The sequence below is a fragment of the Erinaceus europaeus genome, chromosome 4 (assembly GCF_950295315.1).
Source record: "Erinaceus europaeus chromosome 4, mEriEur2.1, whole genome shotgun sequence".
NCBI classification, from domain to species: domain Eukaryota; kingdom Metazoa; phylum Chordata; class Mammalia; order Eulipotyphla; family Erinaceidae; genus Erinaceus; species Erinaceus europaeus.
In genome coordinates, this window is record NC_080165.1 from 73747035 (window position 1) to 73819123 (window position 72089).

At 38.0% G+C, this 72089-nt stretch overlaps 1 pseudogene; it reads right to left on the bottom strand.

Annotated features, from left to right (window-relative positions):
- Positions 1-12229: 12229 nt before the first annotated feature.
- On the bottom strand, positions 12230-48985 carry LOC103118832 (YTH domain-containing family protein 2-like; annotated as a pseudogene).
- Between the last annotated feature and the right edge of the window lie 23104 nt (positions 48986-72089).

Sequence of the window (72089 nt, forward strand, 5' to 3'; positions counted from 1 at the left end):
ATTATTCAGTTTAGTTATTTTTTTCACTTCAGGGGAATTCCTGAATCATTGAATTTAGTAATTTCTATAGTTACTATGGGTCTCTGATTACATTACTCACTAAATAAAACAGCAAACAGATTACCAAATTGAAAGCTCCAAGGGAAAAAAAAGACATACTAAATATTCATCATTTCAAATTTCAAATATTTAATTAGCAAGTTAGCTGTCTGTCTAAGGTAGATTTAATGAAGTTTCATCATGTTCTCAGTTCAAGTACAGAGCATACATATTTATATTTTATTTTCCAAAATGTTTCAATAGAGAGTTTATATTGTACGTGAAGACTTATATGGGATGGAAGTACTAGCACTTTTTTTTCTTTCTGACTACTTCTCAGCACTGGTTTATGGTGCCGTGGAGGGTTAAAACTGGGAGTTTGGAGCCTCAGGCATGAAAGTCTGCGTAACCACTTATCTCTCTCCCCTGCCACAAGCACTAATTTAAACATCCAGGCCAAGCTATAATGCTCAATAAGTATTTGCCCAATCTTCCTACATTTTTGCCATATTCTCATGAAGAAAGTAAATTTACATATTATGAGTTTTTTACTCAGATATCAACTATACCTTTGTCCTTCTTACTGAATGGGGTTTTCCTCCTTAAGTAGGTATTCTGAGAAGCCAGTGAGTAGCACACTTAGTTAAGCACACAGGTTACCATGTTCAAGGACCCATGTTCATGCTCCCATTGCCCAACTACAAGAGGAAAGCTCCCCTTCATTCTCATTCTCTCTCTCTCTCTCTCTTTCTCTCTTTCTTCTTGCACAGAGACATATAAATTGTGGAAATACAGAAGGAGAGAAACAGAGAGACACAAGCAGCCCTGTTTTACCACTTGTGAATCTTTCCCCTTGCAGGTGGGTTCCAGGGGCTAGAACCCCAGTCCTTGAGCACTGAAATGTGAGTTACTTAACCAGGTATACCACTACCTGGTCCCCTCTTGTCTCATCTCTATCTGCCCCTCCCCTCTCAATTTCTTTATGTTTTATCTAAGAAGGATAAAGATAGATGATACATAGATAGATAGACACACACAAGAAAGATAGAAGAAGAAAAGGAGGAAGGAAGAAAGGAAGGAAGGAGGAAATAAAGAAAGAAATAGTGCATATTTAGAGTAGGATTGTATGATATATTTGCAAAAAAAGTAGCTCCCATCAGTTTTTCATCTAAAGCACATCTTTTAAAGTCTAATGCTTGATTAACTAGGAAATGAATTTCTGTGCATACAAAAGTTCACATTATTTTTAAGGTAGTAGGAATGCAGTTAGAAAGACATGGATAATAACATACTGTTGCAGTTGAAAAATAATTAGCATGAACTTGAGCTCTTACTGCAAATAGTACAAAGTTAAGCTCTTTAAAATCTACTTAGTTCACCAGGGTAACAGTTTTAAAAAGGTTGACAAATGAAGGCAAAACCATTAAAAATATATTTTAATTATAGCAAAAGTTTCTTATTCTTTGACCACATTGATCAATGCTACTCTGCTAAAATTATATATATATATATATATATATATATATATATATATATATATATTTTTTTTTTTTTTTAATGAACCCTGCTTATCGCTAGGGCTCAATACCTGCACTATGTATGAATCTACTGTTCCTGGTGGCCTCCTTCTCCTTCTCCTCCTTCTCCTTCTCCCTCCTCCTTCTCCTCCTCCTCCTCTTGTATGGTTTTCTACTATACTTGATAGGATAGGAGGGGAGACAGAGAAGAAGAAAAAGATAGACACCTGTAGACCTACTTCACCACTCATGTAGTGCCCCCTTGAAGGTAGGAAACAGGCTCAAACCTGGATCATTGCTAGTGATAATATGTGTGCTTAACCAGATGTGCTACTGCCCAGCCCCATATTATATTTATTATATTATATTATTATATTTTTAATAATCATTGGGACTTCACTACTCCAGGGTAATTGTTATTATTATTTTTTTCAAATAAAAAGGAAAAACTGAGACAGACAAACAAATACCATAGAACCAAAGTCTGGTCTGAACCTCAGTTGTGTCATGACAAACCAAGTGCATTATCCAACGGAACTATCCTGCTGCCACCTCGACACCCAAGAATTCTTAAGTGTGAGATACTTGTATGAATAATGAATATATGGATATATATGTGTATATACTCATGTGCAAGTGTGTGTGTGTGTGTGTGTGTGTGTGTGTGTGTGTATGACTTAGGCTGTTAACACTGTGAAATTATTCCAAAAATTTATTGACTGACAACCTAGGAATTCTTTCCTGGATGAAATCTAAAATGTACCCCGAAACAGGGAAGACAAACAGAAACCAAAGGAAAAAACAGAGCACTCTAGACTAGTAGGTGGTGGTTTGAGCAATTGCAGGTAGTATACATCTCTTCATCCTTTCACCGAACCTTAGAAACGTATGCAAAAGGTTTAACCCTGGGCTAGGGAGACAGCATAATGGTTATGCAAAAAGTCTTTCATGCCCATGGCACCACAGGCCCCAGGTCAATCCCTGGTACCACTATAAACCAGAGCTGAGCAGTGCTCTGGTCTCTCTGTGTATCTTTTTCCTTGTATCTCTCATTAACAAATTTCAAAAACATATATTTTTAAAAGAGGCTTAATGGAATTCTTTATTGTATACAATCCAGATTATCTGAATAATATATTACTTACTCAAGGTTGTATTGTTTAAATAACTCTGGCTGGGAGTAGTAAAAGAACATACATTTTAAGTATGGGTTTGGAGTATGTTTGAGTTTGACCATTATCTGGGTTTGGCCCAAAGGTACACCAACCAGCCTGATTACGTCCTTTCAGTGGTTTTCTCCAACAATATGAAAAAAATATGCAGTATTCTTTTTTGTGTGTGTATTAAGAAGTTATGCTGTTCTACCTAAAAGAGGGTTCCCTAATGAACTGAGTCTTTTTAATACAAGCTGAGTCTTTGATATATTGACTCTCTTAAAAGCTTAGACCAGGGAGAACAGAAGCAACTGGTGGCACAGCTATATGCAAATAATGTCAAAGGACATAAATTATGGTAATGTTATGTATGATATAGCAACTCCTATCAAAGAGATATTTCAAAGTTAACCCAATTGCCAAATAATGTGATTATAGTAATAACTATCTATTGTCTTCTTAAACCCTAAGACAGCAGGAACCTCCCACTTCCTGTATAGAGCCTTTATTTCCCCCTCTAGGAACCTCTAGGGTGGGGCTCACTTTCCTGCATGCTTCTCTCAATTCTGTTTTGTTTTTTTTTAATGTTTCTCTCAATTCATACCAAATGATACTGCATCCGCCAATCCCAACTTAATCAATGCAATGAGTATCGCCTCAGCATGCTTCACTTCAGACCGTGTCCAAAGATGTCAGGCATGGAATGTCAACGCTTTACCCTCATTACTCAAGTTCCAGATGCTAAAATGATGCTGATCAGACTTCCCTGGACAGACAACCCCACCAATGTGCCCTGGAGCTCTGCTTCCCCAGAGCCCTTCCCCACTAGGGAAAGAGAGAGACAGGCCGGGAATATGGATTAATGCCCATGTTCAGTGAGGAAGCAATTATAGAAGCCAAACCTTCAACAATTCTGCATACCACAATGACCTTGGGTCCATACTCCCAGAAGGTTAAAGAATAGGAAAGCTATCAGGGGAGGGCATGGGATATAGAGTTCTGGTGGTGGGAATTGTGTGGAGTTGTACCCCTTTATCCTATGGGTTAGTCAATGTTTCCTAATTATAAATTAAAAAATTGCAAAAAGAAAAAATTGTTAAGTACTTAAAATGATTCAAAATTTATTATTCCTTAGCCTAGAATAGTCCAGAAGTCTTTTCCCTTTATGAACCAAGGAAGAGTCTGATCTTTGCTTTAGTTTATGTATTGAGTATTTACTAACTTCCTAATATTAACTACTAACCAAAACACATTCCCACGAAAAGACAGCCACAAGGAATTCAGGTGATTCAAGCCATCTTCACTTAACATATGCTGATAGCGGTCAGTCTAGAATGTGAATGGTCAAACATAATTTAGCCTCAGAGATAAATGAGGTTCATCAATCAAAGAAACTTTCTGAAAGTAGATGATTCTGCAATTACTGAGTTTTGGAGAACAAAAATGGGAGTGAAATGTGAATTAGGTGAGAGAGAATGTTCCTCTTAGTAGAAACAGCATATATAATGTCTTATAGATACAGGTAAGAAGAGTCTACTCAAGAAATTCCAGGTAATTCAATATGAGCATAACAAAATAGAATGGGGAAGCAAACTAGGATAGCAAAAGTTAAGACTTTATTTTTCAAGGTCAGGCAGTGGGTAGCACACTTGGTTTAATTCACATCTTACTATGCATAAGCTTGAGTTCAAGCCCCCATATTACCTGCAGTGCGTGGAATGTTTTACAAGAAATGAAGTAGATATCTATCTCTCTTACTCTCTATTTCACCCTATACCCTCAACTTTTCTCTTTTCTATGAAATAGATGAAAGAAAATACAAAGCAAAACAAAATAACAAAACAAAAGAAAAAAAACAAGGCCATTGGGAACTGTGGATTCACTGTGCAGACACTGAGTCCCAGAGATAACTCTGGTGGCAATTTAAAAAAAAAGAATTTGTTTTTCTATATCACAGAGCTTAGAAGCAATCCTTAAGGTGATGGAAAATTATTGAAAAGTTTATAAAGTGAAAGAAGGATTTGATCTGGTTCGTGCAGTCTGCGGAGAACCCTAAATCCTTTTTGTTGTGGAAGTGGAGAAAAAAGGACAAATTAAAGTGGCAGAACCAGTGGAAAAACAGAACAGTTTGGATATTAAATACAATAGCTACTTAGCAAAATTGTTAGACCTTGCTACCTAGCAAGGTCTATTAGATAAGTTCTTTAGCATAAAATAAGTTCTCAATGAGTAAAAGATAAATGGGGTGAATGAATACTCTGTTTTTCAATTGGTCTTTTAAATACAAATAAACATTGTCAGGAGCCACCAGTAAAGTACTATGGCCTAGAAATCCCTTGCCACTCTGATAACAGGTTATTAATATTTCCAGGGAGCTCAGCAACTGAGCTGCTCTAGAAACTTATGTAAAAACAGTCTTGTTTTTAACTATGTAATCAACCTGACAGGACCATGGCTAAAATAAATGTGAAGTCCCCACAGGTTGCCTGGGGACTGGAGAGAACAATTAACCTCTTCACTCCCAATCACAGAATACTCTGAAAGAGTCTAGTCAGTGGCTGAGCTTGGTCTGGGCAATTAATTCTAAACAGCATTTTTACTGCCCAAGTGTAGGGCTGATCAAAGAGCTACTTTCAGAGAAGTAAGGAAAAGAAATGAAGACTGAAGCACTGGTTCCGGAGAACCTCTCAAAAATTTCAAAGAAAAAATTATTGGTAATTTAATAATGATTAACAAAACTGTGAAATATCAGGGGTACAATTCCACACAATTCCCACCTCCAGAGTTCCATATCTCATCCCCTCCGTTTGAAGCTTCCCTATTCTTTATCCTTCTGAAAGTATGGACCAAATTCTTTATGGCGTGCAGAAGACGGAAGATTTGGCTTCTGAATTTGCTTTTCCCCTGGACATAGACATTGGCAAATTGACCCATACCACCAGCTTGTTTCTTTTCGAAGAAAAACTTTTACGTAACATGCTTCCAAATCATAATCATTTAGGATTTTTTTTCTTTTTATTATTCCTAAAAGCAAGAAAATCTGAGAACTATTTTCCTCTGTGTCTATAGCTGGCATTTTTGCCATGATCACTAGTTGACCATGTTGGCAGTGGAAAACATGTTCAGGTTTTCTAGAGCGAGCTGTCAGATTGTCATGTGTGCCAAATACAAACAGAAATAGTAATACAAATATTATTATTACTGTACAAGGAGTAAGCTACTCTTCTGTGCTGCTAGCTTTTTAAGCCCTCCCTGGTTTCCACATCTTGCCTGACCTCTCAGCACCGTTGTGTGTGAGATGGTAGAAAAAGAGGGACAGAGCAGGTGGTATAACACTGTCAAAGTGTGAACAACTAGCTAGGCTGAGTAGCCTAGGACAGTACTTCATGAGAATTTACTTATTTTTTTAACAATAGTTTTTGAAAATTCAGTTAGTTTTAATGGAAATATCAATTAGTATTGATAATTTTCCTCAACCCAGAGATTTTAGGGTCCCCTACTCCAAATTCAGTCAAATCCTGCTTTGAGTTTCCCTTTCTGTTCTTCTTTCTCAACTTCTGTTTATGAGTGGGATCATCCCATACTAGTCTTTCTGACTTAGCTCACTTAACATAATTCCTTCTAGCTCCACCCAAGGTGGATTAAAGAAGGTGGATTCATTGTTCTTCATAACTGCGTAGTAGTACATTTGAAATAACACTAGGGGCTGGGGAGACAACATATTGGTCATGAAAAAGACTTTTATACCTGAGGCTCTGAGTTCCCAAGTTCAATTCCCAGCACCATTATAAACCAGAGCTAAGCAGTGCTCTGTTCTTTATGTATCTCTCTCTCATCAAAATACAATAAAAATAAAATACTTTAGAAAGAAGTGAAACTAGCTTAGAATATAAAAAAGCTAGCAAGTATTATGTGACTTTTTAATCTAATTTATTGGATAGCGATAGAAAGAAATTGAGAGGGAAGGAAGAAATAGCAAGGGAAATAAAGACACACTTAAAACACTGTTTCACTACTAGTGAAGCTTCCCCTTTGCAGGTGGGGAGCACGAGTTTGAACACAGGTAGGCCCTGCACATTGTAACATATGCACTCAATGTGGTGAGGGTGCTCCACCACATGGCTCCTGGGGTGGCTTTTGCAAGAGCAAGACTAAATCAAATTCAGGATGAAGGTTAATGTGACAACACTAAAAAATCAGAAGACAAACCTGTTGTCTTCACTATTACATGGTATTAACTAGTGTAATTAAACGAGAGAAAAAAGCTAGCAGAATATATACTGTAAAGCAAGCAATACAACTATTGTTATTTAAGAATGAATCTATTTATTTTAATTAATTAATAAATTGAACTATTGTGGAAATAGAATCTCACACATGAGTGATTTTAAGGTGCCTGGGATGTGTCTCTCTCCCTCTCTCCCTCTCACTCTCCCTCGTCCTCTTTTTGTTCAACTCTGGCTTGTGGTGGTGTAGGGGATTGAATTTAGAACCCAGAAGCCTCAGGCATGAGAGTCTGTTTGCATAACCATTACACTCAAGAAGTTTGTAACACACGGAGAGGAGAGAAATTGGTCTATAGCTGGCGGCCAGTGTTGGGTCTTTCTTTGGTTTCAAAACCGCTATAATCTTCGCACGACGCCAAACTTTGGGCATAGACTCAGATTCCAAGATGTGGGACAGGAATGAAGCGAGCCACTTCCTTGCCCCGGGACCCAGGTTAAGAATGAGTTCTGGGGTGATGTTATCATAGCCAGCAGCTGTTCCCGGTTTAACCCTCTTCAAAGCGTCTTCCAGTTCAGACAGTGTAAAGGGAGAGAGTTTTGGAGATGGACAAGATAACCGGAAGTGGGATGACCACTCATGGGAAATTTCTCTTTTCCAGAGTGGGTCGATCTTAGCACGTCCAACTTGAGTTAGGTGACTGGCCACTGAGTTTGGAGATACGGGAGGATGGGAGACGGGAGGGGGTTGGCTACCGGCACCCAGTCTGTGAAGAAGCTTCCAGGCCTTCCTACTTGAGTGGGTGAAGATCAGACTTTCCATGAGTTGTTGCCAGCGGGCTTGGCGTGCTGCATCCAGGGAGGCAATGAGATGGTCAGCCACATCTGGGTCGCCCAACTCATCATACTGCTTTAGTAGTTGCTCTCATTCAGCATCAAGACAAGGCGTATAGTTAGCGCGTCTCCCACGAGGAATGGCTTGGGAAGCTGTTTTGAAGATGGCTTGGCGGAAGCGCCTGTAGGAATCTTCAGAGGGGATAGAGTTAATTGGAATTGCAGGAATAGATTTGTTGGTAAGATCACTGAACAGACGCCAGTTTGCTTTCTGAAAGTTCCATCTTAGTTTCTCCGAGCACAGAATCAGTGGGAGCTGGAGACCAATGTGGATGATAGCTGGGCGGTGATGACTGTGCGGAAAGATCTTGAGAACTTGTCTCGTAGCGGGAAAGGCTTGGCCGTTGACTGTGCTAATCTAGCACAGGTCGGGTGGCGAGTCTTTATTCCATCTAGCACTGTGAAAAGAGACTGGCTGTTTGGGATTGTATAATAGGGAGAGGTCATTCGCTGAAGCCCAGTCGGCTAAGATAGAGCCGTCAGCACGAGTGGAGGAATATCCCCAGTCTTGGTGATGACTATTAAAGTCTCCAACGTAAATGGCTGGGTGATTCGGGCTAGGCAGGACCTCATTATCCCATGAGGCACTGGGAGGCTTATATACGTTGACGAGCTGAATAATTCCAATAGTAATGGAGTCGTAGAAGGTCGAAGAGGCCATATGGTAAACGTCCGCAAGACATGATTTGGCGTAGATGGCTCGGCCATGTTTAGGATGGAGATTATAGCATATTAAATTGAATCCACTGATGGTGAATCGAGCAGCTTCATCGACTGCTATATGTGTTTCTTGTAGGCAGATAACATCTGCCTGATGCTGTATCGCCAGTTGACCAATAAAAATGCGTTTGGCAAAGGACAGCCCCTCAACATTAAGTTGGAGGACTCGAAGAGCAGGACCAACAGCTTGAAAGCTGTCAGGAGCTGCTTGTTACTGGCTTTGAAAGTGACTGGGATCCATGTGGATTCAGTTGGCTAGGAAGGATTGTCAGTTTCCCCAATGAATGGGTACTCATGGGATGCACCACAGGAAGGTCAATCCAATGCAACCCAGAGAAATTCCTATCACCTGCCCAAGCTGGTTTCCGCCCAGGAAGATCTACCTGCAAACAAGCCCTGGCCCTCTCAACTTACATTGAAAATGGATTCCAGAAGAATCTAAAGACGGGTGCTGTCTTTGTTGATCTCACAGCAGCCTATGACACGGTCGGTCTGGCACCATGGTCTCCTAGTCAAGATCTCAAGATGCCTGCCTCCATGGGTGGCCAACACTATATCGTTTCTTCTCTAAAACAGAAGATTCCGGGTGCATCTGGGTGACAAGTCTAGCAGATGGAGACCTGTCTCAAGTGGCCTCCCCCAGGGCTCTGTTCTGGCTCCTACGCTATTTAATATTACATCAATGACCTTCCAGAAACTTCTTCAAGGAAGTTCATCTACGCCGATGACATCTGTTGTGCAACTCAGGCATCCAAGTTCGACATCCTCAAGGAAACACTCACGAAAGACATGTCTCTGATATCTGATTACTGTAAAAAAATGGCGACTAATCCCTAGCACTGCAAAAACGGTATCATCTGTTTTCCATCTACACCATGCCTTGGCCTCGCATGAGCTTAATGCGCAGCTTGGAGATACGAGAATCCGGCATGAAGCCCAGCCAGTCTATCTTGGCGTTACTCTCGATCGCACTCTGTCATTTCACAAACATCTCATAAAAACTGCAGCAAAGGTGGGCGCGAGGAATAACATCATTGCAAGATTGGCAAGCTCCTCATGGGGCGCGAGCGCTTCCACACTACGATCATCATCTCTGGCATTATGCTATTCCACCGCAGAATACTGTGCCCCAGTATGGTTCCATAGCCCCCATGTCCACTTGGTCGATTCCAAATTATATTCCTCCATGAGGATAATTTCTGGAACCATCCGTTCCACCCCAGTTCCATGGCTGCCAGTTCTTAGCAACATCGCCCCGCCAGATATTCGCCGGGATGCGGCATCATCTAAGTTCATTTCCCACGTCTACGCTAGACTGGACCTGCCAATATACGCGGATATCTTCGCCCACCCTGTCCAACGCTTGACGTCTCGTCACCTAATCTGGTCTCCTATGCCTACACTGAACTTCTCTGTTCCAGTCTCTTGGAAACAGAGTTGGCAGTCAGCTGAGGTAAAGAACAAAAACCTCATCACAGACCCCTGCAAGCATCAACCCAGCTTTGACCTAGCATGTTATGATTGGGCCCTCCTCAATCGCTATCGAACAGGCCATGGGCGGTGCACAGCTATGTTCCATCGCTGGGGAGCCAGAGACGACCCAAACTGCCCCTGCAGCTACAGACAGACTATGACCCACATAGTCAATGACTGCCACCTCTCCAGATTCAAAGGAGGTCTCGAAACTTTACATCAGGCTCAACCTGACGCTGTTGACTGGCTACGGAAGAAGGGCAAACGCTAGAAGAAGAACCATTACACTCTTTCCCCCGCCCCTGGTATGTTTCTCCATTTAAACAGATAAGGAAAGAAGCAGAGACAAAGTTAGAAATACTATAGCACCACATTCCCTCTTGTGAAATGGCATCACAATGATAGAACTTTTAATTTGAAAATTATAAGAAAGTATAAAAACAATAATAGGATTTAGAACATTAAAAATATGTGACATTAAAGGTGACTCAGGGGATAAAACATTGTACTCAGGTGTAAGGTCTCAAATTCTTTTTTTTTAAATTGATTTAATAGTGCTTGACAAGATTGTAGGGTAAGAAGTGTGCAATTCCCCACAGCCTGTGTAACCTCTGCATCCTTGTTGTACCGAATTCTATCCCTGACATTGCATGTGCTAGAGTGATGTATAGTTCTCTCTTTTTCTCATAACTATATAAATCTTAAACACACAAAAAATACAGAGGCCAGCTTGTGGCACACTTGGTACAGCACCCATGTTACGGTGCTCAAAGGAATTGGGTTCAAGCTCCTGATCCCCACTTGCAGGGTTCATAAAAGGCAAAGTTGTGCTATATCTCTCTTGCTTTCACTTTCTCCCTCTTTCCCAATCAATTTACCTCTGTCTTTGTCTTTATCCAAATAAAAAATGTATTTTAAAAACAAAATAAATAATGAAAAATTCAGAAAAGATAAACTAAAAATAAGCATTTCAGAAAATAGTAGTAAGTCAACTCAATGTGTGTGAATGGGTATGGACTAGATCAAAACTTTAGTTCAACTTTTTTTTTTTTTAATCTAAAAGCAATGAAAACCACCTGAAGTGTTTTCTTTTTAAAAAGTGATGCTCAACAGAATCTCACGGTGATTAATGATAAAAAGGAAAGCAATGCCCTTTCCTCATTGGCTGAACAAGAAACTGAAGAAACTACACATTTTACAATATTTTTCTCTCCCAAAATACATTTCAGGCTCAGAAAACAGCATAATGGGAACAACTTTCATCCTGAGGCTCAGCGGTCCCAGGTTCAATCCCCAGCACCACCATAAGCCAGAGCTGAGCAGTGCTCTGGTTTAAAAAAAAAAGAAATGCATTTATTTAATTAAAAAAACATTTTTTTTTTGCCTCCAGGGACATTGCTGGGGCTTGGTGCTTGCACTACAAATCTAGTGCTCCTGGCCCACCCTTGTTATATTGTTATTGTTGTTATTACTGTTGCTGTTGGATAGGACAGAGAGAAATTGACAGAGGAGGGAAGAAAAAGACACCTGCATTCTTTCTTCACAGCTTGTGAAGTGACCCCTTGCAGATGGGGAGCCCCAGGCTGAAACCAGGGATCCCTACACCAGTCCTTGTGCTTTATGCCATGTGCACTTAACCTGCTGCACTTCTGTCTGGCCCCTTGTAAACAGGTTTTTAACCAATGTTCTTAGCTTTGAAATAAAATTAATACTGACTTAATCAGACTACTATTATTTTACTTTGGGTAACAAAGGATCACAGAAATGAACCACCCTTGAAGACACAACCTTGAGTAACACTATTAAATTAGCCATAAAAATATTCTTCCAACTTGGAAGGAAAACTCAAATTCCCACTTTCTAGGATGGAAGATCCAAACCTTTGAAACTCAAGTGTTCTCCAAGTGCAAATGTCAAGATGGGGCAAGGAAAGGGTTTAAAAATTAGAGAAAACTGTATGCATTTATGAACTTAAAAAATTGAAAAACAGTAAAAATAAAAAAAGGCATTTGCTATGAAATTACAACCAAAACCAAAATAAAAGGGGCATTTTTACCTAAACTAGAGGGACTTTTTTTTTGTTTAGTTTTTTTTTCTTTTGTGAAATTACAATAGTTAAACTGCAAGTCTGCAATCAAAATAATCTCTGATGTCAATGAAATGAAAAAAAAAAAAGACCTAATTCTCTTGAAGGTCATTTTTTCCCCTCTTAGGGTATATAGATGCAACCATTGCCATAGTCTATACATAACTGCCTTATTTCCCATGACCTTGACATTCATTTTTAAAACTTTCCTCTTTCTCTCGGTGTTTTTCATAGTGTGAAAAGTCATCAAAAATTGAAGTGGTGTGCTTGTAGCTGGCTATAATTTTCAACACCTCCTTACCCTTTTCCAGAGGCACTTCCTGAGTGTCCCTGGAGTTGGCCACTGGTTTAGTCTCATTGTTCTCAAGGTGAATATGTCACAGTTGGCTATTAGTAGCGTCCTTCACAAAAATCCACTATGCATTGAAATGGCCTTTCCATTTGTCCTGGGACCACGCATCTGCATATGTGTTGTAGTCCACAGCAGATTTCATTTCTGTAACACCACAGAAATCTCTACTGCCATTGACAATGAAAAGGAAGTGAATGGGGTCCTTCCCATTCATGGAGTGATAAACAGCATCCAGTCTCTTGCTCCATGCTTCACCAGATATTATATTTAATGGAATGGTGGATATCATCCTCAGAATAGTTCTTAATGATGAAAACCCAGACATGTTTCAGATTCCAGTCAAAATCCTTGGGATTATAGTTATTAATGGACTGCAGCTTCTCCAATACTGGATGAGGTTCAGAAGGAGTAGATCCAGATACAGCCTGAAACTGTCCTACTCCATTACCATCTAAAGCTGTCACGGTTCCAAAGTGCTACCCAGTGGGTTGGACGAGCTGCCTGTTGCTGGACTGAGCGAGGGGCAAGCTGTGGTGGAGATGGGAGCAATGTCTCTGCTGTCCTACAGAGGTCTGGGCTACTGGTGGGCTATTATGAGCCTGCAGACCTACAGGCTGCAGAGACCCCTAGTTTGGCTGCTGACCTATATTCTGAACCAAATTCTGTGAGGGGTGTTTTGCCACAAGACCCTTGTTATCCCAAGTTCCGATATCCATGTTATGCTTAATTAGAGGTGGAGAAAGACTTGACCCTGTAATGCCATTCTTGGTCTTCAACTTAGATTTCTGTTTTGCAGGTTTGCTAGCAATATCAGCCCAAGATGCAGTTTTTCATGGAGCAACGGTAGCTGGAGGAAAACTATTGGAAGTCATGATGTTACTAGTAATGGACCAACAGCAGAGTCTACAACTTTTGGGACATTGCTTGCAATTTCAGAGCTACCCAACTTCAGTGCTGACATCCCTTTGTCTATAGTATCCGTGCCAAGAGCTTTATTGAGAGTCTCACTTGTCGAGCTGTGCCACAGAGAAGAGAGAGAGGAGATCAAGAGTGAAGAGGAAACACAAATCTTTATTTGCACTGGCACTTCAGAGTTGGGTGAGAGAGAAGCAGCTTGGGCCACATGGAGGTAGCAAAAATGGCCGCCTGCCTCACGCAGCAACCTTCCCTGCATCTAACCACAGAAGTGAAGGGCTGGCAAGAGAGTGAGGTGCAGCAGAAGGAGGTCTTTTATGGGAATAGCTCTCGTGAGAATGGGAAGGGGGAGGAGTAACTATAGCACTCCAGGGTAGGATAATAACTCTCATGAGAATGGGAAGGGGGAGGAGTAACCAGAGCACTCCAACTATCGCGGGGAATCAAAAGTGCCCTGAGGGCACAACATGGCAGATGTGACTGCATCTGCACAATTTCCCAGCACTCACTGACAAAAGCTGACTATCCATCAATTATGGTTCCACCTATGGAGCTAGGTGCATACACATGATTGCTGCTATATCCAGAGCTCTGAGTAGACTGTTCCTGAAAAGTGTTATTTCCCCAGACTGAGAAGTCAATTCCACTGAATTAAAACCATACTGACCAAGAAAAGAAGTACTACCTAGGGCTCCTGGTTGCCCAAACATTGCATCTGGTAGGAAGTGAGGCTCTCCATTGCTCATGTGTCCATAGAAAGGGCATGACTGTGTCATCCCAAGTAGACCAAATAACTTCCCTCAAAGAATAAGAGAAGTCAATGGAGAGACTGTAGTAACTGTGTAAATGGAATCTGACATGGTGGTATATGCATTATTGGGCCTTGCCTGTTGACTCAAGTACAGTCAAAAGCATCATTATTTAATCCATCCTTTTAATATACATATCCATTTTGTACTTTTTTATTGTTGTAGTTATTGATGTAGATGTTATTGGATAGGACAGAGAGAAATGGAGAGAGGAAGGGGGGTGGAGATAGACATCTGCAGACCTGCTTCACCATTTGTGAAGCAACACCCCTGTAGGTGGGAAGCTGGGGCCTGGAACCAGGATCCTTATGCAGGTCCTTGTGCTCTGCACCATGGGCACTTAACCCGCTGCGTTACCTCCCAGCTCCAAGTTTGTGTTTTTCACACCATTTTATCTTCATGCTGTTCATTGTATTGTCTTGGTTTTTGTATAATCAGCAGGCTTAAACTATTACAAATTTCACCTGCCATGCCCACTATATGCCATCACTGAGCATATGATTATGGCAATTAAGTGAGCAAAACATGGGTAACAGAGAAGGCAAAAGGGTGAACTAATGAACCAAGGTGAAATGACTGTGTTGTTCTATTTGTTCTTAGGAATGAAGAAAGTGGAAATTGTTTATTGAGATGAGATTTATGCACTATTTAGTGCCAATTGGTGTTACTTATTTGGGCAATCCATCTGCTTTGGTTGTTTATAGTAAGTTGTATGGAGAAACACAAAGATATACTCCTGTACTAGAATATTATGCAGGTAAAACATGAAAATACACATGTGTGACAAGGAAAATTTTAATTTTAATTTTATAAATGCTTTCTCATAGAATCACTAGAAATCACTTAGGAAGTTGTATCTTTTATTTTGTACAGGAAATGAAAGTTTTCACTGTGAAAGCAAGCTTGATGTTCTGCAACCCACAGGCTATGACAGAGTGTTCTAGAAAGTGTGATATTTTCTTTTTAATCTTCTTTATAGTTAATCAGTTTCCTCCATCATATAAATAGCAGACATTGTAGTCTTGCCCAAAAAGCATACACTCAAATGAGTAGAAATTCACATAAAATTATTTCCATGTTCAAATGTATCAATTAAAAACAAGAAAATGTAGCCCCAGATTTCTAATTCTATGAATTTTTGAAATTTCAATTTCTATTTGCTTTTATGCAGGGAGTGTAAAATACTAAGGGTGAGCTGACAAAATAGCTCATTTGGACAGTGTATTACTTTGCAATGTGTTTGACCAAGGGTAAGTGTACCCACTACACTGAAGGAATCTTTGGTATAGTAGTCTTTTTTCCTCTCTCTACCTCTCTGTATCTATCTAAACAAACAAACAAACAAAAAACAATCAAAGCAGTGAATCCTAACAAAGGATGACTATGATTATTAATAATTGTTTTTTATTTTTAAATAATTTTTGTATATTTATTTATTTATTATTGGATGGAGACAGAGAGAAGTTGAGAGATGAGGGAGCGATAGGGAGAGAGACAGGGAGACACTGCAGCACTGCTTCACCACTTGTGAAGCTCCCCCCCCCCCCCCCCCGCCGCAGGTAGGGACCAGGGCTTTGAGCCTGGGTCCTTATGCACTGTAATGTGTGCACTTAACCAGGTATGCCACTGCCTGACCCCTTAATTATTAACAATCTTTAACTGATCTTACTTTCATGGTAAGCAGAGATAAAGAACTTTTTATAGGATCTAATATATGTCTCCCATCCTGGTTAGCTTCCAAGATCAGACATAATCAGGGTGGTACGTCCATAGACAAATTTTTGTGCAATCCAAAATAAAAAGGATTGAAAAAAAAAAGCTTAAGGTAGCCCTCAAACTAAATAACATTCCTTTTAAGTGACTATCTTTTGACTATCAACTGTCACAGAGAGTTCTGTCTAGAGTTCTAGAAGAATATTGTATTCAGACTAGTGTCCTTCACCATCTTGGCATCTAGAAGGACTGATAATCTTTGACAGTTCCTTCTTCTACCTTCCAAATGTCTGTGCCAATGATTTCAATTTTTATTTTCTTTATAAGAATCAATGCTGTAGTTATCTCTCCTCTCTGTCTCTCACCTATCAAAAGAGATAAAGTAAAAAATAGCTGCCAGAAAATGGTAGTGGAGTCCTGCTGACACTGAGCTCCAACAATAACCCTAGTGACAAACAAACAAACACCACACACATTGAATTTCTATGTCTTTGACTATATCAACACATATTGATCTTTGTTTTCATTGAATTACATAAGGAAAATTGAAACAGATATATGTTAGTAGCTTCCAGTTATGAAAACTCACTCTATTATGCTATACCATAATTTAGCTATGTAAAATTTTGCTTATTCATACTTCACAAACCATAAAAAAATAAAAAAACCTCTAACAACTTCCCCCAATTTGGGAGGAAGCTGTGTTATTTAGTTACAAAACTCTTTACATTATTCTGATTCCAACACAGTTTACGACCAATTAAATTACTAAGAAGATTGGATATAGCAGAAATTTTAGAACATGAGCTTCGAATAAATATGTCTTTTTCCTTAAAATAAAAAAGAAAAAAAAGTTTCTATCTGATTTTCCTTTTAGATAATTCTCTAAAGAAAAGTTATTGTTTGAAAGCGCTGACTCTAACCATAGAACAGGCAGTGTAAGAACTCCCTGAAAAGTCAGGTATATCTTAGATTTCTAGATTTCATAATAGCCTGACAGGCAATGTGGAGCTAAAATTACCCTGGGGTCACGACTTGGAGATAAAATCAAAAGATTTTTCTTCTTCTGAAGTATTTTCAAAAAATATCACTTTATAAAATAGAGTAACTATTATTTAGAAAGATACTTAACATCATCTGTAGAGATTCGGTCTTAGCTCTTCAGAATTAAGATTGCTCTCTCTTGTTTACTTGTCTGAATTTTGGAAACACTGATGAATAGGAAGCAGTTTTCTATCCCAAATATAGTAGCACCAGTTCCTTGTAGGAACATCTGGTTAAGCTCACAAAGTATGGAGCTCAAGGATCCTGGTTGGAGCCCCAAATTCCCCACCTATGGTGGGCAGGGTCGCTTCATAAGCAGTGAACTAGATCTGCAGGTGTTTTTGTCTCTCCTTCTCTATTATCTCCTCCCCTCTCAATTTCTCTGTCCTATCCGAACAAACAAACAACAACAACAAAAAAAAAAATGGCAGAAGGAGAAGTGGATTCATAGTTCAGGCCCTGATAACCCTGGAGGCAAAACAAACAAAAAACTCCAGATACTTGTGTGAACAAAAATATAAACCATGAGAAATATGAAGTGTGCTCTAGTTCTGTAGGGTTTTTTTACTACTGAATATATGTATCATATTAGTTTGGTTTCATATGACTTATTGGTTAAAAGATAAATAGATTAAAAAATTGCCCTTTAATCCTTCTTTTATCCAGTAGTCAGAGTCACCTATCTTAACACAGATAGCATTTAGACATTCTGTTTAATGTGTATCACCTATACCATGAAATCTGAAACCCTGACATTAACATGTTAGATATTTAACATCCTGTCTCTACTTCATACCTGGTATTGATGCTTTACCAAAATGTAAATTTGATTATATTATAATAAAAAATGTGTGCACATTTGTATAGTCTCCTCCAGAAATAGTCTATATTTGCATTGTATTCAATAGTTGAAGCTATTCCTCAATATGTAAGATTCAGGTCAGACAAATTCTATAACACTTTTGTTTGATTCTTTTTTTTTTTTAGTTTTTTTTCTCTTTTTTTATGAGTGATTAACAAAATTACAAAATAACCAGGATACAATTCCACATTATTCCTACCACCAGAGTTCTGTGTCCCCATTCCCTCCATTGTAAACTACAGTATAATATCTTTCTTGTCTCTACCGTTAGATGAGATTACTCATCATGGTACTCTCATAACTTGGTATTTGTTTTCTTTGAATATATTTAACTTCATGTGTTCTTATGTTTTAATAATAATCTTGCCGACTAGATTTCAACTCAATGATAAACAGATATTTTGCCTATGTTACCTTTTAGTCTTTTACCTGATATAAATGCTCATAAATATTTACTGAATGACAATGATAATGATAATCATAGGACAGTTAGTGTAGTAGCTTATTGGAGGAAATACACTTAAACAGGAACAAGTACTTCTTCTGTAAGTGATGCATAAGCTTAGGATCCAAAGTATATAAAAGTAAAATCAGTATATATACTAATGTTGATTTTCAATGATGCACAGCTGAAACTTTTGTAACCTTATAATGTGATATGGCTTATATTAAAAATATTTCTTATAGTTCTTTAAAATTTTGCAGATTCTTTTTCTAATTGTTGATTCCTCTGGTCTTTATTTACTTTTTAATGGCAGAACTATAAAGTAGTGCATCAAGGATTCTGTTTTTTCAGCAGTAGCATGGAAGGTAGTAGAGAACATGTGGTGTGTGGGATTAATGTTGGAAGACCTGGCGCATGTCCCGTCTTTTCACTTACTAACTGTGAATTTGGCTAAGTCTATGAACTACTAAAAATCATGGATTTTTAATTTTGTTGTTGTTATTATTATTATTATTGTTAATTAACCAGAGCACTGCTCAGTTCTGGCATATGGTAGTACTGGAGATTGAAGTTGGAACCTTATATTCCTGCCATCAAATTATTTTTCTTAACAATTATTCTATCTCCCCACACAAGTCTTATTCTTATGTGTAACATGATTATAATAATAGCTATCCAGAAACTCAAGAGTTTTCACTGCAGAGCCAATAAAATGGCTAAATTAGAGTGTCAATGTAAATGATTTTTAAGAATTTCTAAATAAACCTCTTGGTTCTATGAGTTCTCTTGTCAGTATGGAGTTACACACAAAAAAGGAAAATAATTAACTATTAAGGTTGAATTAGAATCAGTTTCAGTAATTAAGTATTTTAGTGTTTAATTTGAATATATATTATAGTGTTCTTCAATAAATATAAATTTACAATCCACAATTTTTAAAAATCCCTTTCCACCTCCAGTTTTCTTTTATTTTTATTATCTTTATTTATTTATTGGATAAAGATAGCAGAGTCAGCCAGAAATTGAGAGTGAAGAGGGTGGTAGAGATGGGAGAAAGATAAAGAGACTCGTGCAACATTGCTTCACCACTTGCAAAACTTTCACCCTGAAGATGGGGACTGGGGGCTCAAACTCTGGTCTTTGTGTATTGCGACATGTGCTTATGCTATCAGTCGGCCCCTCACCTCCAGTTTTTTTACACTTGTTCTCCCTCTCATGAAGCTTTTTTCCCCTACATTTCTTTTACATTTTTCTACTTAAACAGTTCTTCCTTATAATCAGACAGGCTTTCAAATTTCACTTCCTGCTTCTAATTCAATATTTTTTCTCAAGGGAGAAGAAAAAGCCTAGTCTCTGAGTACTCAGACACTTGTCACTTATATTTCTACTATATGGGCAATAATTTATAATACTCAAAAGTTCTTCCATGCCAACATAGTCCTTAGAGATCTCAAGGATTTCTACTTTAATCATAATAACTAGGATCACACTTTGTCTAAGCATAGGGACAGGCACCTCTTCTGCTAATTCACTCATTCCATTACTCATTCAAAACTTGTATATAATAACTCTGCTAGGCACCATTCTAGCAGTGTAAATTCTAATCTCTGAATGCAAGGGCTTCTAGATAAAGTAGAAAAGGTACATGGAAATGTTTATGTTACTCCTTGGTAAGTAATCAAAAACAAATAAACTTATTTTTATTTTGATCTTTTGTGTGAGGCACAATATTGAAACTAAAGATTAAACTTAATACAAGGGAGATGTTGAAGAGATATACAGCCTAGGGGAAAAAAAAAAGAAAGAAAGAACCTTTGAGCTTTTAGCTGAAGAATGACTAGGATTTTTGCCAGATCTGATGTAAAAGATTTGGTATGTATAGAGGCCTAGAGGCTAAATAGAGTTGTCACATAGCAAGAGTTAGGAAAAATTATTACCTTATATGCCTACATTGAGAATGGGGAAGAGAATAAATTGGATAATATTCAGGTATATGTGAAGCCCGATAAACTAACAGTCTTGAACTTTTCCCTGATAGCAGTGGGAAAACACTGAAGAGTTTTAAGTGGTTTAGATGCTGAATTTTTGGTAGGTTGTCATCCTGATTCAAAAATATTACAGACTACTTTGCATTCTGAATAATAATTGCAGAGGATTTTACTGGTTAAAAGATTAGTAGGGTAGATTAGAGTAGTATATGTCAATTTGGGGGAAATGATTTGCATAGCAGAGTCTAGGAAATAAGATGAAAAGTACTGGAGATTAATGGTATAAAAGAGGATATGGAGGAAGAATTGGAGTTTCAGGCTCCAGTAAGTCCAAACAGTAACAAAAGAACACTGAAACTTCAATTATAGTTATAGCAAAACAATGTGTCCACCATTTGTCATGATATTTTGTAGCATCACTATCTTTAGCTAATGGTCTTCAGAAAGAGAACAGACAGTATAGTGTCACAAGTGACAGCTTTTGATGATTCAGACATTGAATAATTAGACTTTCATCCAAATAGAACTGGCATGAACTCACAATAGTCCACTTCAACGGTAAGGAGCTTGTTTAGTAGGCATGTTGATACAAAGAGAAAATCTTGAAATCTGTGAGCATTAGTTTTTGTCAGCAAAGTAGGTGATCATCTTTGATAACATGAAATTTGAGGAGCAGTAAAGAAAGAATGCAAAAGGAGTTCTAGGTTATTTTAGAAGACAGCAACATTCAAGCAATGACTTGAAGTCACTGAGAAATCTAGGGCAATATTCTAGGTCTCAAGAAGACAGTATGTCAAGCGTATAGCTTAGCATCCACTTACCAGATTATAATGGAAATGCTGTAAGAAAATGCTTGACAGAAGTAAATATATCAGCCATGTTACCTGAAATATTAAGGAATGGTACTTTTCAAAACCATTGCTAGTACGTAAACTCAAATGTATTTGCAGACATAACTAGCAACCAATTTCTAACATTTGCTCTTGGTGAAAATGTATATTCTATTTTGTTGGTTTCCCCTTTCACAATTTTTCTACTTGACTGCACATAATCATGCATCCAATATACAGATACACTACTGACAAACTTTGTTTTGTTCACTTGCCTATGGTACTTGACCTCTGCTTTTTTGTTGTTATTGTTGTTGTTCTTGTTGCTCCTCTTTAGAAACATTGCTACTTTGATGGGTGGAGGGCATAATGTCTTTTAATTCAGTCTAAGTTTTCTTCACATACACACACACACACTTTACTTATTTTCTCACTTTGTTTTTAAGCCCCGTGTTCTAAATTTGTGTTCAAATCTTCAGTGAAGAAAATATCGTATCATTCATCTACTTGTCTCATGAAAATCATTTGTCATTTTCCTAACAGAATTCCACTAAAAATGATTTACTAAAATGTGAGTTTCTACTTAAACTAATTAAAATTTTTTTCCTAAATAATTTTTAAAAATTTAAGGAGGCGAAGTTTTGGTATCTCTCTCTCTCTGGTTTGGGGTGGTCTCTAGGGGAAAGGTAACAGACTGGTTCTTTCTCGCTCACGTCAGGGGTGACACGAAGTAAAAGACACCAGGGGACTCTTAGTGTGCCTAGAATCCTAGAATCTGTTTATTAGCAAAGTGGACATGAATTAAATAAAAAAGCAACAAAGGGAATTATTGTTGAAATATGTCAGAAATTACAGGTTTCTTAACGGTCAGCATGCCCCTAAGGTAGGGGGCTGGTATGACAGGGATTGATGAGATACAAGACAGTTATTCTCCATGACGCAAGCAACTTAATTATCCAAAGGTATTTGACAGAAGCATAGGGGTTAAACCAGTAGGATGAGACAGAGAGAAGATGGATATCAAAGAGCCATATAGTTTGGAATTTCTCTTGTCTGGGGTCTGAGGTGTGTGATGAAGTGTGTGATAAGGTGTGTTCTTCTGTGATCAGAAGGTGACTTTGAATAAGTGAATCTAAGGCCATGTGGCCTGCAGTTAATGAAGGGAAGTACCGGGCTTTCTGTGGGCCTGAGAGTCAAGAAGGAAAGAACCAAGTCTGAGTTTCCTCCCTTATGCTCACCTCGGTTGAGAGAGACTTACCAAGAGGTTATTTTCTCAGACCTCCATCCAAGGACGGAGGTGGTTCTCCCTAAGCTCTATCAGGCTTACACATAGTACCAACAGCGAAGAGTCTGAATAGAGTGGAGAAAGACAATGTTTCTTGTTTCATTAAGATGCAACAACAAAATATGCTCTGTAGACTAATAGGGATAATTGGAGGTATAATTATTCCAGTGAATTTTAGATTTAAATTGTCACTTCACTGCATATGTTGTTAAAATACCTGCCAATCTTTTTCCTTAGATGTCAAAATCAATGACAAAAATAATGCCTGATGAATTGACATAAGAAGTTACATATTTCAAAATTAGCATATGACCCAGTAGTATATGCTATAATTCTATTTAAGAATTATATATTTTAATTATTTCTAGAGCACATTAAGTTGATTGTAATTAAAACTATCAACAATGGACTGGCAAAATAGCTTATCTAGGAAGCCACTTGTTCTACTATATATATGATCTAGATTCAAGCCTGGTTCTTACTACATAGGGAGAAATGGTGTTGTAATGTCATCCTCTCTGTATCTATCTCTCTCTATATCTCTCTTTTTCTAGATGAGAAAGTCAACCCAGAGTAGTGAAAGGCCCTGTCAGAGGTTATAGGAAAAAAAAAACCTATCAGCTACATTATATAAAATCCCTTTTAAGAAGTTCTAGACACATGATCAATCTCAAAAGCCTAGACCAGGGAGAACAGAAGCAACCAGTAGCACAGCTATATACAAGATGCTGGGTATTATACTCCAAACCCTAACAAAGGGACTTTTCAAAGTTAACCCATTCACCAAATAATGTGATGATAACAATAACTATCCATTATCTTCTTGAACCCTAAGACAGCAGGAAGCTCACATTTCCACTATAGAGCCTATATTTCTCCCAGTCCTGAAACCTTAGGGTGGGGCCCACTTTCCTGCATGCTTCTCTTAATTCAAATCAAATAATATTGAATCCGCGGATCGCAACCTAAACGCCACCCCAGCATGCTTCACTTCAGACTGTGTCCAGAGACTTCAGGTGTGGAATGACGACCCTTCAGCTTCATCACTCAGGTGAGACCTTTCCTTTCATAGTATTCTCTAATTCCATTCCAGGTCTTCCTCTCCCCAATAAAGTCCCCAAACTATAGTCCAGGTTCCAGGAGACTGAGCATATGTTCACATGTGCCCATAAACTAGGGGAAAATATATACCTGGAAGCAGAAGTATACAAGAGCCTGCAGGGAATACCCCCCAACACTTCATCTGCACTATTCCAGTCTTTAGGTCCATGATTGTTCAACACTTTGTTTGGCTTTTTATGTCAGCTCTCTTTTCAGCCACCAGGTTCCAGATGCCAGCACAATGCCAAACAGACTTCCCAGGACTGATGATACCACCAAGGTGTACTGGAGCTCCACTTCCCCAGACACCCACCCTACTAGGGAAAGAGAGGGGCAGACTGGGAGTATGGATCGACCAGTCAATGCCCATGTTCAGCGGGGAAGCAATTACAGAAGCCAGACCTTCCACCTTCTGCAACCCACAACGATCCTGGGTCCGTACACCCAGAAGGATATAGAATGGGAAAGCTATCAGGAGAGGGGAAGGGATATGGAGATCGGGTGGTGGGAATTGTGTGGAACTATACCCATCTTATCCTATGGTTTGTTAATGTCTCCTTTCTTAAATAATATAAATAAATAAATAAATCCCTTTTAATGATATTTTCTATTACATGATTTTGAAAATTACAGAAATTTAGAATTTAATATAATGGTACTATTCACCATAAAAAATGGAAAAATCTCCTTTACTACACTTTGGATGGTGACTGAAACAGTTTTTGAGGTGAGACAGGGAGGAAAACAAGATGACCTCACTCACATATGGAGTTTAAGAGATAAAAGAAAGGAAATCTCAAGGTGAGACTTTGACTAGTTGTTGTCTAGTATATAGGAACTAAATACTCTAAAGTGGGGAAGTGGGGAAGCGGTGAAAGGAACAAGAAAATCCATGATGGTGGAGGAAGAATACATTTGTTGGTAGCAGTCACAGACAAGTATCTAAGGGTGATAAGAAAGAGTACTTAGGTGACAACAACTGTTTTATAAACCATTATTTCACCTAGTAAAGCAATTTTAAAAAATAGGGATTTATATTCCTGTTTCCCAAATAGAAAGTGAAATAGGACTGTGTCCAGAGACTTCACGTGTGGAATGACAACCCTTCAGCTTCATTACTCGGGTGAGACCTTTCCTTTCATAGTATACTCTAATTCCATCTCAGGTGGTTCACTTTCTAACAAAGTCCCAAAACCTAGATATACACCAGTTTCTGTGAGAGAGAACATATGTTCACATGTATCCGTAAACTACTACAAAATATATACCTGAAAGTACACTAGAGTTTGCAGTGAGTACCCCCCTAACACTTCCTCTCCAGTATTCCAAGCTTTGGGTCCATGATTGCTCAACAATTTGTTTGGCTTCATATGTTAACTTTCTTTTCAGTCATCAGGTTCCAGATGTCGTCAGGATGCCCGCCAGGCTTCCCTGGACTGAAGACGCCACCAATGTGTCCTGGAGCTCCGCTTCCCCAGAGACCCACCCTACTAGGGAAAGAGAGAGGCAGACTGGGAGTATGGACGGACCAGTCAACGTCCACGTTCAGCGGGGAAGCAATTACAGAAGCCAGACCTTCTACCTTCTGCAACCCACAACGACCCTGAGTCTCTGCTCCCAGAGGGATAGAGAATGGGAAAGCTATCAGGGGAGGGGGTGGAATATGGAGATTGGGTGGTGGGACTTGTGTGGAGTTGTACCCCTCCTACCCTATGGTTTTGTTAATTAATCCTTTCTTAAATAAAAAAGAAAAAAAAAGAAAAAAAGAAAAAAGAAAGAAAGCCAAAGGTTTGCCCACACTATTTAAAGGTTAAAAAAAAAACAACAAAATCTTTCTATCACATGCTGGCTAGGAATCTCAATTATTCTGTTAGTGTTTTCCATGCCATTTGAAAGTCCTCATTCCTAGTATTCCCTGAGCCATTAACAGGGACTGAAAGATTGCACTGCCTTGGGTTGTATCTATTTACACAGTCTTTCTAGAGGAAGCACAAAAATTTACCAATAATTACAAACATTTTGCCACTTATAATAAAGATGTTGCCAAAGAAGTAATAGCACCACCTAGTGAATTCCTTATAGAATCTTTCTTGTCTGTCATTGGTGTGATACCCTTATAAGGGGTATTTATTGTGCGCTAAGCATTGCATATACACTTCTCTCAAACCACTCATACCAGTGTCTTAGGAGCATACAATTCACCAATCAGCCCTCCACCTGCCCCAATTCTCATACTCTGCATTCCATGTCTGGAATATCTATATCACATCTTCACACCTACTAAAAGGTTTAAGGAACTGCTGAAATAGTGCCTCCTCATTAAGACTTCTTAATGTGCCCTGTTCTTCACCAGAATTGCTTTTTGTATATTCATAATTCTATTCATTTTCTATTGTTTCTCTCATATGTAAACCACATACTCCATTACTATTTTAATATGCTGAAAAAGCCTACTCAACTATTATTTTAAAGCAGAAAAGATGTCTGCCATGTGAAAAATGTTCAGTAATAGAAAGGTCACATTCCTTTGGTAATACTATTAACCTTTGCCATGCATAAACAATGTAGATTCTAGAATATGTTTTGATAGTGTATTGGTGGCCACTGAAGCTGTATTTTTTAATTGGCAATAGAATGTCTCTCAAAAACATGTTTATTCACAATGCAATTCTTTGTTTTTAGATGAAAATTCCATAATAACTTTAAGCTGTTGGTTACTTTATAAAAATAACATAGATGAATAAGATACTCATTGAACACAAATTGACTAATGTTGCTAAGAATTGTGTCAGTGTCAAGGGCTAAGTTAAGAAGTAAGACAAACAGAAGGTGATCACTAATAGTCCTGGAGAAGTTCTATTGTATTGTCATACAATGCACCATACAAATTCTCAACTAATACAAATTCATACAACTTTAAAGTTTGGTCACTGTTTATAGAAATTTCTGGACAAGAATTTAGAACTAAGACAGAAATGTGGATAAAACAAAGATTAAAAGCATTGTAAAGTCCAAGGCAGATGACTATAAACCAGTGCTTTCAGAGGATCTTTGGGTATTAAATTAAGACATGAACTACAGAAAGAATGAAAAACAGTGCTCTCTGAGAGAAGCCAAGTAAAAAAAGATAAAGATAAAGTGCAATTTTAAAATGGAAATGAGGTAGTCAGTAGTCCAAATAAGTACGCAACAAGTTTAAGACCTCAGATAAGAAAGTGACTTTTAATTAAGTTGAGTAAAATTCTTCACAAAAGGAGAGCTCCAGCAAATAAATAAATATATATTTTTATTAGAGAGATTAATGGTATACAAGTAAATAGTTTTGGCTTCTGTAATTGTTTCTCCACTGGACATGAACATTGGCAGGTCTATATATACCCCACAGCCTGTTTCTATATTTCCCTAGTAGGGTAGGGCTCTGGAGAGGTGAGGTTCCAGGACACATTGGTAAGGGTGTCTGACTAGGGAAGTCAAGACAGAATCATGATGGCATCTGCAGGTTGGTGGCTAAAAGGCAGCAAGATGTAAAACAGGACAAAATGGTTAATGAACAGGAACCATGAAGTAAGAATAGATCATCTGAGAATAGGGAACTTAAGGTAGATAGAAGCTAGAAGTCTATTTTGGGTATATTTCTAGGGGCCCATGGCTTTCAAATTTTTTGTTGGAGTTTGAAAGTTAACAAAAAATATTATCTGGGAAGACAGTGTCAGACTTGAGAATAGGACTAAAAATTTAGATTAGGGCAGAGAGTAGCTTCCAAACTTATAGATCTAGGAACAAAACTATTTACCTCATCAACCTGATCCAGGGTCTGTATATATTCATGTTTATCACAAGGGCCTGTTTAACCTCTGAAGTCACTGTCAACCTAAGCTCAAAGTTCATGGTCACAGCTGGGAACATTCTAGGCTGCACTCATTTCAGGACCAATCTTTTAGGACCACGCAAGATGGCAGGGTAGGATGACACAGCCTGCCTTTAGAGAGTGGGGTAGTTCTTACCATTGCTATTTGATAGTGAGGACAAATTCCTGGAATGGCCCACAAGAGGGATTATGATGATGTTCCTGATGGAAGTGACAAGTGATGGTGGATAGAGGACTCTATTAGAGGTCTAAGCCCATCACATCTATGTGGGAATCCAAGGATTTCCTGACTGCTATCTTTTCCCAATGATGGTGTGGCCTGGTATGACCAACAAGGCCATCATTAGTGTATGCCAGTCTCTTTCCCTTATCCAGCTTTTGTAGTCCTTACTTTATCTGACAAGGTTAGACTTAATGAGATAGAGGGAAGTATAGTAGGGGGTAGGAGAGGAGGGCAACTAGGCCAAAGTAGTAAATATTTGATTAGGTACTTAATGGTATCTGCTTTAGGTCTTTCTACTTGCTTGCTGAACTTATTGAGTCTAAGTCTATTCACTGCAGACTGTTGAGCACTGTCATCCCAATGTACGCTTTCCTCTAATTTGTGGATATATGTGCAGATGTATCCTATCCCTTAGCCCCTGGGCTATATCTAGGTTCTGTAACTGCAGGAAAACACCATTTAAAATGGAACTAGGGAGTCTCTTCAATCACCAACCAATTTTGATAACCACTGCTATAAGGTTATAAATAAGCTTCCTATCCCACTGACAACTAATCAACTGCCTTTGGGTTATGGACAAGAAAAGAAAATATAAAGCTTAATGTCATGTTGAAGATATCAAAGTAAAGTTAAGTAGGCTGTGGAGGGGGGTAAGGCTCTAATCTGAAACAAGCTCAGGAAAAGTAGATTCCAAAAGAGGCAAGTCCAATTGAGGGGCTTTCTAGAAACCAGCAAGTATGACTTATATGTATATCAGAAACAGAATAGAGTTTCAAGTCACATCCAGGTCATAAACCAGAGTTTAAAACAGGGCAATCATTGGAACCATAGCTTTAAATAATTGTATATTTTGAATTTTCTGTGTCTTAGGTTTTTTTTTTTTTTTCCTCTCCAGGGTTATTTCAGGGCTTGGTGCCTGCACCACAAATCCATTGCTCCTGGCAGCCATTTTTTTTTCCATTGTTGTTGCTGCTGCTATTGTTGGATAGGTCAGAGAAATTAAGAAAAGAGGGGGAGAAAGACACCTACAGACCTTTTTCACCTCTTGTGAAGCGACCCACCTGAAAGTGGAGAGCTAGACTGGAACAGGGATCCTTGTGCAAGTCCTAGAGCTTTGCACTATGTGCACTTAATGCAATGTGCTACTGCCCAACTCCAAGCCAGTTTATTTTTGGTAATTTTTATTCTTAGAGATATATATATTTTTTTCCTCCAGGGTTATCACTGGAATCCAGTGCCTGCACTATGAATTCACTGCTCCTGGAGGCTATTTTCCCCATTTTCTTGCCCTTGTTGTTGTTATTGTTGTTATTTCTGTCTTTGTTTTTGGATAGGACAGAGTGAAATCAAGGATGGAGGGGAAGTGAGAGGAGGAAAGAAAGACACCTGCAGACCTGCTTTACCGCTTGTGAAGCTTCACCCACCTGCAAGGGGCTAGAACCTGGACCCTTACTCTGGTCCTTACACTTTGCACCATGTGTGCTTACCCTGCTGCACCTCCCGGCCCCCTATTATTAGATTTAACAGTAGTTTGCATAATTATATGGTTTTCATGTATAGTTTCATAGCCACGTATGTGCACGTGTACGTGTAAGTCACCATACCCACCAACAAATCCTGTGCCACCAATTATAACCATCATAGTTTTCATGAAATCTAAGAGATGTTTTTATTACTTTTTGAAATATGTTTATTTTATTTATATTCCATATATTAGTGAAAACATCAGGTAGTTGTCTTTCATCTTTTTTATTTCACCTAGTATTATCACCTCCAGTTTAATTTTGTCATGAATGATACAGTATCACCTTCTTTAATTGAAGTGATAGCTAATCTAGTATATATGTGTATGTGCATGTATATGTATCATCGTTTCTTTATTCAAGCCTCTGTCAATGGATGTCTAGTTTGTTTTCATATATTGGCTATTGTGAATAATGCAAATATAAATGGATGAGCATATTTCCTTTTGAATTATTGTTTTTATAACCTTTGGGAATATACTTAGGAGTTTTATTGTAAGACTATAAGTCATTTCCACTTTTATTTATTTAAGAACTGTATATACTGTTTTTCACTGGAGCCCCATCAGTTTGTATTTCCACTCACAGTGCACGGGAGTTCCACGTTCTCAAAATCCTCAACAAAATGAATCATCCTCTTTTCTTTATGTAAGTCCTTAGCAAAGGGACAAAGTGGTAACTCAAAGTGGTTTTTATTTTCTTTTCTCTAATGATAAATGATGTAAATTTACTGAGTTATTACAGATAAAAAGCCTATGTAACTAGAATTTCTATTGTTTCTATTTAAGTTAGGCTTCTGAGTAGAGCGAATGGAGGGTTCATCATCTGGGACACTAGTCAGAGAACACTTGGATTCCCACACAAACATAATGGGCCTAGACCTCTAATGGACCATTCTCTGTACCACCACTGGTCTCTTCCAACAGGAACGTCATCATAAGACCCTTGTGGAACTTCCCAGAACTTTAGCCTCACCATAAAGCAAAAATGGCAGGGACTGCCCCAGTCTCTGAAAGGAGGCCAGGATATCCTCTCCTGCCACTCCAGGAAGACCGGTCTTAAACTTTTGAGTGCAGCCTGCAGTGTTCCCAGCTGTGACCATGAGCTGTGAACTGAGACCAGTAAGAACTCAGAGGTTGCACAGGCTTTCGTGCTAAATATATATATGTACATATACACATGTGTTGGGTCAGATGGATGGAGGTAGTTAATTGAATCCACAGAATTTTTTTTGAGAATGAAAGCTACTCTCTGCCCTAATCCAACTTTCTAGCCCTTTTCTCTACTCTGACACTATTTTCTCAGATAATATTTTTATCCAACTTTATCCTTTCTATCAAACTCAAGCAAAAAATACCATAGTGTGGGCCCCTAGAAACATGCCTAAAATGGACTTCCTAGCTTATCTCATCTGCTCTATGCCTACATTTTGGTTCTTGTTTTTTTTTTTTATAATTGTTTTATTATTTTTTTAATTGGGGAATTAATGTTTTACATTCAACAGTAAGTACGATAGTTTGTACATGCATAACATTCCCCAGTTTCCCATATAACAATACAACCCCCACTAGGTCCTCTGAATCCTTCTTGGACCTGTAGGTTCCTGTTTTTTTAGTCATTTTGTCTCACTTTATGTCTTGCCTTAATAAAAATTGAGCTTTTCTTCTCAATAAAAATTTCATTACTGATAAAAATGTTAAAATTTGAGTTTCCTCCAGATTCAGATCTGGGTTGTCTAAAGGCTATTTAAGGAAACTTTAGAATTAGAAGAAAATCAAAATAATTTCAGTGATAATTACAAAATTTGAAAAATTAAGTAAAACATATAAATAAGTATCCTTTGACCTTTACTATTCTAAAGAACTTATTTTCAAACACTGATGTAATATTTACTTTAATTTTGCATATTCACTAGTAATGTTAGTTATAGTATTTTTCTATCACAGATGACTCATTCAGAATATGAAACCTCTTTCAGAAATATATGAACAATGCCCACTGGGAAAAATAAGTTTCCATAACAAGCTATAAAATATGTGATCATATATATACCTTTCAAAATAGACTTTGGCACTGACAATCAAAACGGCTATCAAATTAAAAACACATGGATAATATCTCCAAATGACTTTTAAAAATATTTTTTTAATTTATTAATGAAAGGTCACGAAGGAGAGAGAAAGAACCAGACATCACTCTGTTACATGTGCTGCCAGGGAGTGAGCTCAGGACATCATGCCCAGAGAGCCCAATACCTTTATCCACTATGCCACCTCATGGACCATGATTTGAATTTTTTTTTTTTTACCAGAGCATTGCTTATCTCTGGCATACAGTAATATAGGGGCTTGAACCTGGGACTTCAGAGTCTTAAGCATGAAAGATTCTTGGCATTACTATTATTCTATCTATCCATGCCTTTGCTCCCATTTTTCTTTTTTTTTCATTTATTTATTTATTTATTTAAGAAAGGATTAATTAACAAAACCATAGTGTAGGAGGGGTAGAATTCCATACAATTCCCACCACCCAATCTCCATTACCCACCCCCTCCCCTGATAGCTTTCCCATTCTCTATCCCTATGGGAGCATGGACTCAGGGTCGTTGTGGGTTGCAGAAGGTAGAAGGTCTGGCTTCTGTAATTGCTTCCCCGCTGAACATGGGCGTTGACTGGTCGGTCCAGACTCCCAGTCTGCCTCTCTCTTTCCCTAGTAGGGTGGGTCTCTGGGGAAGGGGAGCTCCAGGACATATTGGTGGGGTCTTCAGTCCAGGGAAGACTGGCCGGCATCCTGACGACATCTGGAACCTGGTGACTGAAAAGAGAGTTAACATATGAAGCCAAACAAATTGTGAGCAATCATGGACCCAAAGCTTGGAATAGTGGAGAGGAAGTGTTAGGGAGGTACTCACTGCAAACTCTATTGTACTTCTGCTTTCAGGTATATATTTTGCAGTAGTTTATGGGTAGGTGTGAACATATGCTCTCTCTCACAGAAACTGGTGTATATCTAGGTTTTGGGACTTTGTTAGAAAGTGAACCACCTGAGATGGAATTAGAGTATACTATGAAAGGAAAGGTCTCACCCGAATAATGAAGTTGAAGGGTTGTCATTCCACACGTGAAGTCTCTGGACACACTCTGAAGTGAAGCATGTTGAGGTGGCAATAGTTGTGTTGGTTAGGTTGTGATCGGCAGATGCAATATTATTTAATATGGATTGGGAGAGGCATATGGGAAAGTGGGCCCTATCCAAGGGTTCCAGGACTGGGGGAAGTAGAGGCTCTATAGTGGAGATGTGAGGTTCCTGCTGTCTTAGGGTTCAAAAAGACAATCGATAGTTAATGTTATCATCACATTGTTTGGTAATTGGGTTAACACATTGGTGGGGTCTTCAATCCAGGGAAGCCTAGCCAGCATCCTGGTGGCATCTGGAACCTGGTGATTGAAAAGAGAGTTAACATATGAAGCCAAACAATTTGTTGAGCAATCATGGATCCCAAGCTTGGAATAGTGGAGAGGAAGTGTTAGGGAGGTACTCACTGCAAACTCCAGTGTAGTCCTGCTTTCAGGTATATATTTTGCAGTAGTTTATGGATACGTGTGGACATAAGCTCTCTCTCATAGAAACTGGTGTATATCTAGGTTATGGGACTTTGTTAGAAAGTGAACTACCTGAGATGAAATTAGAGTGTACTATTAAAGGAAAGGTCTCACCCGAGTAATGAAGCTGAGGGTTGTCATTGCACATGTGAAGTCTCTGGATACATTCTGAGGTGAAGCATGTTGAGGTAGCAATCGTTGCTTTGGTTAGGTTGTGATCGGCAGATGCAATGTTATTTGGTTTGGATTGGGAGATGCATACGGGAAAGTGGGCCCTATCCAAGGGTTCCAGGACTGGGGGAAGTAGGGGCTCTATAGTGAAGATGTGAGGTTCCTGCTGTCTTAGGGTTCAAAAAGACAATCGATAGTTAATATTATCATCACATTATTTGTTAATTGGGTTAACTTTGAAAAGTCCCTTTGTTATGGTTTGCTGGACAGTATCCAGTATCTTGTATATAGCTGTGCTATTGGATGCTTCTAATCTACTTGGTCTAGGCTTTTGAGAGAGTCCGCATATCACATAGCCTATATATTAAAAAGATTCAGTTTGTCTTTTGAGAAACTTTGAGACATACAATTTATTTCCCCCTCTCATATTAATTAGCTACTGCTTTATATGTCTACATTTTGCTAGGAGTGTACATAAACACCATTCCCACCACCAAAGGACTGTGACCCATCCCTCCCGCCCACTCCCACCCCCCACTGGCCCACGAAGCTACATGCCTACCCCTCACCACTGGGTTTTTACTTTGGTGCCCTACTTACAATTTGATCAGGTCCTGATTTTAGTTTCCCTTTCAGATCTTCTTAGTCAGCTTCTGTTGATGAGTGGGATCATCCCATACTCATCTTTATCTTTCTGACTTAGTTCACTTAACATAATTCCTTCTAGCTCTGTCCAAGATGGGTCAGAGAAGGTGGGTTCATTGTTCTTGATAGCTGCATAGTATTCCATTGTGTATATATACCACAGCTTTCTCAGCCACTCATCTGGTGTTGGGCACCTGGGTTGCTTCCAGGTTTTAGCTATTATGAATTGTGCTGCTATGAACATAGGAGTACACACCTCTTTTTGCTTCGGTGTTATGGAGTCCTTGGGGTATAACCCCAGGAGAGGAATTACTGGATCACATGGAAGGTGCATGTCTAGCCTTGTGAGAGTTTTCCAGACTGCTCTCCACAGAGGCTGTACCAATTTACATTCCCACCAGCAATGTAAAAGGGTTCCTCTGTCTCCACATCCTCTCCAGCATTTGTTGCTGCTGTCCTTTTTGATGTATGCCTTTCTTACAGGAGTGAGGTGGTATCTTACTGTTGTCTTAATTTGCATTTCTCTGACAATCAGTGACCTAGAGAAGTTTTTCATATGTTTGTTAGCCTTTTGGATCTCCTCTGAGGTGACTGTTTTGTTCATTTCCTCTGCCCATTTTTGGATGGGGTCATTTGCTTTTTTGGTGCTAAGTTTGCTGAGCTCTTTATATATTTTGGTGATTAGTTTCTTGTCTGATGTCTGGCATGTGAAGATCTTCTCCCATTCTGTGAGGGGTCTCTTTGTTTGTGTGATAGTTTCTTTGGATGTGCAGAAGCTTTTCAATTTGATGTAGTCCCATTGGTTTGTTTCTGCTTTAGTCTTCCTTGCAACTGGGTTTGATTCATCAAAGATGTCCTTGAGGTGTATGTGGGAAAGTGTTTAACCAATGTTTTCCTCTAAGTATTTGATTGTTTCTGGTCTGACATCTAGGTCTTTAATCCATTTGGAGTTGATTTTTGTTTCTGGTGAGATAAAGTGGCTCAATTTCATTCTTCTGCATGTTAAAACCCAGTTTTCCCAGCACCATTTATTGAAGAGAGCAGAAAGGCAAAGAAGAAGGAAGGAAGAAGTGTATGACAAGATGAAAGAAAAAAGAAAAGAAAAAGAAAAAAGAGACAAGTGAGAGAAAAGGGAAAAGAGAAGAAAAAGAGCTGTAATTAAAGAGCAGTGAAAAGAAAAATAACCTCAGGACTAGACAAGGATGTCTGAAATAGACAGTTATGCAAATCTACTATCCACTGTATATTCTAGGGGTGGCTAAAGGAGGAAGGGAAGTTGAGCAGAGACACTCGCAGTGAGAGTCCACACTGAGTCAGAATATTTCCCCAAAATAATTCCCAAATGTGTATCAGTGAATTCAAAAAAGCACACTGTTTGGTGGTGTGGGGGCTGGGGCCTGTGGCAAGCTGTAGGATTAAGGAAGAAAGGATGACTAGAATGATAAAAAGAAGGAAATAAAAAGAAAGAAAGAGAGAGAGAAAAAAGAGAAAGATAAGAAAAAGAACAGTCATAAAAGAGTGGTAAAAGGAAAGATTTTTTAATGTATTTTTAATTATTTAATTAGCTATGCAGGGTTAAGTGGGGGTGGTTGGCTACTTAGAAAGAAAAAAAAGGCCAGAGGTTTCAGAAAGATATAGACTTAGAATGAATGATACTCCCTGGTGCAACAGGAATTTGGTAAAGACAGAAGCTCAGCACGGGAGCCTGCTAGGAGCTGGTCCCCAGGGACTGGTTATGGGGGGGTGAGGTGGGGGACGAGGTGTGCTTAATAAGTTTTCCCCCTTTTTTTCTACTCTATTTCTTAACCCAAATTAAGTTATAGTCACCTCCTTGGTGTCACCGCTAGGACCCCTTATTGACTGGCCTACTAAAGGCAGAAAATCCTACCATTTCCAGGAGATGTGGTCAGAGCTCAAGCCACTAGCAGCTTCTCAGTCCGCCATCTTCTGGAAATTCCCCGCTCCCATTTTTCAATAATTCATTGGTATTAAATACTTGAATATTTGAGAAATCTCTAAGTGTTAACTTTTTGTGTTTGGGGGAGCATAATCAATATTATCTTCATTCAATAAAAAAGTAAAATATAATAATGAAATTTCATCTAACTATACTAAAATGAAATTATCTGCATATACATGCAACATGATGGGTACTTTTTTCAAAGACTTATGTGAGCAGTCCAAAGCAAAAGAAAATACACTATAGGGAGTTGGGTGGTAGCACAGCGCTTTAAGTGCTCATGGTGCGAAGTGCAAGGACTGGCGTAAGGATCCCAGTTAGAGCCCCTGGCTCCCCACCTGCAGGGAGGTCATTTCACAGGCAATGAAGCAGGTCTGCAGGTGCCTGTCTTTCTCTCCCCCTCTCTGTCTTCCCCTCCTTTCTCCACTTCTCTGTCCTATCCAACAACAACGATACCAATAATAACTACAACAGTAAAAAACAAGGGCAACAAAAGGGAACAAATAAATAAATAAATATTTTAAAAAGAAAGAAAATACACTATATGCTATATAGTGTCACTACTTTTCCATAGGAACAAAGTTTGAACCTGGCCCCCACTTAATTAAAGGAAGTTTCGATACTGTGACTTCTGACACCACCACCATCTCACTCTTCCTTTTTAAGAAAGTAAGTCAGAGGTAGTGAGAAACTTGCTGGAGAAAAAAAGTCATCTGAGAATGCGGAAGCCCTGGAGACTACTTCTACTACTTCTACCACTACTACTACTACTACTACCACTATCATTACCACATTACACTATTACTATGAAGAACAGCAGCAGAAGGTACTCTTTGCATGTTCACTTCTCAAAACAATGGGGGTGGGTGGGCAGCAAATGTTGACACACCTGGTTAAGTACACATAGTATAGTTCACAAAAACCCAGGTTCAAGCCCCTGGTCCCCAGCTGCAGATGGAAAGCTTCAAGAGTGGTGAAGCAGGGCTGCAGATACCTCTTTGTCTTTTCCCTGCCTTCCTCTCTCAATTTTTCTCTGTATCTATCCAACAATAGATAAATAAATAAATAAAACATTAAAAAGAGAAAATTTATTTTTTAAAAAAGCCAAACAAGAGAAATAGGCAAAACTTAGATAACATTGATTTTTCAGGATAGAGTTCATTTGCCCTTAAGATAGGAAACAACTGAAGTCTACAGGGTGCTGGGAATGGTCTGTTTTAAGATGTGATACCAAATAAGCTATAATTGTTCAGTTTGTGAAAATTCACTATGGCATAGACTTCTTTTTAAAAACATATTATTTATTTATTTATAAGATAGAGATAGAAAGAAACTGAAAGGTGGGGGAGAGATAGAGAGAGGGAGAGAGAAACCTGCACCCTGTTTCACCACTCATGAAGCCTTCCCCTTGCAGGTGGGGACCAGAGGCTTGAACCGGGGTCCTTGCTCACTGTAGTGTGAGTGCTTAACCAGATATACCACCACCTGGCCCCTTGTCATAGACTTCTGATCGGCGCATTTTTCTGTATGTATATTGTACTTTGATATTTTTGAATCCCACTGGATGTACTTCCACAAGTCCATTTATTTAAACTGCTACTTATGAGTTAAATCAGAATGAGTATGCAAGAGTGCTATTTGAAGTGTGGTGACCTATGGTGGAGCTCAGACTCTGTCAGTTGCTAGTTGTGTAATTTTGGAAATGATTCAAACTCTCCTAAACTCGTGTCTCCAGTAAAATGAGGACTATAAAAATGTCTCTTCAAATTGAATGAAGAGATTGACAGACTAGACCTCTTGGACATTTTCAGACTCCTCCAGCCCAAAAAACTGGAATACACCTTCTTTTCAAATCCACATAACACATACTCAAGGATAGACCACATGTTAGGCCACAAAAACAGCATCAATAAATTCAAGAGCATTGAAATCATCCAACACATCCCAAAAATCCAACACTCATTCATGCTCAAAACTCTACAAAAAATGGGAATAGATGGGAAATTCCTCAAGATAGTGGAGTCTATACATAGCAAACCTACAGCCAACATCATACTCAATGGACAGAAGCTGAAAGCATTCCCCCTCAGATCAGGGACTAGACAGGGCTGTCCACTGTCACCGTTACTCTTCAACATAGTATTGGAAGTTCTTGCCATAGCAATCAGCCAAGAGAAAGAAATCAAAGGGATACAGATTGGAAGGGAAGAAGTCAAGCTCTCACTATTTGCAAATAATATGATAGTATATATAGAAAGACCTAAAGAATCCAGTAGAAAATTACTGGAAGTTATTAGGCAATATAGCAAGGTATCAGGGTATAAAATCAATGTACAGAAATCAGTGGCATTTCTTTATGCAAACACTAAATCTGAAAAAGAAGACATCCAGAAATCACTCCCCTTTACTGTTTCAGCAAAATCAATCAAATACCTAGGAATAAAGTTGACCAAAGAAGTGAAAGACTTGTATACTGAAAACTATGAGTCGCTACTCAAGGAGATAGAAACTGATACCAAGAAATGGAAAGATATCCCATGCTCATGGATTGGAAGAATAAATATCATCAAAATGAATATTCTCCCCAGAGCCACATACAAATTTAATGCAATACCCATCAAAGTTCCACCAAGCTTCTTTAAGAGAATAGAACAAACACTACAGTCATTTATCTGGAACCTGAAAACAGCTAGAATTGCCAAAACCATCTTAAGGAAAAGAAACAGAAATGGAGGCATCACACTCCCAGACCTTAAACTATATTATAAAGCCATCATCATCAAAACAGCATGGTACTGGAACAAAAATAGGCACACAGACCAGTGGAACAGATTTGAAAGCCCAGAAGTAAATCCCAACACCTATGGGCATCAAATCTTTGATAAGGGTGCCCAAAGGATTAAATGGAAAAAGGAGGCTCTCTTCAATAAATGGTGCTGGGAAAACTGGGTTTTAACATGCAGAAGAATGAAATTGAACCACTTTATCTCACCAGAAACAAAAATCAACTCCAAATGGATCAAAGACCTAGATGCCAGACCAGAAACAACCAAATACTTAGAGGAAAACATTGGTAAAACACTTTCCCACCTACACCTCAAGGACATCTTTGATGAATCAAACCCAGTTGCAAGGAAGACTAAAGCAGAAATAAACCAATGGGACTACATCAAATTGAAAAGCTTCTGCACATCCAAAGAAACTATCACACAAACAAAGAGACCCCTCACAGAATGGGAGAAGATCTTCACATGCCAGACATCAGACAAGAAACTAATCACCAAAATATATAAAGAGCTCAGCAAACTTAGCACCAAAAAAGCAAATGACCCCATCCAAAAATGGGCAGAGGAAATGAACAAAACAGTCACCTCAGAGGAGATCCAAAAGGCTAACAAACATATGAAAAACTGCTGTAGGTCACTGATTGTCAGAGAAATGCAAATTAAGACAACAGTAAGATACCACCTCACTCCTGTAAGAAAGGCATACATCAAAAAGGACAGCAGCAACAAATGCTGGAGAGGATGTGGAGACAGAGGAACCCTTTTACATTGCTGGTGGGAATGTAAATTGGTACAGCCTCTGTGGAGAGCAGTCTGGAAAACTCTCACAAGGCTAGACATGCACCTTCCATGTGATCCAGTAATTCCTCTCCTGGGGTTATACCCCAAGGACTCCATAACACCGAAGCAAAAAGAGGTGTGTACTCCTATGTTCATAGCAGCACAATTCATAATAGCTAAAACCTGGAAGCAACCCAGGTGCCCAACACCAGATGAGTGGCTGAGAAAGCTGTGGTATATATACACAATGGAATACTATGCAGCTATCAAGAACAATGAACCCACCTTCTCTGACCCATCTTGGACAGAGCTAGAAGGAATTATGTTAAGTGAACTAAGTCAGAAAGATAAAGATGAGTATAGGATGATCCCACTCATCAACAGAAGCTGACTAAGAAGATCTGAAAGGGAAACTAAAAGCAGGACCTGATCAAATTGTAAGTAGGGCACCAAAGTAAAAACCCAGTGGTGAGGGGTAGGCATGTAGCTTCGTGGGCCAGTGGGGGGTGGGAGTGGGCGGGAGGGTTGGGTCACAGTCCTTTGGTGGTGGGAATGGTGTTTATGTACACTCCTAGCAAAATGTAGTCATATAAATCAGTAGTTAATTAATATGAGAGGGGGAAAATCAGTTGTATGTCTCAAAGTTTCTCAAAAGACAAACTGAATCTTTTTAATATATAGGCTATGTATTTGATATGCGGGCTCTCTCAAAAACCTAGACCAAGTAGATTAGAAGCATCCAATAGCACAGCTATATACAAGATACTGGATACTGTCCAGCAAACCATAACAAAGGGACTTTTCAAAGTTAACCCAATTAACAAATAATGTGATGATAATATTAACTATCGATTGTCTTTTTGAACCCTAAGACAGCAGGAACCTCACATCTCCAGTATAGAGCCCCTACTTCCCCCAGTCCTGGAACCCTTGGATAGGGCCCACTTTCCCGTATGCATCTCCCAATCCAAACCAAATAATATTGCATCCGCCGATCACAACCTAACCAACGCAACGATTGCCACCTCAACATCCTTCACCTCAGACTGTATCCAGAGACTTCACGTGTGGAATGACAACCCTTCAGCTTCATTACTCGGGTGAGACCTTTCCTTTAATAGTACACTCTAATTTCATCTCAGGTAGTTCACTTTCTAACAAAGTCCCATAACCTAGATATACACCAGTTTCTGTGAGAGAGAGCTTATGTTCACACGTACCCATAAACTACTGCAAAATGTATACCTGAAAGCAGAAGTACACTAGAGTTTGCAGTGAGTACCTCCCTAACACTTCCTCTCTACTATTCCAATTTTGGGATCCATGATTGCTCAACAAATTGTTTGGCTTCATATGTTAACTCTCTTCTCAATCACCAGGTTCCAGATGCCACCAGGATGCTGCCCAGGCTTCCCTGGATTGAAGACCCCACCAATGAGTCCTGGAGCTCAGCTTCCCCAGAGACACACCTTACTAGGGAAAGAGAGAGGCAGACTGGGAGTCTGGACCGACCAGTCAACGCCCATGTTCAGCGGGGAAGCAATTACAGAAGCCAGACCTTCTACCTTCTGCAACCCTCATCGACCCTGGGTCCATGCTCCCAGAGGGCTAGAGAATGAGAAAGCTATCATGGGAGGGGGTGGGTTATGGGGACTGGGTGGTGGGAATTGTGTGGAGTTGTACCCCTCCTACCTTATGTTTTTATTCATTAATCCTTTCTAAATAAAAAATTAAAAAAAATGTCTCTTCAGAATGTTACTGGGAAGTATAAGTTAGGTGATTATTGTAATAAGGTCGTATAAAACATTTAATTTTGTTAAGTGTGAGCTACAGTTTAATTTTCTTTTGCTTGCACTTATGGGAAACCTTGAAGCCGTTTCTAAAATCTACTAGAATTGTAGTATTGCTTATATTTTCTTGGTTCTATTCAGATTCCCTTTTGTACCACTAAAATAAATTGAGTGAAGGCAGGAAGGATGATTCCTCATTGTGGAAGCTGAAGTTTCCAGTGTAAGGGCGTGCAGCAGGTAACACAAATGGATGAATTGGTCTGGAAGCACACACTTTCTGCAAAGGATCCAGCCCTTCTTTTAGATACTATCTTATTAGTATTGTAGCAAAATAAGTTTCCATTACTTTCTCGCTTTGCTTTTTTTTATAGACATCCCATCCTAGACAAGTTATTCTACCTTCCTAAACCATGTTCTCTTCATTTGTAAATGACAATATAATATATCCCATACTGCATTATGAAAATTAAAGAAAATTGATTTGCCTATGTCCACTACATAGTTATAGTAGCTAGGTAATGGCATTATTTTGTATCTCCTAACACCTTTATTGGTAAATAGTACTAAGAAAGTGAGTCAGAAAACTCAAATAATACTTTAAAAATACTTCTCAGCAAATTGATTGGTTGATTGTCAAGTGGCATTGAAGTTCTACTCTGTGTATTTAAAAAATGTGTATTTTTTCAGCTAATTTTCTATGAACTACATTTATAGTTTTCTCTGAAAAATGATTTTGTATTATTCTGCTAAGATCTATGATTAGATTTCCATGGTTTGGCTATGTTCCTGACCTATTCCAGGCTTTGTTGCAGAGAATATAAAAACTTGAAGATTCTGACCTGTACTGTAGTCACAACAGATGATTCTTTCTACGCATTTCACCCAGCACAATCAGCTCTAGGTTAGTGAAGGACAACTATCAGATGGTAGTTGTGGAATATAAATGATTAGGTCAATGGAATTCAAAAATTAAATGATAATAAATAAAGTAACCAAACCACCTCTTGAACTCTATAAGAACTGTAGTGGTTATGGAAGAGACGCGCTACATTGGTGGTGGGTTCAGTGACTTGCATTCATCATGTAGGGTATGGAATTATACCCTGTAATCCTAAAACACTGTAGAACTATCAAGTAAAGGGGAAATTTGATGCTCTCGAGTCCATGAAGTTGGCTTCCAAGAGATTCATTAATCTAATTTGAATAATATTGCATATATGTAATAAACACCATATGCATGAATAATATGCATACACACCAATAGGCATGAAAAAAAAACTTAGATGCTACTCAAAGTCAGCTCCTTCTTCAGTCTTAGAAAGAATCAAAGGGAATGAGTTATTTCCAGAACTAACTACCACAAAGGAGGCTTAGCCTGACCTAATGAAATCTTTTAAGTGCAAAAGCCTGTGAGAGTACAATAAAAGGAATAAAGTTCTCATCTAGTTACATGTGTGCAGAGAGTAGGCAAACAGTGAAAGAGAGACAGTCAATGGAAAAGAAAAAAAACTTAAGCAGACAAGTTTTATGACATCATCAAGCACTGTAGTTGGTGGTGAAGACAGAGCATAAACCATTAGATTTACTATGACTTATCCTTTGGGATCACTGGTGACTTTTCTGAGAATAAACTCTGGTATGCTAAAGAAAGGGGGAGTACAAAAGGTAAAGAGATGGAAAGCGAGGAAATAAGTTAGAATGTGGAGATTTTTCTCTCTTTTTTAGGAGTAAAAGTTAAAAAAGTCAATGTTCTTTTTTTCTTTACTGCATGGATTAATGCTTTACAGTTAGCAGTAAAATGCAATAGTAGTTGGTACATGTGCAACATTTCTCAGTTTTCAAAAAAACTATCTAACCCCCACTAGTTCCTCCTCTGCCATCATGTTTCAGGACCTGAACACTTCCCCACACCGCAGAGTCCTTTACTTTGGTGCAAAAAGTAATAAATAAATAAATAAATAAATAAAGCGGGGGCCAGGCAGTAGCTCAGTGTGTTGAGAGCACTTGGCACAAAGCAAAAGATGATGGTTAGAGCCCCGGCTCCACACCTACAGGAGGGTCACTTCACAAGTGGTGAAGCAGGTCTGCAGGTGTCTATCTTCCTCTCCCCCTCTCTGTCTTCTCCTCTCTCAGTTTCTCTCCAACAACAATGACAATAATAATAATAATAATAAACAACAAGGGCAACAAAAGGTAAAAAATAGCCTCCAAGAGCAGTGGATTCGTAGTGCAGGCACAGAGCCCCAGCAATAACACTGGAGGCAAAAATAAATAAATAAATAAATGAACATACATATCATATCATATATATTACATATATGTAGAGTATTTACATAAATGAATTATTTTGTTTTCCCCTTGTTGTTTATCATTGTTGTTGTTGTTATTTTTCTTGTTGGATAGGACAGAGAGAAATCGAGAGGGGGGAAGACAGAGGGGGAGAGAAAGATAGACACCTGCAGACCTGCTTCACTACCTGTGAAGCCCCCTGCAGGTGGGGAGCCAGGGCTCAACCAGGTTCCTTACCCCGGCCCTTATGCTTCGTGCCACATGTGCTTAACCCGCTGCACCACCGCTGGGCTCCCATAACTGAGTTATTTTTAAAAGAGCACTGTATTGAGGAAATACTGATTTACAAGATTGTTGTCACTAAGTACAGCTTTTGTTTTCCTTGAGAAGTTATATTATCATAGAAAAGAAACAAAAAAAAAATCATCGGGGGCCAGGTGGTGGCACACCTGGTTAAGTGTACACATTGCAGTGCACAAACACCTGGGTTCAAGTCCCCACCTGTAGGGGTATAGCTTCACAAGTGGTGAAGCAGGTCTCTAGGTGTCTCTCTGACTCTCTCCCACTCTATCTCCTCCTCCTTTTTCAATTTCTTTCTGACTCTATCCAATAATAAATAAAATAATAATATTTTGGGAGAGGGTAGATAGCATAATGGTTATGCAAAGGGAGTTTCATGCCTGAGGCTCTAAAGTCCCAGGTTGATCAGTGCTCTGGTTAAAACAAAGAAAAGAATCATCAAAAGAAGAGAATTTGGGTAAGCAAAATAGTTCAATTATAGAGTATTATGACTCTACCATGTGCACATTTCAAGTTTGAACTTGGTTGTTGCTGCATTAAAGGAAGTTTGGTGATGTGGCCTCTTTGGGTCCATCATCTACACCATCTCTGTCTCCATCTCCAATATATCTCTATTTTAATGTCTTCTAGACTTCTCAAAGTGCAAAGAGGTTCACATTATCAAAAGATTTTAAATATTTAACTAACAGTAAAAATACCCAAGTATTCAAGTAACAGTGTTGCTGGAGTAGAATGGAAGAAAACATGGAAGGATGTTAAATTAGAGATCTAGAACTTTTAAATGTATAACCCAAGTTTTTCTATTTTAGAAAGTCATTCTAGAGGTTTGAAGGACAGTTATGACAGGATCTAACATATGTTTTAATAAAATATCTCTAATTCAGTTTTTGTATTTTTAATAAGTGTAAACCGAATTAATATCACTAGGCATAGTGTAAGACTGGATTTAAAATTTGGTAGATTTAAAAATATAAATGAATATTCTTAGTTTCTGAACCTAAAGGATTATGGTTCTGTAGTCTGGTCAGCCATCTGAATCTACTTTTTGGCCCCTGAAACCATTAATACATTTGTTCTGTGTCCTATAATTTTGGCATTCCCAGTGTAGCAAGTTTGATAATTAACTGAATTCATGTCACTTATCACACTTTTAGCATATTTATTTTAAATAAACTCATCAGTTTGCTGATTTTGGCAAATCTAAAAAATATTACATGTATTTTTATTATTATCTATAAATTTTGTTCCACACATATTTATACTATTAACTATATAAGAAAATATATATTTAATCTCTCTGAGTATTTTGTGAAGACAATATGATGTCCTGTGGGTTGTGTGTGTGTGTGTGTGTGTGTGTGATGGAATACAGTAAAGAAAGGCAAAAGCAGGGTTACATTTAGAAGATTGAAGATAAGAAATAATAATAATTAAATAGATAAGAAATAATAATAAGAAATTATAATAGTTAAATAAGAAATAATAATAGTTAAAGTGTTCAGAATGGCCAAACTGTGAATCTGTTTTTCAGTTTAGTAAAAAAGATTTACTGATGGAAAAGGAAGTCAGGAAGTATTCAAAGTTTCTGGTCTGAACAACTGAAAGAATGTAATCGCAATTTGCGAAGGTGCATGTTACTCAATAAGAAGCTTGTCTCAGGAACACAGCTTTGGAAACAAGGACTTGAGAAGACACTACCTGTAATTACTATTACACACTAAAGTGTAATTACTAGTTACACATAACATTGAATATACTAAACAGGAGTTGGGGTGGAGGAATAGGAACTATTGGCAGAAGATATAGAATAAGAAGTCATTATACTCAGTTGTTACCCTAAACTAGAGCACTAGATGTGATTGACTATTGTACAAGTGTAGATGATAAATAAAATGTGTAAATGTAGCCATGGGCATATCACAAAATTGAGAGACTGGCATGAGGAAGAAGAATGGGAAGGTGTCAGCAATGAGGTTAAAGAATAGAGGTGAGAGGAAAAATTTGGACAGTTAAAAGAAATGTGAAGGTAATGTTTCAGGGAAGAAGTGATAAACGCTGTCAAAGTGTTTATAAAAGATCAACGACCCATATGACTGAGAGTTAAGTGATGCAGAAGTTATCAGTGACCTTGAAAACAGGGGGCAGTGCCAAGAGTTCTTGTTTTTGTAAGATGAATGATATTACAAACTATTTTAGCTGATAAGAAAAAATAAAGGGGGGAATATTCATTATTATAGAAAAAAAAGCACATTCCCAAGGAAAGTGAAAATCAGAGTATTCACATAAATATGCATATTGACTTTAAATAGGAACAGAACCAGGAAATTAACTTACCTGTGAAGACACTAGTTTTGCCATGATCAAGGACTAGGTTCAAAGCACTGTGATGTGGTGTTTCTTCCTGTTTCTTTTTCTTTTAATATTTATTTATTTATTTATTTATTTATTTATTTATTTATTTATTCCCTTTTGTTGCCCTTGTGGTTTTATTGTTGTAGTCATTGTTGGATAGGACAGAGGGAAATGGAGAGAGGAAGGGAAAACAGAGAGGGGGAGAGAAAGATATTTGTTTTCCCCTTGTTGTTTATCATTGTTGTTGTTGTTTTTGTTGTTGGATAGGACAGAGAGAAATCTAGAGGGGGGAAGACAGAGAGGGAGAGAAAGATAGACACCTGCAGACTGCTTCACTACCTGTGAAACGATCTCCCTGCAGGTGGGGAGCCAGGGGCTCTAACCGGGATCCTGAGGCCTGTCCTTGCGCTTTGTGTCACATGTGCTTATCCCACTTCACTACCGCAAAACTACCTTATTCCTGTTTCTGTCTTTTCATTATATATCTTTCTTTCTAACTGAAAAAGCTGGGCCACAGCAGTGAAGCCACGGAGAAAATAAAAAAAAAAATAGCTAATAGTGATCCTTAGACAGTGAACAGTGTATATAGACTTGTCAATGGGTTAGCAGTGTAGGATTTCTGGAAATTATCTTTTGATGGTTTCATTTTTTTCTGTGAACATGAAAATAAAATTAATAGCTAAAATATGGAGCAGGGAAAAGAAGAATATTCAAGGGGGAGAAATTTTTTCCAGCATTGCAGGTACAGAAATTACCAACACTCAAACACAAACTTTCAGATTTTTAGAATGGAGGTGTAGTGGTTCAGGAGGTGGCATAGTAAGTAAAGAGTTAAACTTTCATGCTTCAGGTTCTAAGTTTAACCTGTGGCATCATATTAGCCAGACAGATTCTATGGTTCTCTTTCTCTCTCTCTCTCTCTCTCTCCCCTCTCACAAATAAATATTTTTTAAAGAATGAAGTACATCTAATTTTCTTCTGCAGAGTGGTTTGATTTATTTTTTATTTTTATATGTCATGTTTGTAATTTTTAAATACATATAAATGTTAAGGAAGTCTAGAGTTAGTAGAATCGGGAATCAACATATAGGGGGAAGAGTCATGCACTTACTAAGTGAAGCCCTATAAATATAATGTTCATATAAGAGAGGAATTTCAAACTTACTGGCATCATACTTTCTCCAGTGAAGTATCTACAATTAGAAATGATGCAATTTATGGGGACAGAGTAGATAGACTGCAAAGAACAATTTGGGTTTGGAAGAACAGCTGTGTGGAGTGGGAGAGTATGCTGAACTAGTGTATGCCAAGGATTGCTAAGTATCATTGAGTATCAAATTAAGATTGGATCTTCAGTATTTGGCAATTCAACAGTTCATATGGCTGCATGATAAATATATTATCAAGTGGCAGTCATCTCCCTTTCTAAATAGATGTACCAAGAGAAAGAAAGGTGAGTCTATAATATAAATAGAATTCTTCTAGAGTATTAAATGCCTCACTCATTCATTCATTCAACAAAAGATTACTACGTAACTTCTATATAATAGGAGTACAAACTAAAACCTGCGTTCTAATGTAAACAACTCAATAATCAAATTAGCTTGCAAATGTGTAATTGAAAATTACAATAGTAATCCCATAGGGAAAGAAATGAGGAAAGAACTGTAAATATATATAATTATTTTCAGACATGGCATGATGAACTGAGAAGTCTTTTCAGAGAGGAAAAGTAAAGATTGACTAGCTATCTAAAGACTAAGTAAGAATTCTTTGGGAAAAAATAAAAGAATAAGGAACTTATTCTACACAGAGAAGGTATATATAAAAACTCTGGAGTGGAGGAAACTACCAAGGATTAAAACCCAGGAAGAGGAAGGACAGTCAGAAAATAAATATAAAGAGAGTAGGCCTTAAGGACCACGTTAATTATTTTCCTTTTACTCTTAGAGCAAATTATTTTTTTTTTTAATTTTCAATTCTTATTTTAAGTTTCTTAAATTTAGAATTAAATGTACACAAAATATATATACATATGAATAAATTAAATATATAGGTTATACCTCATATCTTTCATTTGTGTATTAGCTATCCTGTTTTTATTTATTAGGGGATTAATGTTTTAGTCAATAGTAAATACAATAGTTTGTACATGCATGCATAACATTTCTCAGTTTTCCCCATAATAATACAACCCCCAGTAGGCCCTCTGCCACCATATTCCAGGGTCATAGGGTAGGTCTATTTCTAGCCTTCTGAGAGTTCTCAAGACTGCTCTCCACAAGGGTAGGACTATTGGCATACTTATGGTGATCTGATCGTTTATAGGTAAACTTTCAGAATTTCTTTCAGGGCAGGCTTGGTGATAGTTATTTCCTTCAACTTTTGCATATCTGAGAAGGTTTTTAGGCCTCCATCTACTTTTAATGACAGTCCAGCAGGATATAGTAGTCTTGGTTGAAAGCCTTTCAATGGAGCACTGATAGATATCTTGACATTCCCTTTTGGCCTTTAGTGTTTGTGTGGAGAAGTCTGCTGCTAATCTTATGGGTTTTCCTCTGTAGGTGACTCTTTGTTTTTCTCTTGCAGCCTTCAAGATCCTTTCTTTATCCTTATTCCATTTCATTCTAAATATCATCATATTGGGTTAATTCTGTTTGGGACCCTATGGACTTCTTGAACCTTTATGTCTTTTATGTTGTCTAGATTGGAGAAGTTTTCAGCTATTTTGTCCTGTAGAATATTTTTTTCCTGTCCCTCTCTTTCTTCCTCTGGTAAGTCAATAATGGTGTATATTATTTCTTTTGAAGTCATCCCACATGTTTCTGCTGGGTTTTTTATTCAGTATCTCTTAATATCTTTCTGAGATCTCTTACTTCTTTCTTAGTTATCTCTAATTGATTCTCAATCTTGCTAATTCTGTTTTCTGCCTCATTTTTTCTATTCTCTCTCACCTCTGTTGTTTTCTGTAGCTCAGCTATTTGTTGCCCTGTTCTGATACTGTATTAACTTGTTCATCTAATTGTGCTCTCAGATTAGCTATTTCAGCTTTCAGCTCTCTAGTTACCTCGAGATAGTGTTTTTCCTCGGAGTCTCATTTGCTGTTTCCTCATTTTTTATGCTATTACCTTCAAAGGCTTTCCTCACCCCTGTGACTAATTCCTCAGTTAGCATTTGGATGTTGACCTCATTTTTCTGTGCTTCTACTTTTGAGGGACTTTCAGCTGGAATTTTTTCCTGGTTCATTGCTCCAATGTTTCTTTTTGGTTTAACCATTGTGTAGTGTGTTATGAGGTCCCTCTCTCTGTACTTTTCAAAATACTGATCACACTTTCCTGGACTGACATTTGTGTCTAAATAAAGAACTTAAAGAGTTCACTACTGGTGGAAATTAACAGTTGTTTCTATGTTATTTCTATTCCTAAGCTGAATCACAGTGGATGTTAAAGCCTCTTTTGTTCTTTTTCTTCCCTATTGGCTATGGGAGCTTGAGGGCTTTTTAAGTATAAGTTGGCTTTTTAGCTTAATCACTCACTCCTGATCAAGAGATAAATCAGGGTTGGGGAGAGATAACACAGTGGCTATACAAAGACACCCGTATGCCCAAAGCCCTGGGCTCAATTCAGCTGCTCTACCAACATCCAGAACCAAGCTGATAGCACTACTTGACTCTGTGAGGTTCTAAAAAAGTCCAGTTTATACTCTGTGGGTTCTGTGGTAAGTATTCACTGTGTGTCCCAATTCATCAATTCATCTCATCATTCATGAGAGCCTAGAAAGGCTCTCATTATACAACTCTACATCTCATCCACTCAGTCAATTCTCTGCCCCCTGATGTCAGCACAGGGCCTCCCAGATGCTGCTCCAGCCTCCAAGAGTTGGTAGAAATGGAGACTCACAGTTGCATTTGGTGAGCCTGAGGGGAGTCCTCTCCTCCCCTTAGCAGTCTTTTTGTTGGTAAAATGGACTGGAGGTGGTACCTCAACCATCAAACTGCTGGACTGTTACCAGCTGCTTGGGAGTAGATATGGGCTGTAGCCCCAGGAATTTCTCCTTAGGGCTCCTGCTGTCCACAAGCCACACATGTTTTCACTCACCAGTCATGTGGTGGGTTCCCAAAGTAGTTCTAGTTATGTCTGGTTGCGGTCCCAGGTGATCTCCTTTGTTATTCCTAGTTGACCTGGAAGAGGAGAGGAGTCAGCTCTCTTAAAGCAAATTAGTTCATTGAACTTCCTCATGACCATCTTTTGGAGGGGAGGAATTTGGAATTTATGCAAGGAATCACAGAAGAGATGATGGAATTAGAATTTATGGGTCAGGAGCTAGGGTCATGACGGCAAAGAGTGAATGGATTAGAGATTTGGGAGCATTAACACTACTAGGGTGAATTGTGTAAAAATGCATGAGATAGAGAGAGTAGATGATCTTTCTAGTAGACTGCATGGTGTAGCTGTTCAGGCTGGAAAAGAAGACCATAGATTCAGTTTCTTTGGTTTTTAAATAAAAAATTTATTAAGTTATTTTGAGAGAGAAACACTTGACCACATGTAGCTCTGTGTACTGAGCTTAGGGCTTCATGTATTCAAAGAAAGCTCTACCTGGATCCCCCCCTTCAGGGGAGTCACTTCACAGGTAGTGAAGCAGGTCTGCAAGTGTCTGTCTTTCTCTCCCCCTCTCTGTCTTCCCCTCCTCTCTCGATTTCTCTCTGTCTTATCCGACAGCAACAACAATAGAGGGTAGAGGGTAGAGGGTAGAGGGTAGAGGGTAGAGGGTAGAGGGTAACCACAACAATGATGGAACAACAAGGGCAACAAAAGGGGAAAAAAATAGTCTCCAGGAGCAGTGAATTCCTGATGCAGGCACTGAGCCCCGGCAATAACCCTGGGGGCAAAAATAAAATAAAATAAAAATAAATTTAAAAAAATAATAAAAAGAAAGAAAGAAAGCTCTACCTGCTCAGCCATCCAAGAATTCAACTTTTGTCTGATGTAACTACTATCTCCACTTTCAGTCTGTAAGTGTTCTTAAAATTCAACTTAATCTCTTATAGGCAACATATTGTTACTGTTATTTTTTTCATTATTCATCTAAAGACTATTATTTTGGAAAATTTTTGTTTTGTTTTGTTTTTGCTGATCTGTAGTCAGATATTTTATTCACTGAACCACTGATGTGTCATTTTTTGTTTGTTTGTTTCTTTTCTTTTCTTTTTAATCAGACTGCTACTTAGTATGGTTATTAGTAGTGCCAGGGATATAACCTGGGACCTCTCAAATGTGAGCCCTGTTTACTTCCACTGTGCTGTGTCCATGAAATTAGTCACTTTTTCTTAATTATTTTAAATATTTTTTATATTTATTTACTTATTGGAGAGACAGAAATTGAAAGGGGATGGGGAGATATAGAGAAGAGAGAAAGGGAGATATCTGCAGCATTGATTTACCTCTCATAAAGCTTACTGCCTGTAAAAGATATTCAGGGTTTTGAACCTGGGTCCTTTTGCATTGTAATGTGTGCGCTCTACCAGGCTGGGAGTATGGATCAACCTGTCAATGCCCATGTTCAGCAGGGAAGCAATTACAGAAGCTGGACCTTCCACCTTCTGCATTCCAAAATGACCTTGGGTTCATACTCCTAGAAGGTTAAAGAATAGGAAAGCTATCAAGGGAGGGGATGGGATATGGAGTTCTGGTGATGGGAATTGTGTGGAGTTGAACCACTCTTATCCAATGGTTTTGTCAGTGTTTCCTTCTTATAAATAAAATAAATAAATAAATAAATAAAAAGAAATATGATACTTTCAGATGAGGAAACATTCTGATTGAGATTTACTCTCTGAAGTCATATAAATAAAAATCACTTCAAAATAGAACCATATAGAGAAGAGTAGACATAATGTTTAAGGTATTTGTGTATTAATAACAAATGCACATGACCCTATTCTTTATCAAGTTCTTTTGAAGTTATATTTGTGGGATTTTTTTCCTTGTTAATAAACATATAAGGGAGATATAGTAAACAAACAGGAAGAAACAGTAATATTAAATACCATCTGCCTATACAAAAGAAAAAAAATGCTGAGTAATATATATATATATATATATATATATATATATATGAATTCAATTTTCCAAAAATAGGGATTTGTTTCTATTTTTGTTTTGAGCTGTTGCAAGAAAAGATAAGTTCTGATTTGAAATTTATCTTGACAAGTACAATTATTGAGATTTGTCTCTTAGTCAAGTCAACCAAATCTGTACCTCAGTAGTCCTAATACTTGCTTTGAAGAAACCATCACCCCATTGGAGGAGGGTGTGGTGTCTTATACCATATATGGGTATAAAATTATATATTTTTGTAAAACACTATAAATAATCAGTAGTAATTTTTGTAAAGAAAATAATTATCACCCTCTAATATCCCAAAATAAGAAATACAAACATATGTTGAAGAAAAGAAAGGCACAAATATTTTTAATAATCATATCTTAAAATTATTTTATTAATTTTTTATTTATTGGATAGAGACAGAGAAATTGAGAGCAAAAGGGTAAATAGAGAGACATCTTCAGCACAGCTCCACTGCTACTGAAGGTTTCTCACTGCAGGTGGGGACCAGGACCAGAACCTAGGTCCTTGCACAATGTAACATGTGCACTCAAGCAACTGCAACACCACTTGGTTATATCCTTTTGCTATCAGAAATTCTAGTATGAAATAAAGCAGAATTGTCTACCAGAAGGCAATGTCTTATGGTAGCATATACAATTTGTCTGGTGGGAAGATAGAGTATTTCTGCAATCCCAGATATCCACATTTCATAATTAACTATAGTAATAGAGATATTTTTTCTAAATTTAGTACATATATTAACCAACCTTCCTATGTAAGAAGCATGTTTTTAACTATTTTCTTTTTTAAATTTGTATTAATAAAATGGAAATATTTAAAAGACCATAGGATAAAGGGGGTAAAACTCCACGCAATTCTCACCACCATAACTCTGTATCCAGTCCCCTCCCTTGATAGCTTTCCTATTCTTTATCCCTCTGGGAGTATGGACCCAGGATCATTATGGGGCGTAGAAGGTGGAACATCTGGCTTCTGTAATTGTCAGATGAACATAAACGTTGGCAGGTTGGTCCATACTCCCAGCCTGTTTCTCTCTTCCCCTAGTGGGGCAAGGTTCTGAGGAGGCGGGGCTCTAGGACATTGGTGAGGTCATCTGCCCAAGGAAGTCAGGTTGGCATCATGGAGCACCTGGAAACTGGTGGCTGAAAAAGAGTTAAGATATAAAGCAGAACTAAATGTTGATTAATCATAAACCTAAAGACAAAGATTCTACAGATGAAGATTTGAGGTCTCCTTTTTGGTCAAAGCTAGTTGGTCTACTTTAGGTATATTCCAAATGGTCCATGACTTTACTAGTTTTTGCCTGAGCCTGACATCTAATATACAAGTGGACCCACGTTATTGTCTGGGAGAATGGTGTCATTGTTGGAAAAAGGACTAAAAAGCTGGATCAGGGCAGAGAGCAGCTACCAAATATGGGAAAATTATATAAATATTGTTAAGTGTAAACCCCATTGATCTGATCTGGGTCTCATAGTTATCATAGGAACCTATGTAACCTCTGCATCCCTGTAGGTCTGAGATGGCATTCTGTGATCATAGCTATTGAATATTCCAGGCTGCACTAATTTTAGGATCCACCTTCCTCGGGTGGTAGGTAGAGTATGTTATCCAACCTCCCTGTGGAGAATGGCACAGTCCCTACCATTGTTGAGCCACACTGAGGGGCAAGGTTCTATAGGGGCCCCCAAAGGGGTCCATTATGTTGTTCCTGATGAAGATGACCAGTGACAGTGCTGAAAGGGATCTTTAGAGGTCTAGGCCCATCATGTCTGTGTGGGAATCCAAGGACTCCCTGATTAGGGCCCCAGGTGATGGGGTTTCCTGTTAGTGACTAAAGACTCATTATTAAAATATACCAGTCTCTTGCCCTTATTCAGCTTTTGTAGCCCTTACTTTGTCTGACAAGGTTAGCTTTGGAGTGATTGGGAGACATGTAATAGGAGGTAGGTGAGGAGGTTATATAGGTCTAAGCAGAAACTATTTCATTAGGTACTTTACGGTATCATTTTAGGTCTTTCTACTTTCTTGCTACATTTATTGACTCACTGAAAACTACTGTTCACCTTTGCTTTAAGGTATATATTTTCCCCTAAATTATGGATACATGTATATATGCCCTATCTTATGGGCCTGGTATATATCTAGGTTTTGAGGCTTTCTTAGGAAGTGGACTACCCAAACTGGAATTAAGGAGAGCTATGAGCTAGGAAAGGTTTCACCAGAGTAATGATGTTTCTGGGAATAGTATGAAGTGAGGCATGCTGAACTGGTTGCATTGATTGATTAGGTTGGGATCAGCAGATGCAGTATCAGTTGGTATGAACTGAGAGAAGCATGCAGGAAAGTGAGCCCCACCCCAGAGATTCCAGAAATGGGAGGAAAGGGAAGGTTCCTGCTGTCTTAGGGTATAAGAAGGCACTAGATAGCTATTGCTATAACCAAATTATATAGCAATTGGGTTAACTTTGAAAATTCCATTGTTAGGATTTGCTGTATCACACAAGAGCTCACCATAATTTATGTCCTTTTATGCTATTTACATATAGCTGTATCTTATAAAGTAATGCCATCAGTTGCTCTGTTCTCCCTAGTCTATACTTTTAAAAGTTTTAATATTTCAAAGAACAAGTCATTATTAGAAATGTATGAACAATTTTGAGGCCACTGTGGAAATTCAATCTGATTACCAACTTGAACTTTTAAGTGCTTAGATTAAAGGAACATATACTAGAGTCACAGTTTATGCATCAAAAAAGTTTGAGACATTTGATACATTTTTCCCCTCTCATATTAATTTAATAGTTATTTGTGAGACTGTAAATTAATAGGAATGCATATTAACACCATTCCTACCACCAAAGGTCTGTGCCCCACCTTTTCCTATTTTCAATCAAAGGAAACATTTTTTTTCCTGCTTTCATAACCATGGCACATATTCCTACTCTTCAAATACTTTCTGTTATCACTTTCAAATAAAACAGAGCCAGTGGGTGGCACACCTGATTGAGTGCACACATTATAGTGTGAAAAGACCTGGGTTCAACCTTCAGGGGGCCATGGTGGAGCTTTACAAGCAGTGAAACAGATTGGCAGGTGTCTCTCTTTCTCACTCTTTATTTCATCCTGCCTTCTCAATTTTTCTCTGTCCTATCAAAATAAATAAAAATAAGCTAAATAATATTCATTATTTGTTGAACATTTCAAAGCAGTTTCACTGAAATTATACTAAATAAGGTGATATAAGATAAGTAGAAAAGTGGGTGTGGATGATGGCACACTTATTTAGGCATACAAGTTATAATATGCAAAGACCTGGGTTCAAGCCTTCCCATCCCCACTTGTAGGGGGAAACCTTCATAAGTGGTGAAGTAGCATTTCAGGTGTCTTTCTTTGTCTCCTTCTTTCAATTTCTTCCTTCCCTCTCAATTTCTCTCTACCTCTACCCCAGTAAATAAATAAATATGGGGCAATGAATCAGAAATAAAGCTGGATCAGGGAAAAGAGTACCTCACAAATATGGGGCAAGTATAAATACCACTAGCTATAAACTCCATCCATCTGACCTAGGACCCATGTCTACCCATACTTAGCACAGGAGCCTGCTTCCCTGTTGATCTGAACTCACATTCCATGGACATAGCTAGGAACATTCTATGCTGAACTCATTTCAGGACCAGTCTTCCTAGAGTTTCTATCATTGTTGTTCTACATCTAAGGCAAGTCCCTGTAGAGACCCACAAAAGGGTCCACTATGCTGTTCTCGATGCAGATGACCAGTGATGGTGGAGAGAGAAAGGGATCTGTTAGAGGTCTAGGCCCAACATATCTGTATAGGAATCCCACGATTCCCTGACTAAGGCCCCAGATGATGGGGTGGCCTGGAAGTGACCAAAAAGTCCATCATTATAATATGCTGGTCTCTTGCCCTTATCCAGTTTTTGTGGTCTTAACTTTATCAGACAGGGCTAGGCTTAGAGTGATTGAGGGAAGTGAAATAGGAAGTGTGGGCTACAGTTCAGATGGGAGAAAGCTCGAAAAAGCTTTTAAGCCATATGCTCTCCTGTTTTGTTGTAATGGGCTTACCTCTTCAACTGAAAACTGATAATGGAAATACATTTACCAGCAAACAATTTAAAGATTTTTGTTCCCTCTGGAACATTACTCATACCACAAGCATTCCCTATAATCCACAGGGACAAGGCATTGTTGAGAGGGCCTATCAAACCCTTAAGGCTCAATTAAATAACGATAAAGGAGGAATGTACCCCTTCAATATCCAGCTAGCAAAAGTCTTAACTACATTAAATCTCTTTAATATTTACAAAAACTCGGACCTAACTCCTATTATTCTTCATTGGCAAACACCTTCCACCCTCCTAGCTATTAAAGTCAAATGGAAAGACCCACTCGATAAAATTTGGAAAGGGCCTGACCCCCTATTGACCATGGGGAGGGGTTTTGCATGCATTTTTCCACAGAATTACTCCAAACCTGTGTGGGTTCCTGCCCGCCATGTCCAGCAATACCCACAAGGAAGTAGGTGATGAGGGTATATAGGTCTAAGTAGAAAATATCTGATTAAGTAGTTTATGTTGTCTTTTTTTAGGTCTTTCTACTTGCTTGCTGTGATTATTGAGTCATTGTAGACTATTGCACACTTTCAGGTTAACTCTGTAGTCATAGACAAAGTTGGGGGCCAAAGGACTGCTTTCTAAGCCCTTCAGTAGATGATCTTAAAGCAGATAATTTCCTACTACCACCAGGCATTCTTACTCTTGTTTTTATCTAAGTCTACTCTTTTCTAGTTCCCTATAGAAAAGAAAGCTCAACCTTTCTGTCTTCCTCAGAGAGTAAAGTTTTCATTTCTATGTGTATGCTCATATTATTTACACCCATATATACCAATGATCATATTCTTTCTGAATATCAAACATTTCTCTTATTTATTGGTAGATCCTTCAAGAGAGCTATTTTCTTCTGTTAGATATTTGGTTGTCAGATTCACACTAACAAAGACCTTGGAACTTTTCCTTGACTCTATGGCAGAAATATATGCTGAAAAGTATTTCAATTTTGATTAATATATTGACAGTTGAAATCCACTTATGCTACACTGACCATAATGAAAATAATATAGTGATTAGTGATGTTTAAAACTTTGACATAGAGGGAGTCAGGCTGTAGCATAGCGGGTTAAGTGCAGGTGACGCAAAGTGCAGGGACCAGCATAAGGATCCTGGTTAGAGCCCCCAACTTCCCACCTGCAGGGGAGTTGCTTCACAGGCAGTGAAGCAGTCCAACAGGTGTCTCTCTTTCTCTCTCTGTCTTCCCCTCCTCTCTCCATTTCTCTCTGTCCTATCCAACAACAATGACATTAATAACAACAACAATAACTACAACAATAAAAAAAACTTTGACAGAAAAACTGCTGGAATCAGATATATGAGAAATATTGTTACAAGAAATTTTCTCTCCATATTAAGTAACTTAAATAAAACACTGGAAAAAATTCATCATAAGACATGAAATAAAATGTACTGAGTTAATATTAATTTAACCAAGGATCCAGTTAATAATATCTATTTACTTTAAGAGTCACATTTGTAATGCAATTAAAATCAAAATATGCACATGTTTACACACACACATAAGAAAAAAACTGCCAGTAGTTGACTTTCAAATGACTTTGGTAGTCTTTGGAATTATTTTCATTTGCTTGTTTCTTCACTAAAATTTTATATATAAGATAATGGAGGGAGTCGGGCGGTAGTGCAGTGGTTAAGTACACGTAGTGCAAAGTGCAAGGACTGGAGTAAGGATCCCAGTTCAAGCCCCCGGCTCCCCACCTGCATGGAAGTCGCTTCACAGTCAGTGAAGCAGGTCTGCAGGTGTCTTACCTTTCTCTCCCCCTTTCTGTCTTTCCCTCCTCTCTATTTCTCTCTGTCCTATCCAACATTATCAACAACAATAAAAACAACATGGGCAACAAAAGGGAAAATAAATAAATATAATAAAAAATTAAAAAAAAAAAAAAGGATAATGGATGTGGCCCATGAGGTGGCGCAGTGATATAGCTTTGGACTCTCAAGCTTGAGGTCCTGAGTTCAATCCCTGGCAGTACATGTGACAGAGTGATGTCTGATTCTTTCTCTCTCCTCCTATCTTTCTTATTAATAAATAAATAAAACCTTAAAAAAACAGATAATGGAATTCTAGAATATCAAGTATGCTATGAAGAGTAGTAATGAGGATCTGGAAAAGGTCCATATTCTGCTCAAAAGGTCTACAGAACATCTAAATTGATTCTATAGTTCAATTATTTTGAAGTGCAAAAAGTTTCTAAGTAACCAGTGGTTGCGTTTAAGTATTCACGTTATTATTTATTATGAGCTAGAACCTGAGTTGAAGTTCCCAGACCCCTGCTGTAGGGGTTAAGCTTCACACATGGTAAAACAGTGCTGCAGGTGTTTCTCTTTCTCTCTCTCCTTCTCTACCTCATTCTGCCCTCCCAATTTCTTTTTTTTTTAATATTTATTTATTTATTCCCTTTGGTCGCCCTTGTTGTTTTATTATTGTAGTTATTATTGTCATCGTTGTTGAGTAGGACAGAGAGAAATGGAGAGTGGAGGGGAAGACAGAGAGGAAGAGAGAAAGATAGACACCTGCAGACCTGCTTCACTACTTGTGAAGCGACTCCCTTGCAGGGAGCTCTAACCAGGATCCTTACTCTGGTCCTTGCACTTGGTGCCACCTGCCCATAACCTGCTGCGCTACTTCCAGACTCCCTTCTACCTTCTCAATTTTTATCTTTTTCTTTTAAGAGGAAATAAGAAGGATAAGAGGAAAAAATAAACAAACAATAGATTCATCGTGTAGACACTGAAGTCCAGTAATAATAACCCTGGTGGCACTTTTTAAGTTTCTCATAATTTTAAGTTTCTCATAAGGCTGGAGTTAGATAACATAATTATACTAAAGATATTCAGCACCAAAGGCTCCAGGTTCAATCCACAGAACCACCATTAACCAGAGCTAAGTATTTCTCTGGAAAAAAAAATTCTCATAATCTCTTTCAACAAAAATAAGCAGGACCAGATTTACTCTCCAACCTTAGAAAACAGGCCAGAAAGCCAGCTCACCCTGAGAGAGTATCTGGTTATTACAGAAAAATGTATACTATAACTCCTAAAAAGAAATACTACATATAAGAGTAATTCACTTTTTCCTTTTAAAAAACAATATGCTCTTTTTGTATTGAGTAGAATAGGAAAGTAGTAAAATATTTCTGTCTGCTGAAGTCAAAGAAAATTGCACTTGGAAATATTTCTCTACTTATTTCATTGTATAGAACACTGGGACTTATTTCTTGAATAGCACAGTGGGACCTTTAAAAAAATTCAGTGTATGAATCAGTTGAAATAACCATTGGTGGAGTGGGATTTTGCTAAAAGCCAAGGTGTAAGCAGAAGAAGGAAATAAAAAGTTAGGATTCTACACCTCAAAATTTGTGGTGTGTTTTCCTAAACATGATGGTACATTTTAAATTATAACAAGGTCAGATGAATCTTAGAGGTAAGTATGGTGTATGTTTAAGTAACAAATTATAGCTACTTCAGATATAAGCCTTTTATTCACTTTACTAGCTCACAAAATAATCTCTTACCAGCTCTCCAAATTACCCATACTTCTTAAATTATCCACAAGTAAGGCTTATTCTAGTTCTTTCTGCTAGAGCTGAAGGGACGTCAGTGAGAAACGGGTAGTATTTTACTGTTTCCAAAACATCTGTCAATAAGAAAGCCAAAATATGAAAAAGAGAAGAGTAAACTATACTTTTTATTGTTCATTTATCCTTACTTTCAGCCCACTCATGTTGACTTCATGATCACAGCTCAAATCACTCTCTGTGTATCCCTGATATCTACTCCCCAGCAATCACTTACTTTTTGCCACTCAACAAGCTACAATAGCATACCATCTTAAGGTATGACTGTAGAATTTGTTTCTTAACAGGAAAATCTGCAATGTGTGAACTTAGTCACCTGCAGAACCAGCCTAAACTCAATAGTCAAGCTTTCTGGATTCCAGCCCTGACTCTTGACTTCACTATTTCTGTGACGTTGGTCACTAAACCTCATCTGTGACATAGGAATTAATATAGTGGTTTCAACTTCACAGATTTTGGTTAATGTGAGGTCAGGTGGTAGTTTATTTGGTAAAGCACACATACTAAATGTGTAAGAACCCGATATCAAATCCTCAGTCCTCACCTGTAGGGGAGAAATTTCATAGTGGAGAAGCAGTGCAATAGGTGTCTCTCTTTCTCTCTCTTTTCCCTCCCAATTTCTGTCTCTATGCAAAATAAATAAATAAGACACAAAATAAAATATTTTTAAATAATTAAGTGAGATCATTCTTATAAGTGACCTAGCAATGTAAGCACTTTGTAGATGGAAGCTACTTATACCTGTTCAGATATATGTCCCTAGATTTTAGAACAGGGATATCCCATAGCCTCCCTCTTACCAGACCTCTGTCACAAAAGGAAACAAAAACCTTATTAATTATTATACCTTGCTCTTACACACACACACACACACACACACACACACACACACACACACCACACACACCCACACACCCCTCATTTTCATTTCTGCTTTTTTATCAAGTTTTTCCTTTTCTAAAATTTCCTGAGTCACCTCTATTTTTAGAGGAGGGCACTGCTGAACTCTGGCTTAATGTGGTGCTTGGAATTGATCCTGAAACTTAGGAGTCTCAGGTGTGCAAGCTGATGTTCTAACAGGCCTAGCTATTTCTCTGGCCCCACCTCTATTTTTAAGATTTATCATAAGTAGCAACTAAATCAGTAAACCTTAACTATTCTAAATCCTTGGTGTAATTTTTTTTCAAATTCATTATTGATTGCATTCTTTATGAAACCAACTATTATATATTGCTTTTTGTATGTGTGGTGTTGAATGTCAAACTCAGGTTTCTAAGGTATCACATTTCCCACTGTATATTGATTTTACTTATTTATCTAGTTATTTTACAAATCACTGTATCTCTTATTGCATTGGTATGATATTCATCATTTCTCAGCTCTCAGAGCACATTTTTATAGATAATTCTATGATTTAAAGAATTAAAGAAAATTTAAGGTAGATGTTATACAGCTGGACCCAGGTAATAGTGATTGACTGATTGTATATAAGAGATTATTCAAAAGACATGGAAAATATTCAAAGAGCTTATATGACATGAGACGACTTCAAAGTTATTAGAGAAGTGAAGGTATTGGTTTGACCTGTATGAGGTACTGAAGAAGAATCAAGCAATGAGAATGCAGTACATTGTGTTTTCTTTTCTACTTCTGAAGTTTGTAAATAAAGTGCAATAACTGTCTCATAGTTATTTGGATTTTATTATTCAACTTTGATCTTAATACTCTGCTTTCAAGAAATACTTGGTTAAGTATTCCTTTCATTGCCTGGCTCAAAAAGTGTATATAAAAGTTATAGTTAGTGAACAGTTAGCTATCAAAACCAAAACAAAGCAAAAAGGAGAAAAAATCCAAGCCTTTGAATTGAGTAGGTAGGCAAAGAAGGAAATCTATGTTTTGAAATCTAATAAAAGTCAAAACTATGTATGATATCAATAGGACAGGAGTAATTTCCAATGGGAAAGATTCTGTTATACATTTTTGTGAAGAAAACAAGCAGTTAACATATTAATTAAGAAGACTATAGTGTTCCTTTAATACAAAGCACACAACTACAAAACTGAGGTTAGAGCATGATTGGTAATCAAATCACGTTTCAGTAAAGTAAGCAAATACAAATAATAAGCTAATAAAAATAATGAAATAATAAATATTATATGGTTGGCAATGTCCCACAAGAATGTCTGTGATCTTTCCTCAGTTATGACATTGACCAATCAGCATTGTGTTCTCTAATTTGATTTCATAAATGTAGCTGATCAACACACTAGAGTTTAAATTTAGAGCTCTGTGTATATATTTTTTAATTGAAGCAACATTACATTATAACATTACATAATGTTTTAGATGTATGTCATTAAAATTTACATCTGTACAAGGTTTGTGAAGTTTATCAATACTACCTGGGAATATTTGTTAGTGCATCTAAACTTTTATCTAGAATGATCACTGAATGATCAGCTAACTCTAATATTCCTTTCGGAAAAACTCAGGAGACTTTATTTATCTTTAAATTCCCAGCACCTTGTATTGTGCTTAATATTCAGAAAGTACTCCAGAAATTTTTTATTTAAAAATTCTTTATTAATGTAGTAGGAGACAAAAGACTTTACTCTGCATGTACTTTTCAGACATTTGAATTTAGTTTCCCACTAAAGATCAACCTTCCTAACATTTCCATAAAATGTAATTTCTGAATATGGGGTGATTCTTGGGTCAAAAAGTGACTATATTTCCCACTAAATATACTTTGGAATACATATTTTATATAACATTTACATAGTACTTTCTGTGTACCAGTAATTACTCTAAGTGCTTTTAAATATTAACTTGAATTATCTTCATATCGAATTTATGAAAGAGGTACTATCACTATCCCATTTATATCTGAAGAAAAAGTAATGCAGAGAAGTTATGTAATTTTCCAAGATTGCTTGGCCAGTAAGGGAAAGAACCAAGATTTGAATCCAGGCAACATGACTCAGAGTCCAAAGCCTTCCCTGAAAGTCTAACAGAATTACCAGTAAGTCCTCATTCACTTCTCTGTAGGAGCCTTGATATATGTCATTTCCTCCTTTTCCCTTGTCTAGCCTTCTTAAACAGATGTCTTTTAAATCTCACACTTTAGGTAAGTGTTTTCACTGAACTAGTTCCCTCTAAGAAGTCTGGCCTATCTCACAAAAAAGAAAAACAAAAACAAGAGTTCAGTAATCCTTACAAATCTGTTGAAAGATGCACACGTTAAGAAAAGGGAATCTTTTTAAGTGGGTATTTAGCTAAATTTGTACCCCCGTTAGGACAATACTACATAGTGCTTTCATTCTACCCTGAGATAGAGAAAAAGATCTTGTCTTGGAAAAGAAGCAAAGGATGTAAGCACTGTCTATGAAATTCTCTTAATTCCATTGTTTTGAAGTTCAAATTCTGTGATGATTGACTTGACTGCAGATAACCTTGATGTTCCACTGTGCTTAGGAAGCACTGCTCCCATAGATATGAATTTCAGATGAAATGGACTCTCCTTTAAGTTTAACCCTTTAAGTTGCATCTAACTATAAAGCCCATCTTTAAGCAAGTCAGTCCCAAAATATTTTCATCTGGGCACCTTTGACAGAGAAATAGGATTCCTTACCAGCACTGTAATTGAATTGCAAAGGGGGAAAAAAAAAGCAGTGAAAAAGAAAGCTACCAGGACTAATGGGAAATTATGTAATAAAATGAGTGTTAGTAATTAAATTATTATTTTATTAATCCGATCAGTACGGATTAAAGAAAAGATGGTTTTCCACTGTTTAGAAAATTTATCAGGAAGACACCTTTGTCAGAATAACTTGGAAAACTATGTCTTCAGCAAATAAATGTGTCAGGAACAAATTATATGTCCAAAGAACTCCTTTTCATACTTGTTGAAAAATTACATTTCAGAAGAGAATTGAGAAGATCTTCTGCTGTGCACAGCTGAGATATCCATGATCAGAGTTATTCTCCAATGATTAAAAAAAAAAAGAAGGAGGAGGAGGAACAGGAGGAGGAGGCGACAGGGGTGGAGAAGAAAGAGGAGGAGGCGGCCAGGCGGTTGTGTACCTAGATAAGTGCTCACATTACAGTGCACAAGGACCCATGTTCAAGCCCCTGGTCCCCACCTACAGGAGGGAAGCTTCTTGCAGGGCTGCAGGTGTCTTTTCTCTTTATCTCCCTTCCATCTCTCAATTTTCCTCTGTCTCTATCTATCCAATAATAAGGAAATGATTTTTAAAAAAAGGACAAAATTGGGGTAGATTCAGTAGTGTACTCTTGACATGCCTGTGTGGTCCTGGACTTGGTTCTCAGCAAAAAAAAAAAAAAAAAAAAAAAAAAAAGACAAAAATAAATATGGACCATGACCAAAGAAAAAGAAAAAAGTATGCAATGTCTTGATCTCTCTCTTCTATTATTAAAAAAAAACACATAAATTAGGCAAATATACAAAACTACAATTTATTCAGTATATTGTATGTTGGACAACTAGAAAAGTAATAATAAATGAGATACTACATATAATTTCTCCAACTTACTGCTTTAAAAAGGATTCATGTGATAGGGACAGAAGAGAGAAATCAGAGAACAGTCAACTTTCTAAAATGGGGAGATCAAAACAAAGATCTCAGGAAAGGGACTAGAGAGAAAAGAGACATGCAAGGAGATAATTGTAGATATTTGTGAAAAGCCTCATAAATTATTTTGTTGAGTACTATTGAGCTCAAATATGAAGAAATTAATTTAAGCTAGAGAATGAATTGCTCAAAAGGATTAAAGAGAACATTACTTATAACTCACACCAAATCATTAGTTACATTATTTTCAAGTAGCCAGACTCTGAATTCTCATAATTCATAGAACACTGCATAGAATATACTCATATGGTCCTTCAGTAGTTTTCAACTAAACATGTTACCAACTAAACATGTAAGGCCAGAGAGACTCATTTAAAAAAATTTTTCATTTTATTAATGATTTAATAATGATTGACAAGATTGTAATAAAATGAGTGTTATCAATTAAATTATAATTTCCACAGCCAGAACTTTGTATCCAACCCTCTCCATTAGAAGGCTCTTTATACTTTATCCCTCTGAGAGTATGGACCAAAGATCTTTACGGGGTACAGATGATGGGAGGTCTGGTTTCTGTAATTGCTTCTCTGTTGGACATGGGTGTTGACAGGTGGATCCATACCCCCAGCCTGTTCCTGTCTTCAGCTAGTGGGATAAGGCTCTGGGGAGGCAGAACTCATTGGTGAGGTTGTCTTCTCAGGCAAGTCAGGCTGGCATCATGGTAGCATCTACAATTTGGTTGCAGAGTATTGGAGCTGGAGGGTTGATATCCCAGGCTTGGCATCTCTGGACACAGTTCACAGTGAAACATGTGGAGGTGACCATGGTTGCAGTGAGTGGTTGAGATCAGCAGATACAGTATAAAATGGTGTGGACCAAGAGAAGCATGAAGGAAAACAAGCAAAAGCCCAGAGGTTCCAGAACTGCGAGAAATATGGTTTTACAGAGAATAAGGGAGGTCCTTTGCTGTCTTAGAGTTTAAGACTGGCCTAGGGATCCTGGTTTGAGCCCCCAGCTCCCCACCTGCAGGGGGATGGCTTCACAAGTGGTGAAGTAGGTCTGCAGGTGTCTATCTTTCTCTCCCCCTTTCTGTCTTCTCCTCTCGGTTTCTCTCTGTCCTATCCAACAACAACAACAATGGCAATAGTAACTACAGGACAACAACAAGGGGAATAAAATAGGATAAATGGCCTCAAAGAGCAGTGGATTCATAGTGCAGGTACTGAGTCTCTGCACTAACCCTGGAGGCAAAAATTAATTATTTAATTTAAATAATTAAAAGGAAAGTAGACATGCTCACCACACCATAATCAACATGTTGAGTGTCCTTGCACATGGTTAAGTATGTGTTCTAGTGAGTAAGCCATCTCCAGTTCCATAGACACTCAAATTTTTACAAGTAACTTAACTATGTTTCAGAATAAACCTAGGAAGTATTTATAAGAAGATAAAAATATCTAGCTACTAAGAAGAGAAGACCTACAATGTTTGACATATAAAATAATCATGGGGGAAAATCAAGAAAATAGGATCCATGATAAGTAAAAGGGTATAATAAATCAAAGTTTATACACAAGATAAATTTTTCATATGAATAATTTAAAAGGCCACTGTAAATATACTATACGTTTTAAAAGTTAAAAAGAAAGAAGGTCAGTAGTGCAACGGGTTAACGCACATGGCGCAAAGCGCAAGGACCAGCATAAGGATTCCAATTCAAACCCCAGGCTCCCCACCTGCCAGGTGTCCCTTCACAGATGGTGAAGAAGGTCTGAAGATATCTTTCTCTCCTCTTCTCTGTCTTCCCTTACTTTCTCAATTTCTTTTTGTCCTATCCAACAACAACAGCAATGACAACAATAGCAATAATAACAACAACAATAGCAACAAACATGGATGGAAGATGGCCTCCAGTAGCAATGGATTCGTATGCAGACAACGAGCCCCAGTGACAACTCTGGAGGCCAAATAAATAAATAAATAAATAAATAAGGGGAATATTTGTTTCATTATTTTTAGATCGTTAACATTTGTGTACAATTTATATAATTTAGAATTATAAATTCACATATGCCCACACAAACATGTGTATATATGACTTTACCATGTCCACCACAAAAATTTGGAGCCATTACACAAAAATGTTCCTCTACCTGTCCCGATCTTACTCTTCTTATTCTTTCTGATAATCACTATAGTTTTCAGAGATTCAGTCTGATTATTTTTGCAAGTTTGTTTGCTTTAGTATTTTATACTCCATATGAGTGAATTCTATAATTTTCTTTCATTTCTTTACTTATTTTACTTAGCATAACCACCTTCAATTCTATCCCATTTGTCCCAAAAGACATATTATTTATTACCTGTTTTTAATGACAGAGTAGTATTTCATTGAGTATATCTCCCACAGCTTTTTTTTATCCAGTCATCTGTCAATGGACAATTAAGCTAATTCCATATTTTTGACTATTGTGAGCAAGTGTGCATATATTCCTTTGAATTAGTATTTTTATAACTTTAAAGATATGTTCTTAGGTATGATACTACAATATCTTAAGGTAATCTCTTTAAAGAAATTTTTAAAGGAATTCAATTTTTTTCCTCGTTACTTATTTATTTTTATTTTTATATTACAGAATTACATGCCAACAGGGTTTTGAATCCATACCATTCCCACCACCTGAGTTCTGAATCTTCATTCTCCCCTGAATCTTAACTCTCCCCACTGCAATCCAACACAGTTCCCCTAAAGATTTAGACATGGGCCAACCATCTTCTCTACAACTATCTGTCCACATTTATACATAGGTGCCCCTTCTTTTTCTGATTCAATCTCTCTTCCCCTTTAAGCCACTCATGACATCATAAATATTTTCATATGTCCCTCTCCTTTTCCTTCTCTCTCTCTGGGTGCTAATAGAGCTAGAGTGCAGAGTCCTCTTATCTTCAGCCTATCACTTGTCCCCTGCTAGAAGTATGGATCAAGATTGTTTATGGGGAGCAGAAGGTAGGAGTTCTGGCTTCTGTAGCTGTTTCTCTGTTGACAATGGGCATTGACAGGTAGATCCATAACCCCAGCCTGTTTCTGTCTTTCCCTAGTGGACCAGAGCTATGGAGATGCGAGGGTCCAGGAAACATTGGTGAGGTTGTCTGCCCAGAGAAGTTGCGGTAGAGTTATGGTAGCATCTGTGGCTTGGTGTCTGGAAGGTGTCATGAGCTAAGTTGAGAAAAGATGGTTAATGAACGGGAACCAGAAAGTAGGATCAGAGCAAATGAGATTAAGGATTTTAGGGTAGAAGAATGCTAGAAGAACCATTTTAGGCGTGTTCCTGGGAGCATACAACTTTAGTAGTTTTTCTTGAGTTTGGTAGCTAGCCTGAAGTTGGATGAGAATACTGTCTGAGAGAATAGTGTCAGAGTGGAGAAATGGGCTAGAAAGTTGGATTAGGGAAGGGAGTAGCTCCCAGTCTCATAAAAAAAAATTCTGCTGCTAAAATTAACAATTTACCTCCATCCACCTGCTCCAGGGCCCATATGTAAATGCATATTTATATTTAGCCCCAGAGCCTGTGTAACCTCTAAGTCCCTATTGGTCTGAGCTTATAGCTCATGGTCACATCTGAGGAACATTGCAGGCTTCACTAATTTCAGGACCAGTCTTTTTCAAGTGGCAGGGTAGGATATAACCCCAGCCTCCCTTCAGAGACTGGGATTATCCCTACCGTCATTGCTTTATGGTAGAGCCAAGGTCCCGAGTGGGCCCACAAGATGCTATTCCTTGTGGAAGCGACCAGTAGTAGTGGAAAGAGGGACCCTTTAGAGGTTAAAGACCGTCATATGTGTATAAGAATACAAGGATTCCCCTACTGGGGCTCCATATGATCAGATGGTGTGATATTCACCAAACAGGTCATTATTAAGTGGGCCAACTCTTACCCTTATCCAATTTTTGTAGTCCTTTCTTTATCTGATAATCTTAGATTTTCTGTCAGTTGTTTAGGCATTGAGTATTATTTGTTGAGCCCAGCCAGAGTTAGGTTTTTGGGGATCTGTCTTCTTTGGGTCTTTCTGCTAGGCTGTCCTGCTAATTTGGTCTAAATCCAATCAATTATAGAATTTATGGTGCCTTCTTTAGGCACTTCAACCATTATTGAGCACATTGACTTTAGGTTATGTGATTGCCCCTTGTTTGTGGATTCATGTACACCTGTATCCAGTACCCTAAACCTTAGCCTAGTCTGGTATCTGTTATTTAGTTAAATGACGTGCCATCTAACTTGGATGTACATAGTCCCATGTGTTGGGAAAGGTCTCACCATATTTGAAAAATTGCAAGGTTTACTTCTCAGGCTCTTATCTCTGGCTGCAGTTCACAGTAGGATTTCAATAGCAGCATAATATGGGGTGGCAGCGTCCTCAGTGATTTGGTTGAAGCCAACAAAGTTGATATGGCAGTAAGGAATCACAGAGAAGGAATTTCAAGAAGAATGGGCATATCCTAGAGATACCAGGACTAGGAGAAATGCAGGTCTTAAAGAGGATGCAAGGGTTTTCCCAATTTAATATGGGTTGTGTTGTGTCTGAATATTTATTTTAAGTATGTGTGTTCAGTTCTCTAAAGAAATTCAATTTTTTAAGGAATCTCTAAACCATCTTTCATAGGAGTTAACCAGTTGGTATTTCCATCAACTATATATTAGAGCACCAACAACTCTCCATAAAAGTCCATAATAATTAACCTTTTATCCATATATACCATGAATGCATTCAGCAACTTACTCAGTTAATAATTTGAACTAAATTTACAGTATTTTATAAGATAAAACAAGCATAAATAAGTCACCCGAACAATTTTCTCATATCTCTACAACATAAACATTTTATTTTATGCTGAAGTGTCTCAGAAACTCATAGTTTTCCTTCTTATATACATGACATACAATCAAAATGTGGGGGAAGTACTGGAGTTTGTAAATTATGCTGACAAAATTGACGATTTTCTTGCTGAGTAAAAATGATCCTGAAACACTATTTTCAGTGTAAAGAGAATTCTGTTTTACTGCCACTTTTATTAGAAAATTTATGACAGCATCACCTTATTTAGAATCCAATGTAATCAGGATATTTTAGATCATGAATTTTATTTTAAATAGTACAGCAATAGTAATGATCAGAGGGATAATCAATATGTGTTTCCTGGAGCGTTAAAGTAAGATTAATACCTGTTATCATTGCATGTAGAAACACAATTATCTTGCAATAAAGAAGACATGTTTTAGAAGTTAAAAGACCTGCAGTTAAATCTGGTTCACAACAGTGTCCAACTCATAAAATACTTTTGCTTTATAACAAGAAGATAATAATTCCTACCTCATTCTTACTAGAAGTGAGAGTTGTGAAGATCAAACAAAACAATGGGTATGAAAACATTTGGGGAGCTTGGAAGTGTTAAACAAAAGTGAGAATTATATTGAATTTCTGAAAAACTGCTCATCCATGTTTACTAAATTACATAAAATAATTATTGATAACCAAACTATTAAATTCCCTGTGAAATGGAAATTTTGCTTTACGCTTATGTTGTTAATTATACAAGTGGTTGTCATTATTTAATGGGGGTAAAATCGTCATAATAATTATTTCTGTTTGGGATAGTGGCTCACCTACAATGGTAGAGTGCTTGAGGGAGATGGATCCTGCTATGAGTGTAGCCTCGAATGTTCCTAGCTATGAACACAGAATTTGAGCTCAGACCTATAAATACACAGAGGTTACAGTCTCCTGTGCTGAATATGGGCCCCAGATCAAATTGATGGGGCTTACTTTATTGTTGGGAAATTGTGCAGATATGGTTGAACATTGGCAGGGCCCACAAACCACCATATTTCCATGCAAGTATTATTTACAGATATCCACCACGTTATCCCCTCAGGGTATTGCTAATTTAGTTAAAACCATTGCAACAGTTGCTAAGGATGCCTCCACCTTCCCAGCATGCCTTTTTTTCTCTCTCCACCCCCTTTCCTAGCCAATCCCATCCCGACTTGCCACTTCCCATAAAAGCCTCTCTTATTTCCGCTTTCGATCGGTCTCTTTGCTTTTTTCTCTACTGTGACCCGACCTGGAGAAGGGCTGTTGGGCATAGTGGGAGGCAGCCATTTTGCTAGCTCCACATGGCCCGAACTGCTGTGCTCACACCCAATTCTGGGATGCCCGCATGAATAAAGATTTGCGTTCCTGCTCCACCATAAGTTCCTGGTCTCTTCTCTCTCCCCCAGGACTCAACCAGACACTTTATATATATTATATACTTTTTCCGTATTTGGGAGCTACTCTCTTCCCAGATCCAGCTTTCTAGTGCTATTTCCAACTTTGACACCATCTCCCCAGACAATATCTTTGGCCCATCTGCCTGTTAGCTATCAGGCTCAGGCAAAAATTAATAAAGTCATGGGTCCTTTGGAATATACCTAAAATAGACCTATTAGCTTTTTTCAAAATAGAGACCCCAAATCTCATCTGCTTTATTCTTGCCTTTATTCCAGATTATTAAACAACTTGTTCTTCTTTGCATCTTAATGCTTTTTCAGCCACCAAGTTGCAGATGTTACCATGACGCCAGCCTGACTTCTGGGCAGATGATTTCACCGATAGTTGTGACCCCATATACCAGTAAACAACAGGAAGTTGGATACAGCACAAGGTTGACATCAGCCTGGTGACAAAGCATATAACAATCTGTGCAAAGGCACAGGGATTGTAGGTGGATGGAACAGACTTAAGCACAGCCAGGCAGAAGTCTGGCTCTTGTGGCCCCTGCTCAGACTGATCTGTCTGAGGTTGCTTGAGGTTCCCGCCAATCCATGAGAACTGAACATGTATGACTCAGCTAGCCTGTCAACACTTTTTAAAAAATTTTTTATTTATAAAAAGGAAACATTGACTAAACCATAGCATAAAAGGGGTACAACTTCACACAATTCCCTCCACCAGAACTCTGTATCCAATGCCCTCCCCTGATAGCTTTCCTATTCTTTAACCCTATGGGAGTATGGACCTAGAGTATTTAACCCTATGGTCCTTGTGGAAAGCAGAAGGTGGAAGGTCTGGCTTCTGTAATTGCTTCCCCACTGAACATGAGCATCGACAGGTCAATCCACACTCCCAGCCCGTCTCTCTCTTTCCCTAGTGGGGAAGGGCTCTAGGGAAGTGGAGTTCCAGGACATATTGGTGGGGTTGTCTGTCCAGGGATGTCTGCTTGGCATCATACTAGCATCTGGAACCTGGTGGTTGACAAGAGAGCTAACATACAAAGCCAAACAAATTGTTGACCAATCAAAGACCTAAGGGCTGGAATAGTGCAGATGAAGAGTTGGGGGGGGGGGTTCCTCCATTTTGTAGATAGTTAGTAGGCATATTTTAGTTAAATTCCAAAGGGCCTATTGCTATACTAGTTTTTTTTTTTTCCCTTTTTCTTTTTTCCCCTGAACCTGAAATCTGATATGCCAATGGATCCAAGTTATTGTCTGGGGAGATGATGTCATAGCTGGAAAAAGGACCAGAAAGCTGGATCAGGGAAGAGAGTTGCTCCCTAATGTGGGAAAGGGGTATAAATATTGTTGACTGTGGTAAACTCAAGATTTTCCTCAACAGCCATAATGAATAGCCAATATTTGCTTATTTTGTCATACCTAAAATATATCATTCTGTACTACTATACTGCCATAATAAAGCTTTGATTGAACCTGCTCCCAGCTGCACCACAGTCTAGTCAATTATGTTCCTCAGCAGTGTCCCTTTTATTTTCATTACAACAAACATTGTGTCCTAGAACCCCACCTCTCCAGATCCCTACCCCACTAGGAAGAGATAGAGACAGGCTGAAAGTATGGATCAAT